The 72,089-nt window shown below is 42.4% G+C and overlaps 1 protein-coding gene across 1 annotated transcript; it reads right to left on the bottom strand.

The window, feature by feature from the left end:
- Positions 1 to 21,466: 21,466 nt before the first annotated feature.
- Positions 21,467 to 67,389, bottom strand: UGCG (UDP-glucose ceramide glucosyltransferase). The gene is made up of 9 exons (XM_075560318.1): positions 66,891 to 67,389; positions 38,814 to 38,955; positions 33,227 to 33,329; positions 32,458 to 32,559; positions 31,038 to 31,150; positions 26,646 to 26,824; positions 25,649 to 25,735; positions 24,982 to 25,171; positions 21,467 to 24,024 (listed from the first exon to the last, which is right to left on the bottom strand). The coding sequence occupies exons 1-9, from the start codon at positions 66,986 to 66,988 to the stop codon at positions 23,854 to 23,856; spliced, it is 1,185 nt and encodes a 394-aa protein (XP_075416433.1). The 5' UTR covers positions 66,989 to 67,389; the 3' UTR covers positions 21,467 to 23,853.
- Between the last annotated feature and the right edge of the window lie 4,700 nt (positions 67,390 to 72,089).

Below are 72,089 nucleotides of genomic sequence, written 5' to 3'. Positions count from 1 at the left end.
CTACTAAATTCCACTCTTCCTATTAAATGCATGAGTCGAATCCCCTTATCTCACTTCGCCACCTACCCCACTGGAACATAGGTGATGGCAATTCTGTGGTCTCTCCATCAGTCCCTGGACTGCCTGTATGGAGCTTGTGACAGACTGGAGGACGCTCTTGGGAGTTATCAAGTCGCTGACGGACTAGGAGGCATGATCTCTGACTCATCCACCATTACACAACTAATTGGCTCCACAGAGCTTGGGTGTTCACAGTGTGTCACCATACACCCTAACCACACCTCTCCCTGCTGGAATAGCTTGCCTGTCTGGCTCCTGAAGCAGCACCAGAGGATGTTTGTTGACAAGGGTAGAATCGGTGCCTCTTCTGTTACCCAATGAGCTGTATCAGGTCTGCTACTTTTTACTTGCCAGTAATGAAGTTCTCCCGTGTGAGAATTTGGTTGTGGATTGATGCCTTGTCTTAGGCAATGACTTTGAATTTTTCTGGGGCCACTCCTCTTGACCACGGCTTGTACTTGCACCTGGGATTAAAGTCTACCCATTATCAGAGGGCAAATACCTGTGGCCATAACAAAGTCAGATAAAAATAATAGCGACTCATACTGCATGCTCTTTCAAGCTCTCAAAGGCATAATTTACTTTTGGCACTGTAACTCATTGCCATTGGGTAAACTTTGACTTACAGTTACCCCATGGGACAGAGTAGAACTGCCGCATAGAGCTTCCAAAGTGGTAAGTCTTTAGAGAGGCAGACTGCCAAATCTTTGTCCCATGGAGTGGCTGGTGGGTTTGAACCATTGATCTTTTGGGGAGTAATTGAGCACTTGAACTGAGACCTCAACATTACTCTGTCTCCTCCTTATTTATTCTTGCCTTTTAAGTAAATGTACCACAGAACCATGAGGATTAGCACAGCAGGCAAGGTAATAGAGGCAGAAAGACCTGCCGTACCTCACACAGTAGGTCCGGTGTTTTTCACCCAAGGACCATTCCTCCCCTCCATGAAGATCGGTTATGAAAATGTGTGGCAAGTGCAATATGAAATGAATTTGTAAAATGGATTGCGTATCTTTCTCCGCTGTTGTCGTTGAGTTAAATTTCAACTTACGTGACGGACGGCAAGTAGAACAGCTGTTGAGTGGGTCAGAACCACCAACTTTTCAGTTATTAATTGAGTACTTCACTATTGAGCACGAGGGTTCTGTATTTCTCCATGTGACTCCAGTCTTCTGTTAGAATTTATCCAGGCCAGAACTTTACAGAAACGATGAAAAAGATAGGTTGGGGTGACCATGGTTCTCATCTCCAGCTCCTGCTTCTCTTCAGATGCTGCTGGCACTGACCCCAAAGCAGAGGCACAGAGTGGGGTCTAGTTCTCTGGAGGCTTCTCATGTCTCCACTTCTCATACTGCATGCCCTGTACTCAGATGTCTGCCTCTTTGTTCCAGATCCTATTACTAACATCACCTTTCTGTACAGCTCTAGGTGCAGCGTTTGGATGCTGAGCCTGGGAATAAATAGGTCCATGAGGCTGGCACTGTGAATTCATGACCAGAAGTCTCTGAGTCTGTACTCTGCTCAGAGACCCCTCTTCTCTAGTGGCCGTTTTCATTCCAGGTTGTGGTGACAAAAGGAGGTTTAATTCCCCTCTGGTTAGAGGAGTCTCTTTCTGCTTCAGGTCAGAACTAAAAATGACCTCCCCATTTGCCCAATGCACTGGCATTTCCTGTGCAACCTCATTAATTGCTTTTATAGCAGTACTGACTTTTGAATCACTTCTTGCCCAATATCTTATATTATATGGTCGCAATCCTCTGTCATTCCACAGTCCTCTGTCATTCGTCAGAAAGGAAGAATAGTTTCAGTTGGTGACTAGTTTGATTTCTTCCGCTGCAAACTGGAAAGGAGGTAGTTCTCTGGGTCAAATCAAAAGGTTTCATCAAACAGGATTCATCTCACATCAGGGACTGCCAAAAGCTCTGAAGAATGCTTCTTTTTCACGAGAAAGAAGCCTTCTTCAATGCATATTCTATTCCCTGAACGATACTAAAAATATAATATACCTGTAGAATCACTTCCCCAAAGTAGAACTGTCAGGTCAAAAGTCATGTCAAAAATACAAAAACATTTCTATCCTTCAAATAGTTATACCAATGTGTTCTTTCACAGGCAATTTGAGAGCAATGGTTTCCCCATATCTTTATAAGTACAATTAAGCATTGACCTTCTTCATTTTAGATAAAAAAAGAAGAAGTTTGCTCCTATCTGTGAAAATGCCCTTCCTTTAACACCAGATACTCTGAGAGAAGGACACTCGGATTCTGCAGATGCGTTCTTGTGGTTTCCTTTATGCCACTCCACGGTCCTAAAGGGGAAGAAAGAAGAGAAAAGGGGGGAATGAAGGAAAAAGTGGAAGGGAGCAAATGAGGGGTGCAAAGGTGGGGGGTGAGAGAGAAAAACAGTGGGTAAGGAAACATCCAAGCAGAGCTAAAGATGGCACCTCCTAGCTACTCAGGACCACACCTGTCCTCTTTCCACTTGATCTGCCTCCCGAAATCAAGGGCATACCTGTCTATCCAGCTGTGCCACCTCCTTTGCTGTGATGCCCTGCACACTTAGTCATCTGGACATCTCAAACAGCAGATGGGGATGAGCCTGCTGCCCTTGAAGTGCCAGTAAGGAAGGGGGTGGGATGGGATGAGGTGGTTCAGGGTCTACAGTGAGATTTCTAAAGCTGTATCGCTTATGAGCGAGGGGTGAGGAAATGGCCAACACGTTTGATGCTAGTGAAACAGTGAATTGGAACCGAATGAGAAAGACTTCCCATCTTACTGCCAGTGGGGAATAAAAGCTATAGGGTCATACATTTGTAACAATTATGTAGCTGACTTGTGCGGAATGCGGTGGCCAGTAAGAAGCTAGTCTATTAGCTTCTTCCGGTTGTAAAATACAAAGAGATTCGTCTATGTCCGTTTGCCTGATGGGAGTTTATGAAGCACGTACTCTAAGGAAGAGTTGTTATCTTGGCAACCCTACACACAATTCATAACTCACCTCACAGGGCCCAGATCGTCAGTTAATGAGTGGAAGCCTAGACACGCTTCCGACAGTGCATCGAGCAACTGGCTGAGCGCCATTGCCCCACAGCAGCAGCAAGAACTGACTGCTGAGCTACAGCCTCACTCCGCCTGTCCTTCCACTGGCCCCGGCGCTGCCCATGAAACGGGCTGTGGTCTCTACCGGGCCCACCCCACGCACAGCTTTGGCTCGTGCCTGTCCTCCACGTGTCCTCCAGTCTGCTCTTCCTGTTAATGGCTTCTCCTCAGCAATGTTTTTTTTATTTGTTTGTTTGTTTGTTGCATGTAACTGGTCTTTGCAGGAGTCCAATGTTTGAGGAGCTGGTGGCACTTTGGGTTAGGGTATAGGCTGCTAACCACAGGATCGATGGTTCAAATGCACCAGTTGCTCCGAGGGAGAAAGATGAGGTTTCTTTTCCCCTCTAGGGCAGTGGTTCTCAACCTTCCTCAGGCCTCGACCCTTTCACACAGTTCCTCATGTACTATACAATTATCCCCAAGCATACGATTATTTCTGTTGCTACTTCATCACTGTCATTCTGCTACTGTGATGAAAGGGTCATTCGACTCCCAAAGGGGTCGTGACCCACAGGTTGAGACCTGCTGCCTCTGAGGTTAAGTAAGTTGGAATCCGATGAGAAGGCAGTGGGCTTCCATGACAGATGAAGTCCAGGGAATGCTCAGGTCAAGTTGGAATCCATACTGACCAGATAGAACATGCGGACAGATTAGGGGTTGACAATTCTTTCCATCAGACTCCGGAAAAACACATCGGCATTCATGACCGGAAAGCCAGGTGCCCCCTGGCTACTTGCAGGATGGAAACTCCTCTTTCTACCTGCGACACAGGATGCGGCTCCAAACTCGCGATCCGTCCTCTGTTCCGCTCATGCAGCGGCTGGCCAACTTTTGAGACAGCAGAGACGAACCTGTCCTTCACAACAACTCAAAACTATCCGAGAGCCATAAATATAGTTTTTACAAACAAATGGAATCATCATTATCTGAATACTCTCCTTTACTTTTTCCCCCCAACTTCACTCCAGAGCCACATTAAATACCGAAAGAGTTGCACATGGCGTGCGAACCACCGTTTGCTGATCCCTGAACAAATGCAATGTCCTCTTCGCACACCTTCCCGTCTCACCTCCTCCTCCTTAAGAAGTCTGCCCTCCAGTATCCTCTCCCGAAGCACCAAACCAAACGAAAAGCACGGCTGTCAAGTCAGTTATGACTCGTAGCAACCCTGTAGGACAGAGTCCAGCTGCCCCGCAGGGGTCTCAAGGCTGTAAATCTTCATAGAAGCAAATGGCCACATGGGTCTCCTGCAGAGCAGCTGCTGGGTTCGAACCACCAACCTCTCAGTTCGAATGTGTAAACCCCTGCACCATCAGACATCCTTGCTTGAAGCACAGCCCCGATTGTTCAGAGACCCACAGGGTCCCACTGTCATTCTTCCTGTACTTGCTCTCAGTTCCTTCTCAGGCGGCCTTCGAATCTTTTAAATGAGACAGAAATTGTCTCTTAATGTTGAGTGGTTCCTAGCGAAGATCAGAGAATTAGATCTAACCCTACATTTCTAGGCGCCGGAAAACAGGCCGCAGGACTGACATGAGGAGATAAAACCCACAGATGGGGTGACACTGACTAGGCGCTGTGGCGCTCACTGATATTGTGCTACGCGGTGTTAACATTTATCGAAACTTTATCGAAACTGCTACTGTGACTAGTCTTTGTGCCATTTCTGAACCAAAGACTCCTTCCGGAAAAAAACAGAAAAAACATATACTCCGCCTCTCCCCAACACCCACGTACCCATGAAGACGCTTCTAAAAATTTGTGGAAGGATGAAGTTAAAAGAGAATGTAACTGGTCCACAAACTTTGTGAAGGCTCCTTGTCCATACCATAACAATTAAAATCATGCAAGACGATTTCCTTTTGTTACTGACTTCTAAATCAGCATCTCCAGTAAATGAGCCTGCTTTGTGGAGTCGGCCACGTGGCTGCGTCAAAAGTTCTAAGGAACTCCAAATGGCTAATTCTTTCATTTTTCACTGCCGTGTCATTAGCTTTGCGACCTCTGACGATACTCTCCTTGATTAGTTCCTATGAGCTTGAGATCAGTAGCGTCCACAATGGTGCAAATAAAAATACTCGCTTTTTCTCTCTTCTTTTTTTCCCTGTGTGAGCCATTAGACGCCTTCGTGAAAGATGCTGTGCAATTGTGAACACTCGGTTTCTATTTGGGCTCTCGAAGAAACCTCTGGCTCCAAACATATACTTCAATCCAACTCTCTAGTTTTGTCTCCCAGCCTTGGAGCCTCCAATAAGAAATTTCGCCCACATTGAACTTTGATTGTGTCTGGGTGACAAGGCTACGTGGTAAGGGCTGAATTTCACACATCAGTCCCTTTTCGTCTCACATCGTAAGATGAGGTTCTTGGTCAGAACCCTCGGAGTGCGTGCTGTGTGAAAAGGCATGGGAATCCAGGAAGCTGAGACAACCCAGAGAAACGATCTTTTCCAGGAGGAACTGCCCTTCCTCATGCGAAGGAGCCCAGTGTAATCAATCCACCACCGGGCAGCAGCCGGTCCTCCCGCTGTGTGGAACCATAGCAAGGCTTTAGGGTTGGTTTTGCTGTCTGCCAAGTGAACGTTCGGTGACATCCATGGCTACGTCAGCCACGGCAATGGGAAGTCCTCATTGCTGAGTTGGGCAATGCTTCGTTCTTGTCACCGTGGCCCTCTCTGCACTGAGGGCTTCTGGGGAGCGTTCATAGGAGACACACAGAGTTTTCAATTCTTAGCTTCTTTTGACGGATTCTTCTACATGTTTCTCCAAATTTTCTTGCCACTTAATGTTCCATTTTGTGTTCTTCCGAACATCTGTCCAAAGCAGCATTGATTTCAGGTTTGGTATCACATCGACACTGACTACAATCGTCTCTTTCAAAGCTGTGCCTCTCTGCTCCGCTAGTTCTCAGGCTCCCCTTGGAAGGACGTAAAATGACTAGCAGCCCACTTCTTTCTGATGCCAAAATGCCATGCAATTTCCCCCTCTTAGCCAACTAATTATAAGGACCTCTACATGAGATCATAGATATGAGTCGAAAGAGGGGGCAATGTATAAAACTAGATACATTGGAAATCTGAGACATCTGTTCAAGTAACCTGCTTGTACTGTCAGGGCCTTTTGACAGGATAAGAAAGAAAAATCACCCTTCAAGACGGACAGTCCATATTGCAAGGATATTTAGTGCCCATTGACAAGAACTCAATCTTTAGCGACCAATAGCAAGTCAAGACTGACTCTCAAAAGGAGAGTAGTTACATGTCAAAGACTACCTGGATTCGTGGAAAACCACAAGGGATTCGGCTGTAGTCCTCCTGTTGCAGCTTGCTCTAAGCCCATTCAGCAGTCCAGTATGTGTGTGTGTGTGTGTGTGTGAAGTTTTGTCTTGCTCTGGAGTCTACTTAATCCTCCAAGTCTTTTGGGTCGCTAAATAAAGTGTCAGAATAGCAGTTAAAGGTGTTATCTGTTGCTGCTTCTTTCTTAAGAGCAGATGTCGCAAAGTACAATTTCCTGCACATTCTCCGGCTGGTGCCTTAGGCTGCTTCTCCAGAGGATGCAGGAGCAAGAAGTGGCTAGTTGGGTCAGAGTATCCATACATATTGCATGCAAGTCACACTCTCAGGGAAACTTCCCTTTAAGCAAATTGTCGCTTATATTCGTTACAAAACGGAGGATGGTTACATAATATCTGGTAAACCACTGAAGATAATGACTGGCCACGTTGACACATCACAGGCAATGATATTCTAACCCTTAGATCTGATGAAAGACTTAAATTTTAGTGCGGTGGCAGTCCCTGTATTTTGATGGGATACATATCTCACTGAAGGCACCGAGGAGACTTACCCAAAGCATCTAAAGCATGTCTGTATCCTACTTTCCAAGTGAGGAACCCTGGTAGCATAGTGGGCTCCACATTGGACTACTTAACCCCAATATCAGCAGTTCAAAAGCACCAGAGCCGCTCTGTGAGGGAACAATGAGGTTTTCTACTCTGTAAAGATTCAGAGTCTCAGAAACCCAAGAGAGCAGGTCTGCCTAGTCCTACTATTATGAATTGGTGTTGACTTCTTGGCAATGAGGACAGTGTGGTTTGGTTCGCCAAGTCTTATTATCATCTTGATGCTACCAATAGCATGGATCAGTATTGGGTCCTCATGAGGAAGAGTCAATGGGGAACAAGAAGAGTTCCCAATATAAGAAACAAGCAGGTTTGTACATGGCCCCTGCCCAACTGGGTTCTACAAAAATGGGGGGAAAGTTTCCAGTGGTGGGGAAATTGAACACCATGGCTTCGAATGAGTTCTTTCTGGTTCAATTCCCTGCTGAGAATGTATGTATCTACCTAGATATACTGAATCAGAATCTATTTTTAACAAATCCCTGGTTAATAATTTCATTTCCACCCCAGATATACTGGATGCGATCTTTAAAATATCTATTTTGTTTCAGTCTATCTGGGGTGGAAAGGCAAATTCTCAGCAGGAGTGAGACATACATGAAGCAGTTCATGAGCAATCCCCTTGCACTATTGGTCTCTCTGCCTATAAGCTCATGCTTTATAATTCACCCTCCACACAGTCACAGTCAGATTTTTTTCCATAAAAAACTTAATAGCTTGTCTTCAAGATAAAGTCAAATTCCTTAACTATGTGGGGGGTTAGGTTCAGAAAAGGCTTTAATACTATGTGTATTAATACATTAAAGCCATTTCTAAAAAAACAATAAAAGCTATTTCCAAAACAAAAGTCTTCGGTTACATTGTGGGTTTCCTTGATGGAGGGACATATATTTCTTATAGCTAGAGTAAAACATCAGCAATATTCTTATGCAAACCTTGTAGTAATTCTTTTAGTTGATTCTGTCCTACGTAGTTTCCATGAGATGCTGGATCAACAACAGTCTGGAAACTTCCTAAGTGTGTACATAAGATTCAATATAGCAATATCCACGTTCAAAATAATATAGTCTTCTTGTAAATAAATCTAATAGAGAGATTATTAGCCAAGTGTTTCTACCAAGTCAGCAAAGTAGAAACTTATTGGTAGATGACAAAATTTAATTGGCCATAATTAACTTACAATAATAGTATTTCTGAAGAAAAGCCTGATATGAATTAATTGCAAAACTCTCACAGAGCCAAATGAAATTAATTTTTTAAATTAGACAAAACTCTCTCTAAACATAATGATAAAGAATTGCTGTGGACCTTTTAGAAACTGAAGCTTCCTACTTGTGCTAGGATGGATAAGCTTAAGGAGCCCAGATGGGGCAGGGGGTGTGCGTTGGGCTGTTAATCACCAGGTCAGCAATTGCAAACCTTTGGCTGTTCCTAGGGAGAAAGGTGAGGTGTTTCACTCCTAGAAACAAACATTTACCGTCTCACAAGCCCAAGGACAGCTCTACTTTCTCCAGTAGGGTTGCTATGAGGGGAACCAACTTGATGACAATGAGGATTTGCTTTTAAGACTGAGACTCAGCAGAACATAAAAACCTCTGCTAGAATGGATTTACTTTACTTTATTCCTGGAAATATTCAAATGATGAAATAAGCACTTATTTATCATCGGACCAATCAGAATAAAGGCATTTCTTTTTTAAAAAAACAATTTATTAGGGCCTCATACAACTCTTATCACAATCCATACATATACATACATCAATTGTATAAAGCACATCCATACATTCCCCGTCCCAATCATTCTCAAAGTATTTGCTCTCCACTTAAGCCCTTTGCATCAGGTCCTCCTTTTTTTTCCCCCTTCCTCCCCGCTCCCCACTCCCTCATGTGCCCTTGGTAATTTATACATCGTTATTTTGTCATATCTTGCACTATCCGGAGTCTCCCTTCTCCCCCTTCTCTGCCGTCCCTCTCCCAGGGAGGAGGTCACATGTGGATCCTTGTAATCAGTTCCCCAAAGGCATTTCTAAGGGATAATATAATTTAGTTTTTAATCATACCATGCAGAACTAGGAAAATCTTGTAACCTTGCCTTTTACATGCTAAATAGAATCACAATTTAGAGCAGTTTCTTTCCCTTTTAAAGTCTTGCTATAGCAATCAAAATAAACAATCTCTTTTTGCATGTGAGTTTCAGATAGATAGATCACTTATAGAAAAGCTTCCCAGAGTAGCTACTATAAGTCGAGATTGTAAGGCAGATATAAGAAGCAGTTCTTCTTCTTTAAAAGAAAATAATTTTATTGGTGGCTCTTACAGCTTTTATAACAATTCATGCATCCATTGTGTCAAGCACATTTGTACATATGTTGCCACCATCCTTTTCAAAACATTTTCTTTCTCTTGAGCCCTTGGTATCAACTCCTCAGTTTTCCCCCTTCTACCCCCACCTTTCCACCCTGATAAATTATTATTATTTTCATGTCTCACACCATCTGCTGTCTCCCTTCACCCATGTTTCTGTTGTTCATCGTCCTGGGTGGGTGGAGGGTGTTATACATCGATCATTTTGATTAGTTCCCCTACACACATGGGATCACTACTCCCATTATTGTTCCCGAGGGGGCAATCTGTCCTGGATTCCCTGTGTTGAGAGCTCATATCTGTATCGGTGTACATGCTCTGGTCTAGCCAGATTTGTAAGCTAGAACGGGGGTCATGATTGTGGAGGTGGGAGGAAGCATTAAAGAACTAGAGGAAAGCTGTATGTTTCATTGGTGCTATACCGCACCCTGACTGGCTAGTCCCTCCCTTGTGGTCCTTCTGTAAGGGGATGTCCAATTGTCTACAGATGGGCTTTGTCTACAGATGGGTTTCACTTTTCGCCCCCACCCCATTCACATCGACATGATTGTTTCTTTTGGGTCTTCTGATGCCTGATACCTGATCCTGCTGACCCATCATGATCACATAGGCTGGTGTTTATTCCAGATGGGCTTCGTTGCTTCCCACCTAGAGGGCCACTCCAAGCCTTTAAGATCCCAGATGCTATATCTTTTAATAACTGGGCTTCATAAGCTTTCTTTACCACATTTGATTATGCACCTCTTTCATCTTCAGGGATCATGTCGGGAAAGTCAGCATCACAGAATGCCAGGTTATTAGAACAAATATTCTTGCATTGAGGGAGTATTTGAGTAGAGGTCCAATCTCCATCTGCTACCTTGATACTTAACATAAAAATATATGTACATAGATCTTTGTCCCTACATTATATAGAAATATATTTACATATGTACATTCCCATATTTAGACCTCTGTAAATGCCCTTTGCCTCTAGGCTCATTCATCAAGGATGCTAAGAATAGGTTGAAACATTGGTTCCCCAGAATCAAATACAATTCCTAGGAGGAACTCTGCCTCATTTTTTCACACCTTTAAAGACTCTGGGATTCCTCTGTAACTGCTATATGAAACCTGTTTTCATACTTTGTGAAGGGCTGGTGAAGAAAGTTCTTTACAATGTTACGCAATCCCCATGATGTCCAAGGGCTGAAAGTTACACAGGAAGAGCCTCCAGAAGGAGGTTTTTCAGACAATTTTGTTCAGAAAGGAGCTCAGATAAACTGCTATTAGAATAATGACAAGCCCAAGAAGGATGCAAAGAAATAGTAGCTAAAAGTGGAACAGAGCAGGTAAGAGTTGAATGTTGACATTTCAATGTCTAATTTTGTTTAATTGATTTGGAGATAGTATCCTACATGGAAAACCATTTTGTTTTCTCAGTGCATTTTAAAGGATTTCAATTCCATATACCTAGCAAAATGGACATCTCGTTGTATTTGCTGGATTTAGGAGCCTTTATTTTCTAATTGTACAGAACAGACTAGTGTCTGAATGGATATTGATGTTCTAAACTGTACCCAGTAAAGCCATGCCAGCAGTCCAGACAGCTATAGAGGCTGAGGCATTTGTCCATATGGGTGGTTTGTGTGCCTGAAGGCCGGCATACCCAGTCCTTAGAAATGGCATTCCCAATTTTACTAAAACAGCGTACTGCACATGCTAGCAAACTTGAAAGTGCACCCCCCCCCAAATTGCTAAGTTCAAACGTAATTGACTGACACTTTGATCCTCCTACAGGCTATAGATTTGAGAGTCTTGTGGCAATAGGCACACCAAACTTAGCTTGGCAATAAGCACATTACAATGCTTAGAGCAAGCTGAGAATGGAAGCAGGAGGGAAAGCCAACAATCGTTCTCAAAGAACTCAAGGCAAGGAAGCAGAGCTTGATGTGAGAGGCCTTTGACCTGGGGCAGCTCCTGGGAATCTGTGGAGATGGCTAAGCTTCAAAGAACTCATGCTTCATAACAAGGCTGTACCTCCTCACTGTCCCAGGAGCCAACAGAGGAAATGCATCTTCGAAAACCATATCTCGGACAACCAGAAAATGCCCATAGATAAAAATATGCACTCTGTTAAAGATAATTGTTGAAGACTCCAAGCAGTTTGAACTGAGGACATATCTGATCTCACAGAGTGAAGCAACCTGCTCCAAAGCTGGGGCAGGGGTGGGTGGGTAACAAAAAAATTACAAGGTAAAACCAAGAACCAAAGGTGCACCATTCTGATTGGAATGGCAAGATTAGGGAAGCCCGAGGCATGGGTTTATAGTGATGGGTTGGAAAAACCAATATGGGTTGCTTGGGCTGGTTAAATTAAAGAGGTGGCTAAGTGGAATTTTAAAGAGTCCTCAGATAATTATCTTAAAGCATTTCCTGAGGCTTTCTGCAGGAAGAAGGGTCTTGTGCCAGGATGTCGTTTCATCACCGAGGAAGCAGGTTTCCTTAGTTATGTGTTTAAGTCTGAGTAAGGTTTTTGATAGTTGCAGGGAAATAACCAAAAGGTGAAGTGGAATTGGGAAGTAATTGGGACTTTCATCCAAGCTCTATCGCTCCTCACTGCTTTCTTCTATTCATTTCTTTCTGCGTTGAGATTTTTCTTTCTTTCTTCAGTACTTTAGATACCAATCTCTTCAGATAAAATACACGAGGGGTATATATAGAGAATTTTTCTAAGCCTTATATGTTTAAAAATGTCTTCCTTTTGCCCTCATAATAATTCTGCTGGATGGATGATCTTCAAACTAGTCTTTTTTTAAAAAAAAAATAGCCTGTACATATCATCTAACTCCCAGTCGTTTGTAGATTACTTGCTAAATTTATGTTTGGAGCTCAGAAATCTCATAGGATACATCTTTTCATGACATTGACCTGGGATTAGGCCTCTGCCCCACTGTTTGGGGCCTTTTATAAAATGCATCCCCCTTGTGCTGTCCCTCTATTGGGTTAGTCCTCAGAATGTGGCTGGAGAAATGCCTGCAGCGTCTGGACCTTCTGTGGCCACTGATGTTGTTACCTTTCCCATAGACTTGCGGCTGGCCCTGTGTGGCCAATAGAATCCAGGCGGCATGAGAGTGACTTCTAAGGCTAGGGCCATCATAGTCACTGCAGTACCCGCCAGCTCTCTTGCACTAGAGGAAGCAGACCGCTGTGTTTTGAGAAGACTCAAAGGCAACACAGCTCTCATTTGGGTGTGCTACCTATGTATCAAGTGACACGAAAAGCTGCTGGTTCTGAGTGGGACCCAGACAGGAGAAGGCTCTGTGACAGGGACCCAAGGCTCCACTGATCCAAAGGCGCTTGCAGTGTGACAGGTAGAGACTCAGAGTCCAGACTGGCTGCCTCCCCACGGACTGCCAAGACACCCGGCAGCCTGAGCTGCCCATCATGAGCTGGGTGCTGCCTAGCCCACAGAGTAATGAAGTTGACATGCACAGCCACACCCCATGATTGAATGCAAGTGGCATGTGTGACATTGGGCTGGAGCAGGAGCTGAGGGTACAAGCAAGCGACATGAAGAAATAACTCAAGTGATGATTGTTTCCACCCCTGTCACATCACTTTCCTTCTCCTTGTCTGCACCTATGGCTTCATGGGAGCTCCTTTTGATCAGTTGACTGAGGAAGAGAAAACTCATGATTGGTTTACAGTGGTTCTGCCCAATATTCGGGTGACATATGAAAGAGAATAGTGGTAGCACTGCAGGCCCTCTCTGATACCTCCCTAAAGGACAATGATGTAAGGAAATCCTCCCAAGGGACACGACGTGGCACAGTGCACCAGGTTGTCATTCTGCCTGGAAGGAGACCAGATGGGTAACTGTGTTCATGATCTGTGGCCAGTCATTTGGCTGGAGGGGCAGGAACTTGGAAGGAGCATGATTGGAAAATTGGCGAGCAGGAGGTATAGGGAAGGCATGTGGCTGTACTTCTGTGAATGCGCCAAAAAGGGGGAAGATATTTGTGTCTGATGTGAATGTTCATCGACAGGCAACCTCTATAGAGAATTTTTAACAATCAGGTGGACAGGATGACACATTCTGTGGAAACCAGTCTTCCTCTTCCCCAGCCCCTGGGGACAATGTGATGCTTGTTAGAATAGCACTATTTAAAGTAGCTCAAACAAATGAGATTGATTTCCCCCTTTAACACTAGCACATTTCCTCGGAACCACTGAAGCCTGAGGGTCAACTCTCCTAAAGTATGAGAAACAGAAACAAAAAGACTCACTGCCATCGAGTCGATTGACTCATAGTGATACTATGGGACAGAGAACTGTCCCTGTGGTTGTCCAAGATGGTAACTCTTTATAGAAGCAGAAAGCCTCGTATTTCTCCTGCAGAGTGGCTAATGGTTTTGAACTGCCAACCTGCCCAGTGAGCTACCCACTACACCACCAGGGCCTCTTAAAATATGACAGGGCTTTAAAACATTTTTTTGGGGAGAAAAAAGCCATGAAATAATTACGGAGTTTTTTCCCCAGGAATTTTTCTAAGCCCCTCCATTCCCCACCTCAAACCACCCCCCGACCCACCAGGATCATGTGACCCTCTCCATCAAGTGGTGAAAAATTATTTTCCTCAAGCTGTTTATGAAGAGCTAAATTGTCAACGCAGCAACCAAATTTTCATTCCGTGATCAGAGTTCAGCACGAGAACCAAATCATAGCGTGACTTGATTTTAGAGACTATGGATTTTCATACGCGCTATCTCCTTTGAGTGTCTCATTGCCTCTCAGGTAAAAACACTACTTATCCAAGGCGGCAGAGACCATGCCGAAGTAGCAAATAAAGATGTGAGAAAAGTAAACCCAGGCCGCCTGGCTCCACAGCCTACACTGTGAACCACTATTTGACTAGCTACATACCTAAGATTCGTGATACAGGCCCGTTTATCTTAATTCATTCAACCAAATAGACCCTTCAGGACCTACCGTAGGTGCATTAAGATACAAAGTCACCTAAGTCACTGACCCTTCGGCTGCACGTTCAGCTCGCGATCTGATGTTGGACACGGACAAGCAAATGAGCAACTAGAACAAACGCTTGTTAAGCGCAAGGCAGAAACGAGTGGTGAGGCTGTAGAAACAAACCCACCGGTATAAACCAAGCCCCATGGTCATCGTGTCAAATTCAGACCCACTGCAGTGCTGTGGAGGGATTCCAAGGCTCTAAGTCTTTCTGGAGGCAGACAGCCTCACCTGTCTCCCATGGGCAGCCGGCTGGTGGATTTGAAACACCAACCTTGAGGTTAGCAGTCCAACGCTTACCCGGCAGCGCCACCAGGGCTCCAAGGGAACATCCAGGGACATCGAAGAGTTCGTGCAAACACTTCATGATCTTCTCATTCTATTTTTCCACAAAGGTCTCCAGTCTCCTCGTTCATCTAGGAATGCTTTTATTATATTTTTTTAAAAATAATTTTATCGGGGGCTCCTACAACTCTCATCATAATCCATACATACATCCATTGTGTCAAGCACATCTGTACTTCTGTTGCCATCACCATTCTCAAAACATTTGCTTTCTGTTGAGCCCTTGGTATCAGCTCCTCATTTTCCCCCTCCCGCTCCCCCACTTCCTCATGAACCTTTGATATTTTACAAAGGATTATTTTGTCATTTCTTACACTGTCTGACGTCTCCCGCATTGCTTCGGATTTTGTGTAACAAATATGTCGTACTTTTATAAGCCGAAAGCAACTACCTCCTCAAATACCTAGCCTTTCACCTCAAAAGACTTGGGGTCTCCATGGTTAACAGCTTGGCTACTACAGGGAGAAGCCAGTGGCTTGAACCACCAGTGACTCCACAGGAGCAAGCTGTCGCCAACTGCTCCTGTCAAGATTGACAGTCTTGGAGCCCCGCCCCCAAGAGCCCAAGCCCTTGCCCATAGGGCCCAGCTTGTCTTCCTTCTCACCCGCCCCACCCAACTGTGACCACCACGAGGGCCTGGGAAGCACTGGGGAGAAAACTGCAGTGGTGAGAGACCTGGGAGAGCTTCTGCCAAGTGTGGATTTGCTGGAGAAACTAGTTCAAGATGCACAATTCCTAGTACAACAAAAAGAGCTGGCCTGCCTAAGCTCTATGCTGCCAGATTTCTCCATCGATGGCTTGCTGAAATAAGATATCTAGTCAAATACACACACACCACCACCCACACCACCACCACCACCACCGTGGTACCAAGGCATTTCGAATTCATATCTACCAGCAAAGGCTAACTGTGCAGCCTGGTTGGGAGGAGCGATTGTGGAAATACTGTAAGACAAGCTTGGAAACCTTTCGGTCTCAGGAGTATTATAATCAGACAGGCCGTATACCAGATTGGTGCACTCTCAATAACCCACCTTTGGAAATGATATTTGAGGTTGGGAAAGCCCAACCACTTCTGATGAAGAGAACATTTTCCACCGAGATATGAAAGTTTAATTAAAATTCCATTTTGGTAGATTTCAAATTTTTAGTTCTAAGCAAATTGTATATGTGTAAGATTTTTTATAAGCAGCTTTTGTAGAGATGAAGGCGTGTCTATTCACTTCTGCATTGATATTGAATTCTTTGATTTTCTCTTATGTAGTACTACAAGATTTGATGCCTGTGAGATTTTACTGTATTCATATCAATAAAATATATTAAGATAACTTCATGTGGGAAACTTGTTTCATAGTCCACTTTTCAAAAAGGGTAACACTGGTCCGCCCTCCCAGGTATTATGGTATTTAGGAATTATTTAAAGAATAAACGTTGCCAATTAAAAAAAAAAGAATGCCGTTCTCCTCTGTACTACAGGGGTGCTATGAGCTGGAACGGCTCTTGGCTTGCTCAAAGAGGGGAGAAGACAATTCCCGAAGAGGGAAACCAAAATTTAGTATTTTATGGGCAAGGAAATCCTTTTGTTAAATAGGGGCAGTGGATGATAAAACAGTGAATGCATTGTTAGCAGAAGGAAAATGTGGGAGGTATTACATGACATTTGAACCTAAACATCAAAAGTTCGCTCCTGACAATCAGCAATAAACATGTCCTACGTGACAGTTGTGGGAAAGCACTGGGAGAAGAGGAGGGAAAGAAAGACGGACACACCAAGGACCACGAAAGGACGGAGTAGCCACGCCCTGGATGAGTTGGAGATAATTTGCAGACACCAAGTAACATTTGCTCAGAGGGATTCTTGAAGCCCTTGCTGATAGAGATCACGGACTGCAGCCTTCAGCATGGATTACAACTCATGTAAAGAAGACCCACGTCCTCACCACTGAACCAATAGGTTCATGATCAATGGGGAAAAATTGAAGTTGTCCAGGATTTTGTCTTTTCTTGGATCCACAATCAATGAATGCCCTGGAAACGGAAGACAAGGCATCAAAGGACACACTGCATTGGGTAAATCTACTGCACAAAGTCTCTTTAAAGTGTTGACAACGCAAGACGGCTACTTTGAGGACTTAGGTGCGCCGGACCCAAGCTATGGGATTTTCTTTTTTAAACAAATGGCATTTGAACAAGAGTTGCACACACATACTGCTTAGTAGCTTCAAGACAAGGCGTCTTTTTACATTTTTCAAGGCCATTTCAGTGCATAAATCTCCTAACTATAATCTTCCTTTGTTAAAACATTTCAACATTTTAGAGTGCTTTTGGAATCACATTATTCCTAGGATACACATTGATATAAAGCAAATTACTTTCTTCATTTGAAGCAAAACAACTCAATATCTGATTCTTTAAATGCCATTTTAAGGGTGACACAAATTTCAAAATGGCCAGAGGCCTAAGATATCTGAAAGACCTGATAAAAATCACCTTAAAAAATAGAATGCAAAAAAAAAAAAAGAATGCATAATTTCTAATGCCAGGTACTAGTAGCTTTGATAACCCGGCAAGGATCTGAAAATATATCTAATTTGCATAGGAAACAACACCTTAGCCCTTATTCATGTTTCACAATTATAAGTAGTGAAGAGTAAATTTTTACTACTTTAATGCTATTAAATTCGAAGGTCATTAATAATGTAACCCTAGACCACTTTTGACAACTTTTAAATTAAGACACTAAGAATTTTTAGAATTATTAAAATATATTTATATAGAAGGTGAAAATGAAGTAATTTGGGATGTTCCAAGCTGAAATATCTTCAGGAATTTCCAGTAGTTTTAGAAGGAAAAGACCTTATGGTGTCATGCAGACCGAGAAGTTTCCGTCTGAATTAAACCAAATGGGTTGGGAGCAGAACAGCAGCTGAAATTTAAATGTTAGATTCAGGAGGAAAGAAATGCTTCAAGATGATCATTCAACTGTTCCAAGCATCTTGGTCAGTTTCAGCATCTTAGGAGAATTAAGCGTAATATATTTAATGTTTCAGTAAATTTTATTCAAACTCAAATCTGATGACAAAAAGGGGGAGAATTTTTAAAATGAGCAAACTTAGTTAACACAATGAAAAACACAATTAGACAACTGCGAGCCATGGTCTTTTCAATCGTCTCATTTGTGGTTGTTCGGTGCTGCCCAGTTGGTTCTGACCCATGTGGCCCTTTGTACAACAGAGTGAAACACACCCAGTCCCGCACCCCCCTCGCAACTGTTCTTGTGTTGTGAGCCCACCGTCACAGCCATGGTCTCAATCCATCTAGTTGAAAGCCTTCCTCTTATTCATTGCCTCGCTGCTTTCCCAGGCACGATCATGCCCGTTTCCAGGGGCTGGTCTCTCCCAACACCACGTCCAAAGGATCTAAGACAAAGTCTCACCATCTGTGCCTCCATGGAGCTTTCTGGCTGTACTTTGTTCAAGACGGATCTTTGTTCTTTCGGCAGTTTGTGTACTTACAATATTCTCCACCAGCACAATTCAAACACTTAGCTTCTTCTTTGGTCTTCCTTGTCAGTGCCCAATTTTCATATACATGAGATGACTGAAAATACCATGGCTTGGGTCAGGCACACCTTAGTCCTCGTGTGTATCTGACAGCATCAGGTGCTTTAATATCTCCCACTGCACATAATACACTCAGGCTAAGAGAGGAGCCTGCCCAAAGCCCCATAGCTTCCAAAGGGAAGTCCGACTGCAGGGACAGTAGCCTTTCTTAGAAGCTTCTCTCTATGGGTATCTCTATACAGACCCCATGATTCTGTCGTCAGCTCTCATTAGTTGACACACTCTTTTGTTATTCTCTTTAACTATGGCCGCTATGGAATTAACTCCCAGGTTCCCACTTACAGCCCCACTCCCCTGCTCTGTACTCCAGACCTTGTGTTCATAGTCTGTTTAACAACTTGTTCCTCTGGCTGGCCTGGTGGTGGTGAAGAGGAAGGAGGGCCGAGGTTCCAGGGCTGGTGATACAGGCAAGGGAACAAAAGCCCATCAAGGTGGCACAATAAGAGGGCCAGGGAGCAGGGGAGGGTGGTTAAGCTACTTTGCTTTCAGTGCCGCTCAAAGAAATGGCATCCCCAAATTGTTTACAAAATTACAACTCCATGCTATTAGCTTGGATGTCTTGGTGACTAGTAGTCCAAACAGCATAACCACATGAAATCAACCCAGAGTGTCACAAAAAACAACCCCAAACTCACTGCCATCAAATTGGTTCCAATTCACAGCAACCCTGGAAGGCAGGGTAGAACTGCCTCTGTGGGTTCCTGAGACTGTAACTCTTTGTAGGAGTAAAACCTCGTTCTCTGGAGGAACAGCTGGTGGTTTGGAACTGCCGACCTCGAGGGCGGCAGCACGTGCAACCACTACGCCAGCAGGACTCCAGAAAAGACTCTCACTGCCCCTGCCAGTCTCTCACAGGAGGGGCCATGCAAAGGGCTGGGCATATTTTGGTCTAAGGCAATTGGCTAATTGAGAACTGTAACATAAAGTATGTTTGTTTTCACAGAAGATTAATAGTATAATTTTAAAATACCTGGCAGCCAGTTATCTTTTAAGGCAAATTATTCAGCTCAATGCATATGCTTTCAGATCCGAGGACCATTGCTCATCATTTAGCAATGTTGATTTTCTCTCCAACAAAATCAAGTTGATATGGTCATCAAAATAACTAGAATTGAATGAGTGATAGTTCAAGCACTATCCCCTAATAAATTCCAGAAGGCAATGGTCCGGGCTGATTTCACTGTCATGAACATAGTCTTATGGTATGTGCTGAAATCTTATCTATCAATAGTGTGTATAAAGCAAGTCACCTTAAGCAAACTTTATAATTTACATTCTTGTTCAGCAGGTTTCAATATGGCTTTCTAGAACAACTTTTTTAAAATATAAATTTTAAGTTAGAATACAGATGGATATAAGCTATAGGTTAATTTTAAGGTTTTTCATAACCACCTTAATTCTGTAAACAGAACTTTAATTTTTGTAATCCAGTCGAGAAACACACTTCACCTGACATACCCATCTATGCCCACCTATATGTCCTTAGGACCACAACACTCATACAGTGGGAGTCTCTACTTCAACATTCCAAAATCACGTTTCAAGGTTGGTCTAGCTATAAAACTCTAAGATTTAAATTCATTCATGAGATAGTTAAGGTTTATTGTGCCAACCTGGCTGATAAACACATGTGGGATTACTTGAAGGGTGGAGAGATAAATGGCTCAGGGAGCCTTGCCTTTCGAGTTCTCGGGTCTCTTGCTTTCTGATGGTCGGACAGGGTGCAGCTGTCTTAACCAGTTCCCTGCTTCAGCTGTTAAGGCTCACTTCCTGCAAGACATCCCTGAGGAGAAGCCACATGGACTTACTCCGATGCAGCCCTGGGTGCTGAAGCAGCCACATGGAGACCACTACCAGTGCTGAGATTCTTACACGTTCACTGGTTCAGCTTTCCTCCTGCGGTTGGCGTCATTGCTTGTGTTTTGTGAGATGAAGGAGGACTTTGTGGACTGGTGTCAGACATATGGGTTAATGTTGGACTTGTGGGCTTGGGCAGCACTGGGTTGGGATGTTTTCTTGATGTGCACTTACACTTTATATAAAACTCTCTCTTATACATATGAGTTTCTGTGGATTTGTTTCTCTAACGTACTCAGACTAACACAATTCATTTCATGGCAACTTGTTAAATGTTAAGATTAGATAGAAGTGTGCTGTACAAACTTAGAGCAATGATCTTGTTTACGAGGTCAAAGGACTAGGAACAAAGGTCTGGTAGCCTGTGGTCAGATCCCTTTAAGATTCTTCCTCCCAGACGAATTTTGAGAATGAGGAGGGCAATGAATGTATAAGAGCGCTTTACTCAATTGATGTATGTATGGATTGTGATAAGAGTTCTATGAGCCCCAATAAAATTATTTATTAAAAAAAAAAAAGAAAAACAAAGAAAGATTCTTTCTCCCCTGGGATTTGCTTGCCAGAATTATTCTTTCATGAGTTAGTAGCTAAACAGGCCCAGGAATGCCCACAACTTGGGAGGAGGCTGGTCTTGGACAGTATGTGGGTGAAGCTTAGTCCGGCTCCCACTTTGGTATCAGCCAGCAATGTCATTCTAATTCCTTTCTTTGGAGTTGTCTTTCACAGCCATTGGGGAAGGGAGAGCTCTAAGGCTGAGTTCAGAAGGTTCAAAGGGATCGGTGCATCTTTACTAAATGTTAGTACTGACCAGTGGGCCCCAGCTGGACAGCAGAATCGCCCTGCCGCGCTCAGGCCCCACCCCGGACTAATTATCTCAGAACCAGAGCTCAGGCCCCACCCCGGACTAATTAAATCAGAACCCGTGGGTAGGGCCCAGGTACCTGTATTTCCTTTGAAGTTTCCCAGGGGATTCCTAAGTCTATAAACAGACAACAACAACAGAAGCTAATTCACACTTAGCAGATCCGAGTTGGATACTTGATGTATATCCTGGTGTACAAGCTGAGTCAGCATATTTAAAACACAGTTTTGTGGTAAAATTAGGTGCCGTGGCTGATATTCAGGTTGGGTATACTTGAGTATATTGGGTAGATATAAAAGACAGTAAACAAAAGTAAATACAATGTTTTCATTGTATTCAAATGTTTATTTTTTGAACAAAACTCTTAAGACCATGATTTTAAATAATACAACATGATATATCCTGGACACTTGTTGGTTGGTTGTTTTTTTTGTTTGTTTTTTGTTTTTGGTTGATTGGTTGGTTTTTAAAATATAGACAGCGATTACATCTGGACTCCTAGATCAACAATTGTATCATTTATGACCATGTTTTAAACAATCAAAATTTTCTATACAAAGAATCACTCTGTCTGCTTATGTGAAACTTCAGTTTTAGGAACTACTCCGTTATTACCACATACAGCACACACAGAACAGTCATTTACTTCATGTTTACAAAGCACAAGAAGTCTGTTCAGCCATTTGGTTTTTCACTACATTGCCCACACTGATATCAACAGAAAGCAAGGTTTCATTTCAGCGGTGCAAAGCATGGCATCAACCAAACTTCATGAAACAAACAACAAATTACACAGTCCGCAAAATTCAACTGGTATCAATAATGATTCTAAAAAACGAACGTTTAGTGGGTCACAACTAGACTGGTTTTCACTGTGCAACTTTCCTCAGGACACACGACTCCCCAATTCACCTGAACGACTCCAAGAAAGGAGCAGGAATTCAAGCCTTTGTTCACGAACAAAATGCCCTTCGAACAAGTTCATCATAAGGCAAAAAAAAAAAGAGAAGGAAAAAGAAAAACGGATGAAGCACGTTGGCCCAGAGAAAAGCTTAACTATAATGTGTATACATTCTTCATACACATTTATAGACATATTGCAATTTAAACGTGTGTAATCATTAGACAAATGAACTGGCTCAGTGAAGTCAAAGGTGTCCATTCTCTATCAATATGTAGTTATTGCTAATATGCTCCACATTATGCTTTGACATGGAAAGCATTGAACTTAGACTTTGCAGCTGCCACATTGCCAGTGTGAGCCTTGCACAACAGGATCATACAGACGACACGCCACCCGATTCAGAAGCAGCAGCAAAAATACCATTACCAAAAGAAGGGGGGAAAAAAGGCTTCTGCACTGTCCCTTACATGTTTGCTTATTTCTCAAACAAAAACAAGTCCAGTTCACCACAAGTTGACAAGCACAACCTGCACAACCTGACAAGCAAGTTTAGCGGCATGGTGGGAAGAGAAAAGTGAAATATAGCATGCATTTACAACCTGTACTGGTCTAGTCTACTTTGTCATACAAACTGGAATACAAAAATCCAATCTAAATACAAACTAGACTAACGATAATGGTTTAAAAACAAAAACAAAACCACGCACATACACACAGTAGACTGAAGTCTGACACTGATTAATTTTAACAGTAAAATTCACTCCTATCCCCTCAATACTCTACTGTAATTTATTTACTGATGGCTAGGATATTTACTTTAAAAAGATATTAAATATCTGTCATGAAATTACATTCTTATTAATAATAAGACACACTGTGTAAGAAAATAGCTCATGTGTGAAATGTGTCTGAAATGCTTTTTCCCTCACAACTATCAAAACACTCATTCACACTAAAACAAACAACAACAAAATCACCCCCAGCCCCCTGAAAAAAAAGTCAAGGAAAGATGGGTTCAGCTGGGCGAGGAGCAGGGATGGGAAGGCGTAACTAGACTAAGTACAGCACAGTGATTAACAATGGTTCAAGACAGAACCAACAAATGTTGGTCAAAAGATGCCTTCAATAATGGGCTACAATTTAAAACCAAACTCAGCCGCTTTTGGTTCATTGCAATGAGACTGAAAAACATCTCTCACAGATTCATATAAATACTAGACTGCAGCTATAAACTTTTACTACGTTTTCCTCATTGTTTTTGCAAGGCCCATCTACCTTATGGTGATGTAAATTTGCTCTGCAACAGCTGTACGAGGTAGGCATAGAGCATGAAAAAGTTCCTCAGCTAGTACCTCACTGTGGGCTCTTCACCGCACAACACCGTTCCCTTTGGACATGAAGATGAGTGACCGTCCGGTCTTTCCAGAGTCCCAGACCGTGGCCGCTGTCGTCCCATGCAGTTCTAAAAGCGTGTACGCACATCCAGGAAACTTTTTCTACTGAAGGATACTGTCATAGTGTTCATTGCAGAGCGATCATATGTACATGTATTTTAAAAAGTAAACAGACAACAACAACAGCAAAACAAACCCAGGTTCTTGGAACCAAGTCTCTTGATTCTATACTTCCACAAAATAAAGTGTACCATTTGGCCAAGACTAGACACGTGGTTTTCTGCTTTGTTTTCTCACAGATGCAAGTGCCATGCAAAATAAATTAAAGAATAGTTACCAAAACATACAGGTGATAAAACTACTGAAGGTAGATCCTTTAAAAGCATTTATATAAACATAATTTATAATACTTCTTTTTTATATACAGTCACGGAGCTGTGGTTATACATCGAGGATCTCCTCGGCTGTGCCTCCACAGCGCAGTCTGTAGCGACCAGTCCTCCAGCTTATGGTGGGGTCCCATAATGCCGACAAGAAGATGTATATCGTCATAGACTCACGGATGAACCACGCTACCGCATAATCAAGTTTTGAAAAGCACAGTGCGCCACCCTAGGAATTAAAAAAAAAAAAAGAATGAGTCTACTGACCATCAGATTAAAGATAACCGAAAACATAAAATCTCGGATTTCACTTTTTCAATTCTACTACATAAAATCAAGTCTGTACAGAGCTCTCGATCATTAAATGACACCTGATATACCAGTGTTTCTAAAAGTAGGTGATACTGCCCCTGGGGTGTCGGGTGCTGGGAATACCAGGAAAACTATAAGCAGATGCTTACACTTTATCCTGGATTATGGCATGTAACACAAGGGCCTTTAAACTGCCAGGGCAGCAAATTTTCTCTGAAGAGGGGGCAGCAGGCCAAATAAGTTTGGGAACCCATGCCATATCCCATTTAAGAAAATGTAAATTGTGAACAGAAGTAGCTTTAACCTCCCTGGTGGTAATCGCGAGTGTGGCTCGGGGTAAATGTTAACCGTCAGAAGTGGTAACCCTGAGCCACACTCGGGATTACACTGCAAAGAAGTTCCTTAAGGAATCTCAAATTACAGCGACACAGTCCACGGGTTAGGTGTCCCATAGGCAGTGTAGCTTGCAAATCGAGGCACAGAACAAGCAAGGCAGCCCCACACTGGTCCGATGATCAAAGAGCGAGAGACAAGAAAGGCGAGCCATTTATCTCTCCGCCCTTCAAATAACAAAATTACTGACATAATTTGACCGCCAGGGAGGTTAACAGCTATCCCAAATATTCTTAGTTTGCATACTCTTTGACTTGCCCGACATTTTTAGAAGCCTTCATAAAGGCTTTTAATAACCAACCGAATGTTTCAAATGGTGTTGAGTTTTGCACCAACATTCCACCAGAGAAAATAATGCTTGACCCTGAGAACAACCCTGAAGTGAGGATTGGCTTACATAAATGTTCTCCAACCTTTTCTAAATTAATACAGTTTTAGTTCCACTAAATAACTACCCACCTTTTCAAGCTTAGCCACATACCTGGACACCCCTGAGTTGAATGTAGTCAAATATAAACCATGCCAGGCAATGACACATGAAAAACACCATAATATCCCATCTGAATACATGGTGGGCTGCCCATCCAATAATTAAACTGGCAACAAAGCATTCTGAAATTGGCTCACAAATTATTGTGGCAGGAAGCATGTTAATTCGCAATTTGGTCCACCTAAAAATAATAAAATTAATTTCCTTTAGTGAACAGGTTGGCTTCAAGAGTTACCGGGCATTTTTGAAAAAAATGATTCTATCCTGTGTGTTTTTGTGACAAGTCCCTCCTCTTGAAAACATTTTCTATGACTTCCTTTTCTATTGTCATTTAATACATAAAACAGATTCATTTTCATGGTCTATGCGCTGATCAAAAAAAGGAATTTTAAAAACATTAAAGTATAGAAAGCATAAGTTAGCATATTAAAAACATTCAATGTTCCAACATCTTTTGGAAATGCTTTCAGGGCTAGACGTCAATGAAAATGTATTCAGACCAAATACCTTAATACAGAAGATAAACTCTCTCTTCTGGCATTAAGTCAAACAAATAGTTGAACTTTACTTTTTATTACCAAGTTCGACGATGTAATAATCATGTCCCGCCCTCCTTTCTTTTAGCAACGAACCAAAAGAAGATAGAGAGCTGATTTACCTGATCATTCTGGATTGAAACTGAGAAATTGAATATGAGCCAGAGTTTTGCATTGCAACTTGAGTGGACATTGCAAACCGCCAGCCTCTGAAAATTAAGGTAACAAAAAATGAGCCAAGATGATGTGCAAGCTCTGTGAACTTATTAGCAGGCCCTACTATGTGTCTCTTCATCACTGTAAAGAGCTGGCCTTCAGAGGGAACCCAGTCTTTAGGCTTCTTACATGACTTATGGCCCACTGTATCTATGGGCGTCTTAGCAACTATGTTGGTCCAAGAGCTGGAAGGAACTACAATCTCCCTGCTTTATGGTTTAAGCAACTTAAAATGCAGTCATTCTCAAAGTAGCAAAACTGAAAATGTTCTGTATGTAACAGTTTAATTTCTGATGGTTCCTAACTCCAACCCCTGAAACGAGGGAGCCTGTGACCATTCAACAAGAATGCATGCACAAACGGGCACGAGAAATACTGTGAAACCACGAATCCACAGAAACTACTTTGAGAAATTTAAAAAACATATCTGAAGTATATTTTCAGTAAATGACCATACAAGGCAGTGATAAAAATAAGTATTTTGTGATAGACTGGTACGTCAACCATATGACTCATTAGGTGGCTTTTTAGTGACGTATCAAAAAAAACTAGTGAAAAATTTAAAATTATATTTTAAAAAATATTGACCAAAATGGCTTATATCTACACTGCTATTTTTATTCATCTTAAAATACATAGAAATTTATAACTTTAATGAAGAAAATTAAGAGCAGTTAAGTGCCCTTTCAATTACTTCAAAGCATATTAATTTGAAGGATGTAGAGGAATCAGAAGATAAATTTGCTTCATTCGTATATACCTGAGTTAACATAAAATACTCTCTGTATTAACCTACTCTGTAGTCACTAGCAAAATACAAAACAGTTCTTACTCCACTGGTTTAACAAGTAGAATAAGGCGACAGAAGTTAGGCATGGAGCATCTTGACTGAGTTAGTCTTACCGGTCAGCGATTGCTTTGGCCATAAAGTAATCTTCAGCAATGTATTGGGCAAATGCTATCAGCCCTCCTGCTTGGTCTAAGACATCCTTTCTCATTAAACAAGACATTCCCGTCACACACTTGAAACCAGTTACATTGGCAGAGATATAGGATCTTGGATGTGAAGTTCCAAAATATACCTGCCAAAAGAATGCATATGTGTAGAATTAGAATTTCACATGTTACATGGATGTTGTCTATAAAAAGTTTTTCCTAATGAATTGTCTTTATAAGGGATTAAGTGAATAGTTCATTATTCTTTATTATAAACTACCTGAATAAAAAGTAGTATACAATAGCATTTACATATAGCAGGCAATCAGTAATTTCTTGTCTGGTTGACCATTCTTCAAATTATTACCATCACAAAGCATATTTACATCTAAGAGGGAAACATACATCCTATTTGCAAATAAATACAATTTTACCTAAAAAGGGAAGATTCAATCTGGATCTGAAATAAGAAAAATATCACTCACTATTGACATACATTAAAAATAGTGAAATGTAAATTAAAAAATAGCGAAATGTGTCTTGTTTTAAGCCCCACTGCACTGGTGGTGCAACACACACACACACACACACACACACACACACACACACACACACACACACACACACACTCGAGTTCAAGCCGACCCGAATATCAGCTGAGGCACCTAATTTTACTACAAAACTGGATAAAAATGTGCTGGAAAAACTTGGCTGATCCACAAATGTATATGGTACTGTCTATTTGAGCCCTTGTTACCAGTTTCTTTTTCCACCCCTCCCCTCCCCTCCCTCCCACCCTCGTGACCCCTTGATAAATTGTTATTATTGTTTTCATGTCTTACACCGACCACTGTTCTCCCTTCACTCATGTTTCTGTTCTTCATCTCCGTGTGTGTGTGTGTGAGGGGTACTGTCATTGTGATTGGTCCCCCTTCTTCCCCTCCTCCCCCCACTTTCCTCCTACCCTCCTGGTATTCCTACTCCCATTTCTGTTCCTGAGGGGTCTATCTGGACCTGGATTCCATGTGTGGTGAGCTCTTATGTGGACCAGTACTCATACTCCAGTCTAGCCAGAACTGAAAGGCAACAATGGGGTCATGATAGTGCGGGGTGAGCCTCAAAGAACCAGAGGATGATTGTGTGTCTCATCAGAGCTATACTGCACCCTGGTTGACTCATCCCTTCCTTGTGACTCTTCTGTGAGGGAATGTCCTATTGTCTACAGATGGGTTTTGAGTCTCTGTTCCAACACTCCTCATTCTCAACAATATGCTTTTTGTTTGGTTTTGTGTCTTCTGGTGCCTGTTACCTGGGCACCTCATGATCGCACAGGCTGGTGTGCTTCTTCCATATGGTCTTGTTGCTTCTCAGCTACATGGCCACTTGTTTATTACCTTCATTCAAGACTTTAAGACCTTAGACACTATATTATTTTTTTAAAATCATCTTAGTGGGGGCTTGTACAGCTCTTATCACAATCCATACATACAACCATTGTGTAAAGCACATTTTTACATTTGTTGCCATCATCATTTTCTTTTTAAAATAATTTTATTAGGGGCTCATACAATTCTTATCACAATCCACTCAGACGCTATATCTTTTGATAACCAGTCTTTAAGTTTTTATTTACTTATTTTCAATGTGTTATTTATTGATTTAAAAATCATTTTATTGGGGGCTCATACAACTCTTATCACTATCTATACATCCATCCATTGTGTGAAGCACATTTGTACATTTGTTGCCATCATCATTCTCAAAACATTTGCTTTCTGATTTAATGTGGTTTTAAAGCAAGGTGTTTACATTCTACCAGTATTTTCCTTCTTATTGCCCTTTTCCTAAGCATACTAGGTAGTCATGAGATACGCAAGGTGCTAAATCAATCACAGAAAAAGATAGTCACAAGTTCTACTATTAGCTGCGAAAAGCCATCACCAAACCCCGGTTGTGAGTTGATTCTGACTCACAGCAAATCTATAGGGCAAAGTAGAACTGCTCTGAGGCGCTCCCAGGCTGTAAATCACCATGGATGCAGCTGCCACCTCTCTTCCAGGAGGCTGGGAGGTTCAAACAGGGACCGTGAGAGGTTGACAGTCAAGTGCTTTAACCATGGCACCACCAGGCCTAGCTATTAGCCCTATGCCCTTACTATTTGAATTTTAAATATGCCGTCTTTTCTAATTAGGCTGAATTAGAGAACAATCATCTTTTTCAGGGTATGAGTTACAACACATATTACAGCCTGAAGCAATGCTTTTAAGGAGTGGGGTGATTCTTGCCACCTACCCTATGCAAACTCCAGGGAACCTCTGAAGCTTGGGGACCTGAATCAAACCAAACTTCTCAGAAGCACACATGCTAGTTCTTTAGGCCGTCATGAAGTTAGGTTTTAGGAATAAGGTCGGGCGGAGGACTGGATTTCAAGCTCCCAGGACGTCTTCGTGTATGTGCTGCCGAAGCGAGCACCCAGGATGTCTTTACGGACTATATAGCTGGTCGAGTCTATCTCCAACCACTGTTAAATATGGCAAATTGACTTCTAAAAATTAAAGTCAAGCTAAACAGCATTCCAGGAGATGCTTACGACTGACAGATATTTCTCAAAGAAATGTACAATGTAATAAGGAAAACTACATCTAATGTTAACGCAGCTGAGGCAGGATTACTTTTTACTTTTGCTACACAAAACTAAGACTAATATCTGTTTGTTTTTACAGGGAAATAAACAATGTAAGAGCTCATGGTCCAAATTACCCAGAGCCAATGTACCTTTACTCTGCTACTCCCCTCCAATCATGAGATTGCAATTCAAAAGAATATAATTGAAAATTACATAAAAACAAGTTTACAGATATCAAGGTTAAGTCATAAAGGTTTGCTACACGAGCTTAGAAACCTTACTAAAACTAAATAAAGAAATCAAAATGTGAAACTATTTTTGGGCATATCTTTCATTCAGGGTGATACTCTTTGAAGGCAATGTTTCCATTTCTTTAACCCCTCCCTGAAACATGATTTGCTCAATCACAACACGTCAAAACAGCAGCTTTGGCATCCTTGGGGAAGTCTAATCATGTTCCTTTTCAAAGTTCTTTGTGTTTGAGGAACAAGAAGAAGTCCAAAGGAACAAGGTCAGGGCCAAAGTGGAACACTACAGTTTACCACTGAAGTGCATTCTTGTAGAACAACCCTTCCTGCTCTGGAAAAACACACAAGCACAGAGCCAAGACAGCACGTCTTGAACCTTTGAACGGGTACCTGAGATCATCTGTGCCCTTCATAAAAAGCTGAAGTTTACCCCATTCCAGATCCTCACACAGTCTCTGCATCCTTTGAGCTAGCCTCTTTGCCTGGGATTTACCTGGCCTGGCGGAGCCCCTGAAAAACCACTGTTCAGATTGGACTTTAAAAAAAATCCATTCCCCGACCTCCCCCCGCCCGTGCAATTATGGAATCCTCTTTGCATGACTTAGAGAAGGTGGATACAGACCCAGAGATGGATGAGCTGGAACCCTGACAGCAATCACTTTGTACTTACCCTTGTATATAAAGATGAAAACAATGTATCCTTCCCTTAAACAGAACGACCAGTTTCTCCCCCTACCTGTCCAACAATCATGTTTATGTCAACTAAGGGACACAGGATGGTAGACTATCAAACTGCCACAGGAAAATGACCTTTTATCAAAAAAGTATTAATGATATTGCGGAAAGTTTACAAAGTAAGTGATAAAGTAATATTTAAAATTGTTTTTAGAACATTGTCCATCTCAACTATGCATTTAACACAAAAACTTCCTCTAAATGATAAGGTTCTGGCTTTGTTTGCTTGTTTGCTTCTGATATTTTCCTATCAGCTACATCTCCCTACATACAGGTTCTTATTTCTCTTATATGCTGACAGGAAACACTAGTCTCAGCTGAATTATTAGAAAATTTGAGAAAATCAAATGAGTCCTTTTCAGATTGGATCTTTAAAAGAACAATATGTAACTAATCTAGAACTAAACTCCTAATAGCGTCAGTCAGGACCATTAAAAAAAAAAATCTGTGTTCGTCTGGCAATAAGATCACAGGGCATTTCCTTAGCACATTCACTCACTGCCAGTGTGCTGTCTGATCAGCAGTGAGTGATTTCTATGGGTTTAAGAATTTCTTCCCTAATGAAAACACCTATGTTCAAGTGAAAGAGTCTAGCCAATAAATAGTACATTCCCAAGGAAACTTTGTGTATTTCCACAAAAATGCAGTTAGTTGCAGGTAGCTAATTCCAACTCTTATATACTTAAAATATTCTCAAACTTTTGGTGATTAAGGCTCTTTTGACATATGACTTAGGAACACCGTACTTACCTGTTCTAACGTGGCAGCAAATCCCTGTCTGTCTGCTACATAAGGAAGCCCATGAACCAAGCCTACTTTCTCTGTCATTTGATTAACCATGTCAGTAAGTGTGTCAGGAATTACTACAAAAAAATTAAAAAGAGAGAGAGAAAATGCGGGGGGTGAGAAGGCAGGAGAAACAAATTTTAGTTAAAAATGCCCACTAGTGTGATATATTTTGTGAGTTGCTTTTATATTCTTTTTAACATTTGAATTAAACAAACAGAAAATCTTAATCACATTTCTGAGAACAGCTGATCAGAATGGAATGAGATTTCAATTGACAAAAATTTGAACAGAGAAAACAAATATAACAGTAAATAGTTATATTCTACAAATGTGAAGAATGAGCATAAGCTAACCGTGAGTTGAAAGATTTCTAATGATCCTGATTAATTAATAGGAGGGCTACACTTTCATTAATTTTTAAATTCTACTTTAAACGAATACAAAAACATCAGTGTCCCATCTTCAAATAGTCAACAGTTCACTATCATTTTACATGACTCTTCCATTGTCTTTTAATTCCATTTCCCCACAAACTTCTTGAAGCCCCCAATATAAAATCAGGTGTACATGGATCTCAAATACTTAAATACTCAAATGTTAGTGTGGTGGGTCTCACCTGCGATAATTTTACATCCCTTAAGGATATTTTACGTCTGGAGACATTTTTGGTTATCACGTGGATAGAGAGAAGGATGAGGGGAGTTACTAGCACAGACGAGTAGCAGACAAGAATTTTGCAAGAATATCCCACAGTGCATAGGGCAAGCCCTACAACAAAGTATTGTTCAAGTCAAAATAACAAGGGGGCTAGGGTTGAGAAATCTAATTCTAAGGTTAAGATTGAGGCAATCGCACTAGAAGAGAGGTTTACAGAACATTTAAATTAACACTAGCACATATTCATATGCATTCATAGAGATATAAAAAACCCTAATGCAAATAATGACAATATTTCTTGAAGTAAAAAGCCAAGTTTATATATATTCAAGCCAAGTATATTTTAATAAAGGTATGTATTCTAGTAAAATATGCACCTCTTGGTTTTCATCTACTTGTGTAAGAGCCACAAATACATTACAATAACAGGTAAGAATCACACAGGTAAGTGAAAAGCTACACATAAGAGGTCTCTGCGACTGAAACAGAACACGACTTTTAAAAAGTGATTGGAATTTTCTTTGCAAAATGAAAACATTTTTTAAACTAGGTTAGGATTAAAAATTGAAATATTATTATAACTCAGCACATTACCATGAAATAATGCTGAGAAAAGTTGCTCTATTAAGCAAACAGAAAGAATTGATAAACATTTTCAGATTGTTTTTGGAATTTTATCAAGAACAGTTTTATTAATTTATAAAACAAATAAGAAAAACCTCACCTCTTATTCCACTATCACAAATCCATATAAGGTCATACTTTGCAACTTCATATCCTGGCATTAAATTATTAATTTTAGGATTAATGCCAACTTTTTTGCCACCTGGAAATGTAGAGGTATAGAAATGAAAGAAGCACACCGCATTAGAGAATTATTCTATTACACAGACACATGCCAGGAAAAAGCGAAACACACAGCTACATAGTTTAATACAAATACCATACTTTCCATTATTTGTTATATTTTCTATTATCAATGTTTTTTCACAAGGAACACTCTTTTATTTACCTTTGAATGCGTAGAGAGTAAATATGAATCAATATTTAATGCCAAACACACTTCTTCAAGTATTCAGGAAAAGTGTCGGTACTTGGGGAAAAAGTTTCTTGTAATAAAAGAAAAGTGAATTCCATCACTACCTCTTAGTTATGGTCAGTAAGACCATAGAAAATGCCACCCAATGAATATTAGAGAAACAAAGTACCAGACTGAAGTCTCACTGATGCTACAACATGATTGTAGGTTTTTCTGTGTGTGGTTTTTTTTGGTCATGTTTTCATTTTATTAAGCTCAGACACTGGAGTGGGGTTGGAACATCACTTGTCTAACGAGTTTTCTCAAAAAGATGTAAATAGCTTTCACTATACCAGCCATACTAAAACGAACAGGCTAGCAACAGCAGGAGGCGGCTGGCACCTTACTGTGGTGACGATTACTAATACTGAATACTACCACAGCTAAATGAATTGTTGAATGACTGGTTACTTACCTATAAATAATCTAGCGTCCACATTAGGATACTTTCCAAGAAGCTTTTTACATACATCAATGGCTGGATCATCGTGATCTTGCACACAAAGGAGGATTTCATACTAGTCAAAGAACATATTTCTATTAGTCTCTTTATTTAAGAAAGTATTTATCAATGACCATTTACTGATTAAAAAGCAACAGGAAAGTCAGCAATTGTGCTCACAAGGTTTCAAAGTTAAGAGTAGATTCACAGTGGGTGCAAACACTCATGATAACAACGACTGGTTTAATTGAGAGCAGTTTTCCGGAACAAGGCCCTGGTGTGCAAACAGAAAGAATACAGGAAGAAATTGGCAGAACCCACAGTTGAAATCCTGCCAGTCCTACACAGGCATGGCCTAGAAATTCAACTGGATCTCCAGCTTCTCCATTGATGAAGATCTACTAAACGCTCACAGGGGGCCTCCCAATGTAAGTAACACAGAGAGCAAACAAATAAGCACAGCCTCCGCTGTCTAGAAGTGTTGTATTTGAACTTAATAGTATTCAATACAGGTGCTATAAATGATACTATCAGAAGCCTTGAGGTTCATTGAAAGGGCTTTCCTAAGCTCTTTACGTGAAAAGGACAATGAGGCCAGATTTTTGTTGTTGCATAATACTTTTAAAAAGTAAAGTAGTATTTAATTTGATTCAAAAGGGGCCATTCTGAAAAGCATGCTTAACTGTGTAACAACAAAAACACGCAGGATTTTACTGAGCCCGGGCAGTGCCCTTGCTCTTTGATAGTAAAGTAAGGAAGTCACTGCTTAGCATTTGATGTGTTAAAATCATCACAGGGCATTTATAACAAATAGAGACTAATGCGTTTCACTCTTTGTTTTGTTTTCAAAGTAATTTTCTTTCACATGCAAAGATACTGGTACACTACTTTGTAGCCTGTATATTCCAAGTATTAACTTTTTTCCAGAAATGTGGTAAGTTCATGCTGACTCAAAGCAACTTTCCTACCAAACCCATCTTCTACAACCAGTTAAGCATTCTGTAAGCACAGGCGGGAGATTAACTCCTAATATAAATGAAGGCAAGTGAAAAAGCATTGCTATAACATCACAGAAATCTTTATTAAACAAACGATTCAAAAAATGAAACTATTCCTTCTTCCCACATCCTCCATCTCAGTCTATACGCTTCTTTCAACCTTCCCCAACGACTTGTTGGATTCACGGTTTACACTGCGTCTGAGGAGTAACTTGTATGTTCTCAAATGTTTTTGTTTTAAAATGGTCATTGAGTTTGGGGAACGAAAATCCCAACCGGGGCACGACCAGGGTGGCAGGAGAGACTCAATTCTCGGAGGGTCAGCCCCTGCTACTCTCAAAGATAGTGGTGCCTCAGTGCGACTCAGTGGCTGTTACATCAGTGGTCTTCTTCCACCAGCTTCTGAACTTCAGATAGTGTCTGCATTCCGTGAGCCTGATGGCTTATCACTGAGATCTCCCAACCTTCCGAAAACACTTCATCTGCCCAAACACTGTTGTTTTCTATGAGACAGCATTCCCGTAAGTTTGCTGCAAAACTGCAACGGTTTGAGAAAGTGCCTACTGAGTTGTGTTGAAAGTTTAAAATTCGCCTGACCTCAAAATCTCCCGTGCCATGACACAAAGCCAGCTTTCATTTAAGGTGCCCCAGCGAGATTAAGACACGTGCACGACTACTAGAAGGCGTCTCAGCCATCCATTGATGTCAGAGACATTTAAGAACACATTTTGCTTGGAATAAAATATGCACGTATGAACAAGAAGCCTAGTAGCAATATTTTTAAGTTATTTTCATATTATCTCAGCAAAATTTGGCAATAGAGAAAGAAATTAATGGTTGAGCACAATAGACACAGGGCAAAGTAAGCTCAAAGAAGAAGGTTTAGGAAATAAGATTTTTTTCAAAGTGAAAATAGGTTTTCTCAATAATTAAGTCCATGGGAAAAACAAAACATAGTCTGCTTACACTTTCTAGTTACTGATATGATTGTGCATGATAGCCAACAACTGCCACTCACTCAGGAAACCGAACTCACTGCCCTCAAGTCGATTCCGACTCAAAGAGACGCTGCAGGACAAAAGAACGGCCCTGTGTGTTTCTGAGATGGAAAAACGTTACCGGAGCAGCAAATATTACATCCAAGCTGACAGTCATCACATCTTTAGTGCCAATGGACAGGGCGCCTACCACACCCCGGAATTTCCTAAAGACGGGGCTCTAAGGCAGATAAAGCATAACTCTTTCTTTTTCCAGTGCTCGTCGCCATCTTGGCTCTCAAATGTTTGGTGGAATCACTGAAAGGCCGCGACCTTAAAGTGAAGACTGAAAAAGTGAAGTATTTGACTTTCAAAGAGTAAAAGTAACAATGAGCTCTCTTCCAGTGTTAAAATCTGCTCAGCCAGGCTTGTTCTAGAGCAGTGGTTCTCAACCTGTGGGTTGTGACCCCTTTGGGGAAAGAGGGATGTCGAATAACCTTTCACAGGGGTCGCCTGATTCATAACAGTAGCAAAATGAGTTATGAAGTAGCAACGAAAATAATGTTATGGTTGTGGGGGGAAGGGGGGTCACCACAACATGAGGAACTGTATGGAAGGGTCGTGCCTGAGGGAGGTGGAGAACCGCTGCTCTTAGTGTCTTGTCCACATAGCACAGTTCCCTGCATGCTTTGATAATTTATGCTGTTTGACGGAATATAGTAAAAGGCAATATTTATAAGCAATTTAACTCCCTTAAATATAATAGAAGAGCTAATACTACCCTTTTTATCTCCAGTATGAGAAAATTTTATATAGTACTAGAAATATATTCAGTGTGAAGAAAAAGGCTTTGCTGGGTCATATGGAAAATTTCTGAGGAAGATGTGGCGTTAAGAAAGAAAGGCAAAGTTTACCTTTATGCAAATGTAAAGTTTTCCTTTGTATGATAAAACCTTTCAAACTTAATTTCAAATTAAAAACTAATACCTTCTGATTGGAATGTTAATGAAAACTCTCAATATCTAAAATATGGCCAGAGCTCTTAAACACAGAGCTTCTGCTTAAATTAGAGGTAGCACCTGGCTCTCGCATGCTTCACTGACTGTATCAGACTTTAACCAGGATTTTATTTTGACTATGACTCCATTGTTACCTTCATAGTTGGATCAACTATTTTCTAGGAATTCCAGCACCAGAATGAGTGAATTACTTAATGCGGCCCGTTTAGATAAGGCCTTTGGACTGGATAGGATTACGTAAATGTGGGAGTGGGCCCTGGCAAACAGGCAAACGGAAGCCTAACAGGGGCACAGTCAGTTTTGCTATGTAGTTGGGCTTAAATGGAGCCATTTGAGAGGCAGAAAGGGTTGGAGGTGGGGGTAATCTCATGACCACTGAGGTACTTAGTTGATTGTGTAAACCTGGCCAATAAACACATGTGGGGTTAATTGAAGGGCGGAGGGATAAATGGCTCAGTGAGCCTTGCCTTTCTAATTCTCAAGTCTCTTGCTGATGATGGTTGGACCAGGGTGTAGCTGCCTTAGCCAGTTTCCTGCTTCAGCTGGCAAGGTTCACTTCCTGCAAGACATCCCTGAGGAGAAGCCACATTGACCTACCCCGATGCAGCCCTGGGTGCTGGAGCAGCCGTGAGGAGACGCCTGCCAACACTGAGATGCTTACATGTTCACTGACTCAGCCTTCCTCCTGCAGTTGGCGTCATAGTGTGTGTTTTGTGAGATGGAGGAGGCCTTTGTGGATTGGTGTCGGACATATGGGTTAATGTTGGACTTGTGGGCTTGGGCAGCACTGGGTTGGGATGTTTTCTTGATGTGCCCTTAACCTTTATATAAAACTCTCTCTTATACATGAGTTTCTGTGGATTTGTTTCTCTAAAGGACCCAGACTAACACAACCACCAAGAAAGCCGAGCCAGTAGTACAGCAGCATCCTTTGGAGCTGAGATCCCTGTAGTGAACTTCCTCAATCCAGGAGACAGAGCGCCAGGACACCAAGGTAGCAAGGTAGGGTGAGAAGCAGAGACAGCAGAACGAAGACCACGAGCCAGCGATGGACTGCCCAGCCCACAGTGAGAAGCTGACTGTTAGGATGCTTGCTCGTAGAGCAGGTTGGTTCTTAGAACTTAATCTAGTGGGGCAGCTCGATTTGCTGTCCCCCAGATCTAGAATTGAGCACCTTCAGGCCAAGACTTATGGGTGGGATGAGTGTCTTTGATCATCTATCAGCAGAGCCAACAGAGCTTTGTAACACTTGCCCAACAGGGCAGGGGTCCAGAGGGAAGACAGTCTGGTTTGTACTAGGGGGCACTGCTTAAAAGAGGCTACCCTAAAGTGAAAATAAAGTTTAAAAAAAAGACTCCAGACGAGATATTAAAAATATTTTTAAATAACAGATGATACTCATGTCCACAGTTAGGAGCTGCAATAAGGGGACCATACCTGTGTCGCCTCTGCTTTTTCAATGGCGCTACCAAAACACAAGGGCAAAAAGAAAGGAAGACCATGAGAGGCAGCTACCATTAGAGGCATGGTATGTACGTTGTCCTTCCTACTATTGGGGTGTATTTTTGTCCTAACACAGTGGGGCCCTGGTGGGGTAGTGGGTCACGTATTAGGCTGCTAAACAGTCAGTAGTTCAAAACCACCAGCTACTCTCTGGGAGAAAGATGAGGCTTCCTATTCCTGTAAAGAGTTAAAGAGTTTTGGAAGCCCAATTTTACTCAGTTCAATGGGATTACTACAAATGGAAATGGACTCCGTGGCCATGAGTTAAGAGTTTTTTTGCAGCCTAATAAAATACCAGGTGAAGAGCCCCCAAGAAGGAAAAATAGCTGAGACGATGAGGCAATGCAGGAAACGAATAAAGCATGTAAGCAGAGACTCAAAAAGAACATTAACAGCACTGAAAAACAAGCGTGTAGAAATTTAAGGACATATTTTTTTTCTTCTCACAAGAAATGTACTAGCACTCTTTTAAAACGCCTTTAAAAGCAGTGTCTCAAATAGGCAATTGATACTCTAGTTTCAAGGAAACTAGAATTTCTTCACTGGAGAGAATAAAATGAACTTATAGCTATATAGATTAAATAAACATTATGAGCAATGCAATTAGGTTTTAAAAGAGAAGTCAAGAAGTTCAAACTCAAGTCTGCAAGTGCTGTCTTGCCTCTTCCGTAGCCTACCCTTGACTCAAAAACCAGATCGCCAGGAAATTCACATTCGTGCCAGCTCTCTACTCTCCATTCCAAACCACGAACCCTCCTCCTCCTCCTCACCGCCTCCTGAGCCTTCTTCCCAGCTTACTCTCACCAAACAGGGTCTGGACCAAAGTGTCCGACTTCCAGGTTTGCTCGGAGATTTCTACTTTAGACACAGAAGTGGTTAGTAAAGAAATTTACACGCCTTCCTCGCTGCCATTTCCAACTACTAAAATCTAAGTATCAGAATGAATTTTTAAAACTTTCACCTTATATATCAAAAACTCTTCTTTAAGGGTTTACAGGGGGTGGGGTGGGGTAGAAACCAGTATGGCCCAACCCATTCCTAATAAGTACAATACTATACTTACTTTGGGATAATCCAACTCAAAGAATGTTTCCAAGTTGTTGATTAGGTTAGGATCTACCCCTTTCAGTGGTTTCAGAAGAGACACACCTGGGAGCTTGCTATAGGGCTGTTTGTCTGTTGCCTTCTTGTTGAGGTGTAATCGCCTAAAACGCAAACATACAATTAATGTTAGAGCACAGTTACTATATTAGTGTCAACTCTAAATAAAGCATTTACTAGGCTGTTAATAAATGACTATACTCTAAATATTCTTAAGAATTGCCACCTTTGTAAAGGGAGCTCTAAAGATGAAGAGAAGTAGAACTAGGTTAACTTCCTAGCTTAGGAAAACCAAGACTAAGCGAAATGAACACACTCATAATGGTCAGAATTTAAGGTTGTTGTTTATTGCTCTGCTCCCCAAACATAAAACTGTGCTGGGCCCAGAATAAGCATTTAATAACTATGAAGCCCACACATTGCCCTTCTCAAACTACCATTTAAATGGCAAAGGACAATATAATGGGGAAATTCCCTTATCTGCACCAGGAAAGTACAGAAAGGTAAGCATACTTTTTTGAGGAATTTCTTTTTTTAACAGTCTAGATGTGCATGTTTGCACGGTGGGGGCGGGGAAGGAGAACTCCCAACAATCACAATCCCAGAATGTTGGGGGTAGAATTGAGGAAGTTGAAGGTAAGAGAAATGAAAACTCAAGGGAAAGAAAAATGTCTATTATTGACTCCTGGAACTACACCATTTTGCAGCTAATCTGACCAAGGGTCCCACTTCGAGGTCCATCCCAAGGGAAGCTGTGCTAGCTTGGGAAGAGAGAATGTGCTCGGAAATGTCAGGCTATCACAAGGAGAGAAGACAGGCCGTTTAGCAGACGGTGATGTTGCTAAAGGGGCTCTCCAAAGGCTCCCTTCCTACTTCTCACAAGCAAATCTGCAGGCACTCAATAGTACAAGGCCATTTATAAGATATTCCAAGACATAGTCTCTCAAGTTTTAATATCTCAAGAGCAATGGTAGTTTATACTGGTGAGAGCCAGAAGACAGCCCTACTGTGAAAACCAACCAACAAGACCTTCTGGAAAATCAAGAAAATACCAGCATGAATGCAGCTTTGACTCGATGAGCGAGTATTACTCTATGAAAGACTTTTGGAAATGAACCGATCCCGTCGGCCATCGGAGCTGGTCACAGACTGACTCCCAGTGAGAGGGTGCTGCAGAAAGCCCTAACGTTTCCTAGGTAAGGCCACACAAATATCTTGACAGACAGAAAAGGTGATTGTCTACATTGGCACACAAATATTTCCTTTTAATGAAAAGAAATTTCACGAACAGCCTGGTTCCTGATTGGTAACAGCAAATGCCAGGAAAGAAAGGAGACCATTGCAGAGCATCACTACACAGAGCGGGGCCTGGCTCACGAGCTGGTTCACTAGCCACCAGGGCAAACCAGTATCGCCATGTCATCTAAGCAGGTGACCAGTAAGTTATTTTTATTGCAGTTTACCATAGCATCAGTCCACATCAGAGTGGAAAAATTTAAAGAATCCTTACAACACTTAAGTTGAAAACGTTCATCTACTGGGTTTGCTTAGAAGACTACAAAGAAGCAAAACCAAGATCCAGAAACCGTAAACCACAAAAAAATTACTACTTCATTTCTCACAAATTGGTAAACTTAACTCTCTATAGCAGTGGTTCTCAACCTATGCATTGCGATCCTATTAGGGGTTGAATGACCCTTTCACAGGGGTCGCCCAATTCATCACAGTAGCAAAATGACACTTATGAAGTAACAACAAAAATAATTTTATGACTGGGGGGTCACCACAACATGAGGAACTGTATGAAAGGGCCACGGCATGAGGAGGGTTGAGAAGCACTGGTCTAGAGAAGCCCACCCAGTGTAGAACATCCTGACTGCAATAGAGGAGAGGGAACATCGTGGCATTTTAAATTACAGATCTAATATACTGCGCTTCTAATACACGGTTTGATCAAATCACAAAATATACAAAGGTTGCCTCCTCCTGTTCCCCATCTGCTTAATCCTAATCACTGCCTCCCCTGTATTACTGGTGTTTCTTATTCTTCCGGCGATGGCTTTTAAATGCATATATACACATACACAACTGGCCCTTGGTGTCTGGGATTCCTCCTCCATTGATTCAACCAACTGCAGTTTGAAGACATTGGGGAGGGGCGTGGGGGAGCAACTACGGGACCAGAGCAATTCTTCAAAGGCTAAAAGGGAATGTCAAGTACAACTTACACAATACTTGTATTATTATCGGTCATCTAGAAATGATTCAAAGTACATGGTTATATGTGAATACTAATGCCATTTCTACCATTTGATATAAGGAACGTGTTCATATGTGGATTTTGTAGACCGAAAGCCATCGCCCGTGGATACTGAGGGACAACTGTAATGTGTGTGTGTACACACACACACACAGTCTCCCCACCTTTTTCAAGGTGCACTAAACCATGTTCTTAAATACATGCCTGAGATGATAGGAAAAGTAGAGAAACCTCTCCAAAGTCCGAAATAAAGAGAAACTTCTAAGCATGTGAACACTGAACTAGCTATTGACCTGAGGGCTATCCATGGGGCCCCTGGTAACTTAGAAATGGGACTAAGTCTGACATCCAAGACTGGAAAGAAACCTGCCTATGGGCACCTCGTGTAAACCTAGAACCCCTGTAGGGGTAAGGGTGGGGTAGACAAATGCCAAGTCCACAGGAGGATGGGGCATGGATTCAGAGATTCTGCCCTAGGTGAAGACAAGTCTTTCTGACAACCTCTAAACATGCCCGAGGTCCCGAATGCACACTCTCTGCACTGCCTGAACAACGCCCAAGAGAAGGAACAGGAGAAGCCATCATGTATGACCAAGACATATGGAAAAAACCAACCAATATGGAGAGATGAAAACTGTGATCACTGGTATTTTTAAAAATCAACAGAGAAAACACTAGACTGCATGTAAATGCAAACGAATACAGAACTCAAGGATGGCATGCTAGGTCCGAAAAAATTACCCAGAATGCAGCAGACAGAGAATGAGAAGCAAAGACAGAAACAATGAAAGTTTAAGAGAATGAACAACAGAAAGAGTGGATGAGGGGGACTTCAAAAAGCTCATGGACATTTTCATTATCTTTGAATTCTACCTTTCCAGGAAACTTCTCAAAGCCTCTACATCCGAAATTTGCCTGCCACACACAAATAAGGCTGCTGGGCACTGGTCATGGCCAGTGTGGTGGTCACCAGCCTTCAGCTATGCTTTTCAAAATGTGATCAAGAACCTATTTCCCTTGTGCCCCCGGAGTGTGCGGAATGGCAAAGTCCTCGAAGTGGGCAGGTTTTACGGGGGGCTCTGATGCGATCCTATGAGGGTTATGGATTTTCAGCTACTCATGTAGTAGGTTATACGTTGGGCTGCTAACAGCTAGGTCAGCAGGTCAAATCCACCAGCGGCTCAGTGGGTGAAGACGAGGTTTTCTACTCCTGTAAAAATACACAGACTCCAAAAACCCTAGGAAGCAACTCTGCCCCACCAGGTCACTGTGAATCACAACTGACTCCATGAAAGTAGGTTGTGTCTTGTTTTTTCAGTATCGGAGTCAGCGTTTCTGTCTTACACACACTGTATGAATTTGAGCCTCTCACTCAAACACGTGACACATTACTCCTCCCAGGTGTGAATTTCTACCTTCAGATGGGAGAGGACTGGCTTGCTGCTAGAATTCTGGGTACAGCACTTTCTGAGTCTCACATTCCATACTAGACATTCAGTTCTACCTTCTTGTCTTGCAGTTGGTTTATAGCCTTGATCTTTCTTATTTGGGGGAGGAGGGTGTGGAATTTTTTATTGGTACATAGCATATCAACAATCACACATAAATGTGCAACTCAAAACTTATTCCAAGTTACACATCCATGCAACCAGTACCAAGATAATAGGTTTCCACATGGATTTGAATCACTTGTGGGGAAGAGTTAGGAGTCCAATGCGCTAGCCATTTCGCCACAGAGCCCAGCTGGTTTCCATCCTTATTTGACCTGCCTCCCATTTTCAGAAGGAAAAAAATTACTCAGCACTCCCTGATAATTAAGAATTTTTGTACTACAGCCCACATTCCAGGATAAAGCATAGGCATCTGCTTCTAAAGTCCCACTGCATTGCTCCACTGCCTCCCAGGGAGTGTATCAGCCAGTCTGGGGAGCACTCACCTAGATCTGGAGACAGACTATGACCAGAAGCCCAGACCCAGAGCACACTCCCTTCTACTAGCCACCTTCCCCGCAGAGGCGTCCACTATCCCCCAACACCACGGACTAGATGTACCTGTCTTAAAATGTTACATAAATGGAATCCCATAAAACATGTCCTTTTGTAACGGTCTTCTTTTGCTTAACATTATATTTGTAAGATCTACCTATCTTCTTGCATTTAGTTAAAGAATATTTTTTCTCATTCCTGGGGGTTAAACACAATTTATTTATCAACTTTGAGTTTGTTTTTTCCTTAGCTTTGAGACAGTACAAATAGCATGTGGCCTTGACTCTGTCCTTAAGGAGATTAAGAAAAAAAAATCCCAGCCAATCTTCCTTCTCCCCTTCCCAGTCTTGGACTTCTACTTTTGGACAAGATGGACAAACAGGGATTGAATTTACCGTAAACAGCTACAACAACAAAAGATCAGCCAAAATATTAGGGGCAATGGTTTCCAAGACATTAGATATTAAGTAAAGGGAAACTGGCTATGCCTGAGACCTGGGAGTGGAGAGGGCACGAGAGGGAAGGCGGACAATGATCCCGGCTGACTGAGGGAGGTTCCCATCCATGGACCAGGACAGGAAACCCAGGAGGACCCGAGAGACGCATCTGCATTGAAGAGAAGACTCTAGGAATGTAAAAATGTCTAGCACGTAATAAAATCAAATTCTGAATTTCTAGCGCTCACTCACAATTTACTAGACATGTAGAATGCGAGGAAAATAGGGCCAGCAATGATGATAAAAACCAGTGAACAGAAACAACCCAGAACTGTGAGTGGCGTTAGACTCTGCAGACAAGCTCAACAGCCTGCTTTGCCCGAGCTCTTCTCTCCTAGAACCGGAGCGCCCCTGCTCTGATTTCCGAGCTCTCTGCGTGCAATCGACATTTCCATGCGGAACCCTGGTGCTGTAGTGGCTGACACATGGGGCTGCTCACCAAAGATCAGCAGTTCAAATTCACTAGCTGCTCTGTGGGAGAAAGATGAGGCAGGCTTTCTACACCCATAAACGATTCCAGTCTTGAAAGTCCCCCAGGGCAGTTCTACTGTGTCTTCCAGGGTCGCTAGGTGTTGGGCTCAATGGGGCGGCAGAGTTTGGTGAGATTTGGGGGAGAAAATGTTTTTTTGGAAGCCCCCTCAAATGTTCGACATCCATTGAGAGCAGGGAGAAGGAAGAGTGTGACTCTAGGACACAGTCCGTTGGGACTTGGCTGCACAGAGCGCTGTCCGGTGCGCAGCATCGCTGCTTCAAGTGGGGAGGCAGAAGCACGGGATAGCAGACCCCACCCCTGCCCCACGGAAGCAGGAGGGTATGCAATTCAGCCAGATCCTCTGGGATTCACAGGCATATTCCAATTTGAGACACACTACTGTCAGGTTCGTCTTTGCTATACATTCTGTCTTAATTCTGCAGGCGAGGCTGAAATAATGCACAGCTCATCCTATGGCCAGTGGATGACCATTAAAGATGATAACAAAACAATAATCACGCTTTTGTACTTAAAGACGTGATGAGAGGCTTGTCCAAGATGGTGGCACCTCTCTTGTGCCTAGTCAATTGTGCCAGGCCTCATAATGTCTCTTTTACAACACAGATCTCACAAAACATATGAATCATAAATAGATCAAAACTCTGGAACTCTGAGCATCAAAGACAAGGATGAAGGATGACGACAAAACCAATGAACACAGAGAACTACCAATCACAAAACCAGCAGTATTCTCAGCCAAAGCCCTGGTATCGACAAGCAAGAGTGATTCTGCACCCTCATCCAAAGCCAGACAGGAGTGTCCTGATAGTTAACCACATTCAGTTCACAAGTCTACCCAAAACAAAAGCCTGTGGACCTGGGGTGCAGAGCAACCCCCTCATCCATCCCTTTCCATGAGATTGCCATCTGGTGATACTGACCAATGCCTCACACCCACAGACAAGTGTCCACATAGACTGGCAGTGCCAACTTCTCCACCTGAGTGCTGCTAGGGCCCCACATCTGCCCTGGGAGCCCATGGGTTGATGGTTCCTCCCTCCCACTCCCACCAAGAGCCCAAGGATCGATGGCACCAGGTCAGAAACTTATGGATTTGAGGTGTCTGCTCTCTACCTGGCTGCTGGCATTGGGGGCTAAGGAGTCAATGACACACCTCTCTTGAGCCCAGTCAATTGTGCCAGAGGCCTAAAGACTAGTGGGCCCACTCCCACACCCACCTGCTCATACCAGAGGCTCATGCACCGGCTGTGCCTGCTGCTCCTCCCAGCAATTAGCACCAGGAGCACATCCAGCAGCTGCCTTGGGAACACAGGGACTAGTGTCACACTCCCCCAATCGTGTTCCAGCGAACAAGAGCAACCGCCCGTGTAGCCTGTTAACCTGGAACCATTGCTGAGTTTCCATACCACCGATCTAGTGACTGCCAAACTGGGCACATCGTTGCTCAAAACATGTGGCAACTGTCAGGGAGCACACATGACACTCAGCCAGGCAATAGTAAGAATGCTGCTTACACCCACCTCCAGTGACTAGCTGGGTGGAGACATCAGCTCACTAGTAATGCCAGCTACCTCTTCAGCAGCTCCACAGGACCTTCATACAGAGACCTGTCCTCACACAGAGTGCTGCCCCACCCACTCAGAGACAAATGGTGAGATTCAGGAGGGCAGCTGGACTAACAGATTAGCATGCCCACCTTGCTGACTCAAAAAAAACCCCAAAACCAGGATGTACCAAAAAGCATACCATAAATAAATATAGCAACACCTTAATGACTTGAACAGGTAATATCCAATTACAACAAAAATCAGGACACGATGGTTTCAGCAAGTGACAATAATACAAACCATAAAACCTAATGAAAGAAGAAACAGTAAGGGAATAGCCTAAGAAGGAACTCTAAATAGATCAAACTGAACACATACAAACTAAGTAAGACGGAGTTAAAGCTATAGAAGAACTCAGGAAAATGATACACAAACAACAACAAAAAGATCATCAGAAACCATTTGAAATGGCAACTAGAAACCTAAAAGATTAACAATACAATTTCAGAAATAAATAATGTAATAGACATTGGAGCAGTATTAAATTAATGGATGATCAAGTCAGTGAATTAAAGGGCAACTCCCTTGATATCAATCAAGAGGGGAATAAAAGAAGAAAGAAGGACTAAGAATTGTGGGGGATACCGTAACAAGAGGAAAAACACTACACATGGTTGGAATTACAGAACAGGAGTGGAGGGGAAAAATCCACAGAGAGAACTGTTGAACAATGGGTAGCAGAAAATGTACACGAAATTATGAAAGATGAGAAGCTATCCATTCAAGAAGCTCAACACACCAGATAGTACAAGAACCAAAATAAAGTCACTAGGGCATACATTAATCAAACGGCCCAAAACCGAAGTCGAAGAAAGAATTCTAAAAGAAGCTTAAGAAAAATAAGAGCCTCAATTGACAATTGACAATCGCACGCTTAGTTAGGCAGAAGAATGATCATAGTACTGAAAGCAATTAAAAAACCAGCCCTCCCTCCCCGCCAAATCAAGCCCACTGTCCCCCAGTCAAATGTGACACAGCAGCTCTATGGGCAGAGTGGAACTGCTCCTCCCGGTTTCTGCAACTTTAAATGTTTACAGGAGGAGCGAGCCTCCTCTTTTTCCTGCAGCGGGATCAGCGGGTTCACACTGCTAACCTAATGGTTAGCAGCCCACTGGACAGTCCACTAAGCCACCAGGATGCCGATGACATGTGGTGCTCTCTACAATGACACAGTGGCTCCAACAGTGGGCTCAAACATAACCATTGTGGGGACGGTGCAGGGCCAGGCACTTGGACACAGGGCTGCTGTGAGGGTAACTGCCTTAATGACACCTAACAATCACAACAGATCGAATGCAATCCTGATCTGAGTTTCGACAAGCAAAGCATTACTGAAGACAGCCAAAGCAGGAGGCCTCATACTACCCGATCTCAGAACCTACTACACAACCACAACAGTCAAAACGGACTGGGACTAGTCCAGGGACACACACAGAGGCCAATGGGGCAGGGCTGAGAACTCACACATAAGTCCTCCCACCTATGGACAGCTGATTTCAACAAAAAGCTAAAATCCACTTAATCGGCAAGACATAGCCTCTGTAACAAATGGTGCTGTCATTTGCCAAAAAGTGGAACAGGACTCATACCTCACACTATATACACAAACTAAAGCAAGGTGGAGTGAAGATCTTCAGGTAAAATCTACAACCATGAAAATCACAGAAGAAAAAGTAGGGGTGAACTTAGGGGTTCTAATTATGGCGTAAATAAACTATCAGAGGTATAATATCTTAGGATAGGGGACAAACAAAAAAGTATTGTTAAAAGTGCTAGGAACTTTTATTAAACAAAAACACCAAAAAGTGAAGTTCCTATTTCTTAACATGTCCTCCATACTGTCTGGAAGCAATGTGTTTGTCTCTCTAATCCTTCCCCAGGGGATTCGGCACACTGGGATTTACATACACAACGTCAACATGGCAGCTTAGGCATCCTCAAGGGACACGAGTCGTGTTCCTCCCATGGCTTTCTTTGGAGTTTTGAGAACAAGAAAGTCTGAAGGGGCAGTATCGGGGTGTCAGGTGGATGAAGTAAGTGCTTCCAAGGAAACTCTCCAAGGACCACCTTTGCTCCCACTGAGGGATGAGCAGGTGCACTGTCATGACGGGGGAACAATTTCTCAAGTGTCACTTTCCAGGCCTTTATTTCACCAATGACATTTTCAAATTTCTTCAAACGTCTCCCTAAGAAGCCCCTGCAATTGACCTGTCCTTTGAGAAACATCTATCAAGACTATTCCTTTGGATTTCCTCTGAGCTGACCTCTGTCTTGAACGTAACTGGCCCAGCAGATCCCGTTTTCATTAGCTTTGAACTTGCTTTAAAGAGGCTGACAGACAGACAGGTCGCTGTGAGCGAGCTGAGCCGCATGCAGTGTTTCTGGCACCCATCCAGCCAAGATGCTCGCTTACACTGAGAATGCCCCAGAACATTCGATTTCCCAACAAGTTCAGACGCTATCACATCAGTGGTACGTCTAGTCTTCTACCACCAACTCTTCAACTTCAGCCACAACTTCTCCATTTGCTGAGGTTGATGATCCTCCCTCTTTGGGGGCTCATTTGTTTGTTTCTGACTTGTTTTTGAGGTCTTCCCACCCTTTTATTTATAGTTAGACTAACAAGACTAAGACGCATGTATTCCTAAGATGATTTGTCCGCAGCCAAGCACTAATCAGAGAGACCGGTTTTAAAATGCCTTGTTTGGAATTAGCCCGTGCATGGTAGGAACTACAGCTGCAGTAGCGACGCTCTCAGACTCCCGACAAAAACAACAAAAGCCTTCACACTCACGACCATCAACTTAATTCTGACTTCTCACAACCCTATAGGACAGTATAGACCTGCCCCTCTGTGAGTTTCCAAAATTTTACAGGAGTAGAAAGCCTCATCTTTCTCCCGTGTAGTGACAGATGGTTTTAAACTGCTAGCCCTGTAGGTAGCAGCCCAATACATAACCCACTCAGGTCTAATTCTTCTTCTTTTTGTAATGTGACATAACAGGGGCAGGCTGACGCAGACACATGGAGATCTCCTATATACACTTGGACCACAGAAGCTGAAAGGAGGTAAAGACCCATTGGAGAGAAGAAACACCCCCCAAAAAATGTCCCCTAGAGATAACATTCTAAATTAGAACTTCTAACTTAGAGAGAATACAGTTGTTTGTTAAAGCTATTAATCAGTGGTATTTTTGTTATAATGGCAATTGATAACTGAAAAGGACCATAAAAACGTATGTGCAACCATCTAACCACGCCTCAACCCGTCTAGAGCCAAAAAGATACAAGGAAATAATTAGTTTAAAGGAGAATGCACCATGTGAACCACAGCTTACATCCAGAACTAGATTGTGCTTGGCCACCACTACTGGCCACAAGAGAAAAGGGTAGGGATGTCAAACAAAATCCAAACCAGCTCCCCTCCCCCGACACACACACACACACACACACACACACACACACACACACACACACACACAGTCTAAGAGAGACTCGTGAAACAAGCTCTTAGACGATGGTCCTTCAATACCCTTAAGGCTGGAACTGAACCAATCCCAGATATCTAATTCCAGCCAAACAACAGTCAGGCCTATATGCTGAGTAACAAACATCCCCAGGGAGGGGTGTATTCTTTGTACAATCGGCCATACCAGACCCAAAGGGCAGCACTGGCCTAACAGCAATGCTCAGAAGGCAGGAATGGGTAGGAGTGATGGCAGGTAACGGACGGGGAACCCACGGAGGGAATGGAAGAGCACCGCTGCATGGAGGAGCTGTCACCAACGGGATGAGACAAGATGTGCACACACTGCTGAAGGGAAAACTAATTTTCTTTGCAAACATTCGCTCAAATGGCAATTAAACCTTCAAAGAAATTAAAAGGCTATATTCAAAATAAGTCAGTGAAGAGAATCAAACAGAACCAGGAGAGATTTTAGGGGCGTTAGTTTCAAAGTCTCAAAGGAAAAGCTAGGTATACAGAAGAAGCAGCAAAGGGACAAACTTCCAACCAAAGCCACAGCCATGATTCAGAAAGGAAAAAAAAAATCAAGAAAAAAAAAGAGAATTGACGAATGGCTAATGAGAGGATTGGGGGTGGCGTCAAACAGAGGGAGAAAGAGAGGTGCATGTGAATGCCTACCAGATTTGAGTGTAGACAGTTGGGGGTGCCAGTCATAGACTCTGGCCTCAATGAGAGATGGGAGGGGTAGTAATTTTAAACACACAACTTTAAAGTTATTCTTAAATCATGTTCCACTGTCTTCCATCTAGAAGAATAATTGTTTTCAACATTTAATAGATGTAAAATGTCAATAGCTCAAACTCACTGCTACTGAGTCGATGCCGACTCATAGCAACCCTATAGGACAGGGTAGACCTGCCCTGTGGACTTCCGAGGCTGTAACGCTTTAGGCGAAAGCCTCATCTTTCTCCCAAGGAGTAGCTGGTAGTTTTGAATTGTTGACCTCATAGTTTACAGCCCGGCCATTTAATCGTTAGAAATCTCAATTTGATTAACCAACTGCAAGTCCCTGGAACCTGCATCTTCATAAGCACTTCAGATTCAAGCCACATTGGAAGAAACACGTTAGACCACAAGGGCACACAAAAGCAGTGTTCTCAGTGTTAAAAAAAAAAAATCAGCAGCATAAATAAAGAGTAAAATAAGAACTGGAGCACAGAGGCAAGATTAGCCACCCACATATCATAAGGGCAAGTGTAGAGTATGTTATTAATAGATACTCAAAAATGAATATCATTAAACGTATAGAACTAGTCATCCAAAAGGAGACAAGGGTGAGGAGCCAGAGAAATAGGAAGAAGCCAAGAGGAGAGTTAATGGCAAGGAAGGCTTTATTTGGCTAAGTTGTTTTCTTTTCCAATGCTCTAGGTAGAACTGGAAGAATCCACTACATTTGGTATATAGTTGGCAACCTGAGAGCGCTGTGCACCAGGGGCGATACAGGATAATTGAACAGATGTGTGAGATGTAAAACTAGATTAAAAAGTAAATGAGTAGGAGGGTGGCAATGTAATAATAGTGAATAAATACCACTTTCCCCCCAAATCTGACAATATAGAAAAAAAGGTGACAGGATCTATATTAAACGTGAGTTAAAATGATCTGTCAAGTATGAGGGTTGAGGTTTTGGTAGGATGGGGAAGACTTAGAAGGCCTGCCAGAACTGGGGAACTGAGCTAAATGTAGGTAGAGAGAATGCCAGAGAACGATGTGGCTGAGCCCTGAAACCGTGAATGTGTACTAGTGTTAATCCACATGGCTGTGTGATTGTCTCTACACGGTTTTGAAAATTCGAACCATGAAAATTATGGGATAGATTCTAGGTATGAGAGAAGAGAAGGAACAAGATAATGAAGGGTTGAATGGTAGGTTCTGGGACAGATGAAAAATTAAATAAGCGCAACAGACAGCAGGTGGAAGATGCAACTGTGGATAAATAAACCAGGGCAGCATCCTGGTCAACCCAGGTTGACTTTGGCTGCACATTGTAATCACACGGGGATATCTATGAAATCCCAATGCCCACACCAGAATCTGTGGGTGATACTCAAGCATCAGTATGTTCTTAAGGCAGCCAAGTCATTCCAAAGGAGCCCTGGTGACCCTGTGGTTAAGCATCAAAAGGTGGCAGATTAAACCCACCAGCCAATCCAAGGGAGAAAGATAGAGCAATCTAGTTTCATAATGATTTACAGACTTCAAAACCCTATGGGTTAAGTTCTACTCCATCATCTTGCTGCCATCTAGTCAATGCTTACTAGTAGCGACTCTGTGTGGGTTTCTAAGACTGTAACCGTTTACAGAAGTAGGAATCCTGGTCTTTCGCTTGCTACTCTGTTCCCCCCTTCTCCCCCCCACACACCCCATGTTAATCAGTCAGAATCAACTCCACAGGAAGAGGTTTAGGGTAAGTTAACTTTAAAGAGGAAATTGGTGGTCAGTGGTAGAATTCTTGCCTTCAAGGAAGAATGGGAGCAGATTAACCAACAAGCACATGTGCCCAGCTTGCACAGAGCAAGGTACCCCAAACTCCAAACTCACTGCCATCGAGTTGATTCTGACTCCTAGTCAGAATCCTGTGTGACAGAGCAGACCTGCCCCCGTGCCCTTCCAAGACTAACTCCACAGGAGTAGAAAGCCTCACCTTCCCCAGAGCAGCTCACCAGCAGTTCTGAACTGCTGATCCTGTAGTTAGCAGCTCTATGCGTCAGCATCCGCTATGGCAGCAGGGCACACACAGAATTGATGGTTGTTTCCTTGTTAATGTGCAGTGAGCCATTATCACTTGTGGTTTTTACTGCAGCTTTGATGTGATGGGGACAAGTGAAAGTGTGCACGGAGGAGTGACAGGAATGCACAAGCGGACTCATGTGTGCCTTCTGTATTGGATAACTGGCCCTGATATGGAAGACCCAGTTCTAGTTACCAGTCCCTGCACCGCCACCTAATTGCCAGTGGACGAGTGTGTGTTGCTATGATGCTTATTGGTTGTTAGCCCAGCTTTCAGCCCAAGATGGCAATCTTACGCCCCCAAATCAGCCACTAAAACCCAGCTGAGCTGCAACCCACCACAGGAAGGCCCAGGCCCCGGCAGTAGTGTCTCAATCCTTTGTGCTCGGGGTCCACATGAGGCAGACACTGACTTGAGGGCAGGTTAACACAAAATGACTGAAACTGCAGTCAAAGCACATGTAAAGCAAAATTTAACGTATAGCCACTACGTAAGCTAAATTGATATGCAACATTAATATCATATCTAATCTTTAAGCAAATTTAAAACCCTATTAACATCATCTGAAAGTCTAAAACATATCAGTATGAGGATGAGGCGCATTAAACCTAACACTTACTATCCATTAACGATTGCCTGTCACTGTCTGAATTTTTCAGCCTAGAACCAACCACAGGCAGAGGAAGAGGTTACAAAAAAAACAGAAGAGGCTCAAGGTGGGGAATCTAGAATCGCAGGAAGTGGTGGGATGGCCTGATGACGCAATGAAGCCTATGACGAAGCAGTGCAGGTGACATGAGGAAGAACTGATCCAACATCATGCCAGTTATCAGAAACCATGATTCACAGGAAATGGAGAAATGCCCTTTCTAGATAACCTATCCTCACACTTCCGGAAGATTCTGTAGTCCAGTACAACAGTTAGAGTCTGGCCAAGGGAAAGGCTGCTAGTTTCTACCCGAGCTTTGTAGTTTACCCACAAGTTGAGAAACAGACAAGATTAAAAGTAAATTAGCTACTATTATAATAAAAAAAATGGTAATTTTAAGAACATTTTCAACCGAATGTAACCTCTCTGAATCTATCATTATTTAAAGCTAACAGTGAAGAAATTTACACCCCAAAATGGAAGGACTAGAACTCATATATATGTATTTTTATGTTCTTTCATATCTATATTTAAGTCTGACAGTTTTTTTAAAACAAAGTCAAGTATTTTATAATAAGAACTTTTCAAATTGGAAAGGAAAATACTCAAAGGCCCAGGTCATAGAATAAACAGAATAGTTCAAACTGCACAAAATGCATTTAATGCAAAGTTTAAAGTATATCCAATATTTGATCTAAAATCATAAACTTTAAATGTATGCCCAATCTTTATAAATAAATTTAAAGATGTATAAACATCATCTAAAAGTGTATAAATATGAGGATAAAGAACATTAAACACCAACCATTACTATCTATTAAAAATGGCCTGTTACTATCATTGTTTTTTTCAGCCAAAATGTCCTTTATAAACTTTAGGTGGGTTCTCAGTGCTAACGGTATATAGTCTTGGCCTCTCTTTCTTCCTCTGTTATGAAAGTCTGACTTTGGTCTCTGCAGCTCCAACAATTTCCTCCACTAGATTCTGGTAGGGGAAGGGAAATCACCCCCATCCCTCACCCCACCCCACCCTCCCACACATCTGCATCTTCCTTCGAGTTAAGAGGTCTAGGAGATCATTTCAACACTGCAGGATACAATGTACAAAGTAGTCCTTGCTACTATGAAACTCCAAGCAATACCAACTCCCAGTAGGAAGGATTCTAATGTTGCTACTAGGGGGTTCTAGTTCACATATAGGTGGGATTATTTAAAACAAAATGTATTTAAACATGTCTCTGTGATCCCATGGCTGCAGACAAGTTCTATCTGACAAACTTGTGTCTTAGTGTCACCAGGGTGCTTAAAAAAATAGCCCAGAAAAGTGGGTGAAGAGAGACGTCAGACAGTGTAAGATATGAAAAAATAATAATAATTTATAAATTATCAAGGGTTCATGAGGGAGAAGGGAGGGGGGAATGAGGAGCTGATACCAAGGGCTCAAGTGGAAAGCAAATGTTTTGAGAATGATGATGGCAACAAGTGTACAAATGTGCTTGACACAATGGATGTATGTATGGATTGTGATAAGAGTTGTATGAGCCCCAATAAAATGATTAAATTAAAAAAAACAAAACAGCCCAATGAAAACTGTGGCTTCTACAGGGTATTTCTGGAGCTGTTAAATTCAAGACAGAGATGTCTGCTGAGAAGACTTTGGGGACTTTTTGGGGGAAGGGAGGATCTCAAAGGATAACTCTGATATAATGTCTCAAAGAACACAAGATGATCCAAGAGGCTTATTATGAAAAAACTTTAAGAAAAGTAAGAATTGTACTGTTGAGAAGAAGGGCAGGAAAGTGCACCAAGGAAGTTTTTCCGCACCCTACAACCTTCATTGTGCCCCTCCCGACTGCCTTTTCTCTTCCAAACACAAAGGACATAGGAAAGGTACAGAATTTGAGTTCCCTGAGATGCAACACTCCGACACAACCGTTTTAAGTGGTATAAATGAAAAAGGCAGGATTCTTCAGGGAAGGGTCAGATGATGGAAAGGCTGCCTCAGGCGGATACAAACAGATACAAACGTAGAGGGTATGCTGAGCAACAACGGCTTCACATTTGGCTATTTCTGTTAAATAAAGGCTTCTATGATTTTGTAGCAACTTTTTGACTTACTCTTTTATAGCTTTTAAAAAAATCATTTTATTGGGGGTCCTCCATACAACTCTTATCACAATATATACATACATCAATTGTACAAAGCTCATTTGCACATTGGCTATGCTCATCATTCTCAAAACATTTGCTCTCCACTTAAACCCCTGGCATCAGCTCGTTTTCCCCCTCCCCCTTCCCTCATGAACCCTTGATAATTTATAAATTATTATTATGTCATATCTTGCCCTGTCCGATGTCTCCCTTCACCCACTTTTCTGTTGTCCATCCCCCAGGGGGAGGTTATATGTAGATCCCTGTAATGGGTTCTCCCTTTCTACCCACCCTCCCTCCACCCTCCCAGTATCACCACTCTCACCACGGGTCCTGAAGGGATCACCCATCCTGGATTCCCTGTGTTTCCAGTTCCTTTCTGTACCAGTGTACATCCTCTGGTCTAGATTTGTAAGGTAGAATTGGGATCATGATAGTGGGGGAGGAGGAAGCATTTAGGAACTAGAGGAAAGTTATATGTTTCATCATTGCTACATTGCACCCTGACTGGCTCCTCTCTTTTCCATGACCGTTCTGTAAGGGGATGTCCAGTTGTTTACAGATGGGCTTTGGGTCTGCACGCCCCATTCTCCCTCATTCACAATGATATGATTTTTTTGTTTTTTGATGCCTGATACCTCATCCCTTCGACACCTCATGATCACATAGGCTGGTGTGCTTCTTCCATGTGGGCTTTGTTGCTTCTGAGCTAGATGGCCGCTTGTTTACCTTCAAGCTTTTAAGACCCCAGATGCTATATCTTTTGATAGCCAGACTCCATCAGCTTTCTTCACCACATTTGCTTATGCACCCGCTGTCTTTAGCAATTGTGTTGGGAAGGTGAGCATCATAGAATGCCAGTTTAATAGAACAAAGTATTTTGCATTGAGGGAGTACTTGAGTGGAGGTCCAATGTCCATCTGCTACCTTAAAACTAAAACTATAAATATATGCACATAAATCGATTTCCCATCCTTATATAGAAATATCTTTACATATGTGCATGCCTTTATTTAGACCTCTATACATGCCCTTTGCCTCCTAGCTCTTTCCTCTATTTCCTTTGACTTTCCTCTTGTCCACTGTCATGCTCAGCCTTCATTGGAGTTTTAGTAATTCCTCTTGGTTACATTGTCCTTGATCATGCCCTACCAAGCCTCCTTGTGTAGCTCTTTTACCTCATAAAAGTGAGCCACATTTTTAGGGGAGCTGGTGGATTCCTTGAAGTCCAAGTTTACTAAACACTATAGCCCTTGATTGCTGTTTTTATAGCTCTGTTGTAAATCGGTTGAACCAGCTTTTCTGGCTCTAAGAATGCCTCTCCTCCATTTCATTCTGAAAAACTATGCTCCCCAAGCTTATTGATATTGAATGTAAAATTAGGTTGATGATACGTCAGCAGGTTCCCTACTTAACATAATCCATACCAACAATTGCCAATGATTAAAGCCTTTGGTCGTTATCACTTATGACTGTAATCTGGAAGGCTGTTCCTGTGTATTGATCATCACTATGTGTCACAACTAATGGTATTTCCAAATAGCACGTGCTATTTCAAAAATGGTCCTACATCAAAATGGGCTTCCTCAGTCACACCAGGTATAGACAATGGTGTTCCACAAGCCTGAGCCCCTGCCCAGGTCTTCCTAGGGCGATCTGTTTCACAGCATTCACCAGTGCTAGCCGGGCACCACCTAGTTCCGGTCACAGGTTCATGAAGGTTGAAGGTCACAGAGTCCCTCTGTCCTTTGGACTGACTGGTTCCTTGCATCTAGGATTTCCTACTCTTCTTTGGCGTCTTCAAAAGCATGGATAAGTTCCTTAATTAAAAAAATTTTTTTTCATGAATTTTATGAAGCCCCTTCACAGAACTTCATTGCTCACTGAAAACAATTTGTATTTTTCTATAAAGCTAACTCATGGTGGGTTATTGTGCTCTTTGGGAAAACGGTGGAACTAAAAATTAGAAATCATTAGGGAAAAAAAGTCAAGCAGGCTTACTGGTCTGATAAGAGACGTATGGAGCCCTGACTACCATGGCCCTGAAACACCATTCAGTCCTGGAAATGGACTCACCCCAAGGAGCTTTCAGCCCCAGACAGTGCATCTGCCTAAAAGGTGAACCATAACCCTAGGGAGGTGGCAATCCTCAGAACAATCAGCCACTTGATATCAAAAGGGCAGTACCTGCATAGGGATAAAGCTCAGAAGGTGGACAACAGAAGTGAGGGACAAATGGAAACGGTAAACAGAGGGAGGGATTGGGAGAACACAGGTGATACTGTGGGGGCCTCAGTAAAAGGTATGTCTTCTGTAAGTGTTCAGTCACAAAAAGGGAAAGGCACACATGGAAAAACGTGGACCCACCAGATACTGCTAAAAAAATTTTTTTTAAAAGAGGACCCCAGAATTTATCACAAGGAACAATCTAGAACTCCCTCCCAGGGGAACCAATAACAGAAAAGTGGGTGAGAGGCGATGGAGGACGATGTAAGGTATGGAAATAATAATCTATAACTTATGAAGGGTGCTGACATAGGGGCTTAAGTAGGAAGAGAGTGCTTTGAAAATGTGCTTGACACACTGGATGAATGTACAGATTGTGATCAGAGACCTAGGAGTCCCAATAAAAGTATTTTTTAAATTATAGTTTAAATTATAGTGATACCTCGGTTGTCGAGCTCAATTCATTCCAGATTTGTGTTTGAACACCAAAAAGTTCAAAAACTTTTTTTCATACAAGAAAATGGGTTGTACATGATGATGGCAAGAATCGTACACTACGCCTGATGTAATGGAACTATGGATTGTAACAATATCTCTAAGAGCTCCCAATAAATGTTAAAAAAGAGGACCCACAAGCATGCTACAAACTCATAATCTATTCCTTTTACAAGAGGAACCAACAGGCCTCTCTATCCTCTTCCAAATGCCCCTAATGCTACCATTGTAACTCTTTACATGCTGTGCAACTTATTTTGAGTGAAATAAAATGTTGTACATGGAGGGAAAGTGAGAGTACTTACCATATATGTGTGTGTGTATAAGCCGAGGTTTTCAGCACAAAAAATGTGCTGAAAAACTGGGGTTCGGCTTATACACGGGTCAGTGTCACACCTCTCTGGGGCCCCAAGGTAATGGGAGGAGCGCCCGTCGTCTCATGGGTGATTGCTGTTTCTCCGCTGTTCATTTAAAGGCCCGCTGACACTGTAGGGCTTTGAATGTTTGTTTACTCACATCTAACCAATCAGAGCCGTCCTATGCTGTGTATCTTAGAATAAGCCTTTTAAAGACCGTGTGCGAAGGATGTGGCATGAATGGATGTCATCTAGTCAAGCCCGACTAACAAAAGGAGGAGGAAATTTCATGAAGCCTGACATCGAGTTAATAGCAAAGTGGGTTGGAGATGCATGGGAAGACATTCCAGAAGACGTGGTGCGACGTGCCTTACAGAAATGTAGTATTAGTAATGCTATGGATGGCAGTGAAGACTGCGCTTTATATGAAAATGACAGCAGTGATGATGATGACGGCGATCTGAGTGAGGACAGCGTCTATGACGACCTCACACCAGCTGAAGCTCTGCATTGGACATGGATGATGATGAGGAATCTAGTTTTGAAGGATTTTAACTCTTTGCATTTTAGCTTGGTTGCTGATTAAGCTCAGGGAATAGTACTAGAATAGTAATATTAAGGTATCATTGTTGATATCTTATTGGTTTTGCTGACCCTATTTTCCACTTACTGTGCTGGTTTACTAATGTTAAATAACTCGTTGTCCTTTTATTTATGTTTTTATTTAAATATATTATCCCACTGATGTCTCAATCTTTAGTAATTTTATTTCATTTGTTTTGATTATTGAAACTCACCAATAGCTTCTGCATTTTCCACTCAAGGCTTATCCTCGAGTCAATCAGTTTCTCAGGTAATAATTAGGTACCTCGGCTTATACTCGGGTCGGCTTATATTCGAGTATATATGGTACTTTGATTTGCATTTGTCAACTAGCTCGACATAGTCCTTCCTCTGTACCCCTTGAAGGCCAGCCCCAAGTGTCAAGATAATACTGCTGGCAGCCCTCCCTGTACAGCCTGAGGGGGGAGCTCAGATCAACACAGTGTTTAATGAGTAAACATATTGGTAGAGTCATTTTATACTTCAATTTGCAATTGATCAGAAATATAACGATTTCAATTGAGTCCATGCAAGTCTATGGCCACTGAATCTTCCACAGTCTGATGACCGACCTCAAATTGCAATGGTCAAAGGGGACAAGATGAGCACAAAGCCATTACTTCTGGAACAGAACTCAAAGAGCAAGTAACAAATAATAATAGTATACCTAATAGGTAATGTAGACGCAGTAAATAAAAAACAAGACACCACCCCTAAGTGCAAAGGTTATCATCTAATTAGGTAAAAGACAATATATGCATGGGTTTTTAAAAAGTTTGTGGGAAAGTAGAATTAAAAGATAATGGAAATTTTCCATGAACTTTTTGAGGCTCCCTCATACACCTAGAACTTAGATGCTAAACCCAAAGTAGTATCGAAAGACACAAGAGGGAACACTGAACCCATTAAAGACAAAAATCCATGATAACCTAGTATTCACTGCCATCGTGTCAATGCCACGTCAGTGACCCTCAGAATGGTGTGCAACTGCCCCTGAGCAGCTCTCAGACCAGCAGTGCTCAATCTGTGGGTCGCAACCCCTTGGGGGTCGAACGACCCTTTCACGGGGTCACCCAATTCATAACACTAGCAAAATGACAGTTATGAAGTAGCAGTGAAAATAATTTTATGGTTGGGGGTCACCATCACATGAAGAATTGTATTAAAGGGTCGTGGCATGAGGAAGGTTGAGAACTACTGTCTTAGATCATAACTCTTTCTCTTTAAAAAAAATCATTTTATTGGAGGCTCTTACAGCTCCTATCACAATCCATACATCCATCAATTGTCTGGAGCACATTTGTACATATGTTGCCATTAACATTCTCAAAACATGTTCTTTCTACTTGACACCTTGGTATCAGGTCATTTCCCCCCTCTCCTTCACTGCCTCATGAACCCTTGAAAATTTATAAATTATTCTTTTTCATGTCTTACACTGACCGATGTCTCCCTTCACCCACTTTTCTGTTGGCCATTCCCCAGGGAGGGGGCTATATGTAGATCATGGTGATCAGTTACTCCTTTCTCCCCCACCTTCCCCTTCTCCTGGTATCGCTACTCTCATTATTGGTCCTGAGGGGTTTATCTGTCCTGGATTTCCTGTGTTTCCAGCTCTTATCTGTAGCAGTGTACATGCTCTGGTCTAGCCGGATTTGTAAGGCAGAATTGGGGGGGGGGGATCATGGAGGAGAGGAAGCATTAAAGAACTAGAGGAAAGGTGTATGTTTCATTGGTGCTATTCTGCAACCCGACTGGCTCGTCTCTTCCTTGACCCTTCTTTAAGGGGAAGCACACCAGCCTGTGTGATCATGAGGTGTCAATGGGATCATGTATCAGGCATCAAAGACCCAGAACAAAAAATCATATCATTGTGAATGAAGGTAAGTTTGGTGTGGAGACCCAAAACCCACCTGTAGACAATTGAACTGTAACTTTATGGGAGTAGAAAGCCCTAACTATCTCCTCCCAGGGTGGCTGGTGGTTTTAAACTGTCCAACTGCACCACCAGGGCTCCTGACCCGAATAACACTAGTTTTAAAAATAAACAAAGTAGTAGCCGGAGGAAAGGCAGGAAGGAAAGAAGAAAACAAAGGATGGAAGGAAAGCATATGGCACATTTGGGAGAAGGCCACCAATCCCACGTGGCTGAATAAATACTACAAGGGTATGTCAAGGCAGTAGCATGGTTAAGATTTTAAGCACACGATGCAAGAGTCATGCTCTGCAAGCAGAGGGTTAGAGTAAGAGAAAGTAAGTACAAGAGGCTCAAATATAAGAGGAAGAGATATCAGAGTGGAGGGTGAGGGGATAGATTGGCGATGGGGAAGGGTTGGTGAGTGATTTTAACAGTTGAACGCAGTGTTTATGGTCTACGACACACACACACACACACACACACACACACACACACACAGAGAGAAAAGAAAGAGGACCAAGGCTGTCGGTAGAAATACCTGTCCATAAGGACAGTTTCAGTAATGTAGGGACATAAAAGGAGTGTACTGAACTAATGATGCAAGAGAACTAATCTTGTAGAAAAAGAAGAGGAAAACTGTTTCAGAAAGAAGTGTGTGTGTGTGTGTCAGTGGAACCAATGAATATTCAAAACCAAACCACTATGTTCAGTTCACTTTCCAAAGCTATCACACTATCAAACCAAACCTTCACTGCCATCAAATCCCTCCGACTCATGGAAACCCCATAGGACAGGGCAGAGCTGCTCCCTGGGAGTTTCCAAGACTAACTTTGTCAGGGAGCAGGAAGCCCCAACTTTCTCCCACAGAGTAGCCGGTGGTTTCAAACTACTCACCTTGCAGTTAGCAGGCCAAAGCATAACCACTACACCACCAGGGCTCCCCGACCCCTGTCCCCTACCTCTACTCCCCCAACCAGTTCAATTTATAAAGTCCCAGGCTCAAGGTTGAAGTGACTCAATTAATGGATTGCCTCATTCATCTATCAAAAGGTGGGCCTGCAGCAATGACCTTAGATTGATGACGATGTGGCCAAGGATCAAGTGCATTCTCTTCTCTGGTCCAAAAGAGATAAGCAGCTTTCAATTTACACAAAAATGCTAAGCTAGTGACTGAAAAGCACTAAAGCTCAGAGTACCAATGTCTTCCTGAATTTAGGGCCAATATCAAGCTAGAAAAAAATTCAAAATGCTAAAACTTACATTAAAAACAACTAGCTTCTGATAATTATTGTATCCCCGTTATCTTAATCCTGTGGGCATTTAAAATTCCATTTAAAAGTTATACATCAGCTATAAAATTATATATTCAGATATGTATTTTTTAAAGGTTAAAAAGCACCTAACTTTTCTGATTTCACACATGTACTATCTTAGGAAAGCTAAATCAACTTGAAAACTTTCCAGTAAAAGTACCTCTGCTTCACTACGAAAAGCCCACTGCTGAGTCAATTCCAACTCATAGACTGTACAGAACTGCTCCGTAAGGTGGGAATCTTTACAGAAGCTGACTGCCTCAGCTTTCTCCTTCAGGGCAGCTCATGGGTTTGAACCACTGACCTTAAAATCAGCAGCCTAATGCTTAATCAGCTGAACAGGTACAATTTGACCGAAAGGCAACCAATATTTACAGATACTAGAACTATGCCCACACTAGTGGGCAACTCTAATCTATTACCAGAAAAAAGATCAGGCCTAATACTTTGGACATGTTGTCAGGAGAGATCAGTCCCTGGAAATGAACCTCAGGCTTGGTAAAGTGGCGGGGCAGCAAAAAGGAGGAAGATCCTGGACATGCTGGATTGACAATGGTTTCAGCAAAGGCTCAAACATGAGAATAATTGTGAGGCTGGCACAGGATGGGGCAGTGTTTCTTCTGTTGAGCCCGGGGTGGCTCTGCATTGCAGTTGACTAACAGCGCCTACCAACCACCCACTGCCCATGAAGTCATTATGGACAAGAAGTAAGCAAAGAAAACTCGAAGGGGCACAGAGAGGGAAGGAGGAAGGAATGGAGGAGAAAGAGGCAAGAAAAGGGTGTATCCTTAGAGATTCATCTCAATCAGCACTATGACTTCTAAAGGCCAAAAAGTAAGAAAACAACTAGATTCAAACTTTTGCAAGATTTCACCTCAGCCCCAAATGATGGGAACACTGTAGCTCTCACATGGGAAATAACTATAAACTAGAAGCTGAGGCTACAACCATTAGTTATTTTTAGGAAGATCTAAATCTTGGGGATAGACTTTGCACTGTAAGTACTCTATGTTAGACATGACAGACAAACATGCCAAACAGGCTATCAAATTATTGAGCATATTCTTTTTTTAAGCATATTCAATAATAAACATGGACAGGAGAAAGCATCTGGTACATAACTGAAAAACACTGGTTTCCTTCATTCTAAGTTATTACCATTTTGTAAAAATTGTAGGATTATAGAAATTATGAGAAGTGTGTGAAATCGAAACTAATGGTTTTATTGAACAAGCATGATTCATGGAATCATCGATTATGGCATCACAGTCAGACCATGTTAACACTTAGCTTATTTTACTTTACCTCATTCTAAGAAGATACAACTGAGTAGCAAATCTAAATTAACTAGATATCCTTACATACTGTACACATGCATTTCATTTTTTAAAGAAACCAATTGGTTTTAAATGTTTGTTAAAGGTTGAAGTGACACACATATTGTATGTGTATGAATTACAATATGTGCAAGACTTTTTTAATGACATTTTCAGAAAGTAGTAGCCTTAATCTGACAATCAGATATGGCGTCACACATTTATATATTTTATTTTTTATTAGGTTCCATTGCCACCAGTTGCAAGCTTTCATTTTTGAGGAGGCTAATGATATTTGTTTAATATATTTATATTCTGTCTTATTTCATAAAGGATTGGAAGGGGGATAAAACATGTGTTCAAAATATTTTTTTCAGTAAGGCACAGAAAAGTTAGCATAGTATTTTTGATCAAATATAGTTGCCAAACGCCCTAGCTTTGCCTATCAAAAGGTTATGATGTCAAATTGGCAGCTTTTCGACACGCAATAGAAAATGGGGAGGATTTTTGTACTCACTGGAAAACAGCTCTTAGGTTACACTGGGGTGTATTATTAATTCAGTGAAAGAGAAATCAAATCAAACATAGTTTTTAAAGGTGGGACCAGAAGGTAGTTAACAAAGGTAAACTTTAACTGGCCCATAAATTAAGCTGTTGAATATTTATGTTCAGTTTTCTATTAAAAAATGTATTCACAGGATTCCTTTAGTTGCTAAGACAAGTCATTCCACTTTGTCAAAACCAATTTTATTTAACTTATAATACATTAATGATATTTTAGGACCCTATCACTGCTGATTTAAGAAAGATAAATCTGCAGGTCACAAGTAATAAAAAAATCCCCAGCATCTCAACTAAGTTAAATGTGTACGCTATTCTAAAACGAACACAGGTTTTTTTTAACTTTGTTATTATTAAGCACAAAATAACTGAAAACAATTTTGGAGTTGTCATAAGTACAAACCACTTCAAGATGGTTATTTGGAATATTAGGGTAAACCAAGAGTATGACTTTATATAGTGTCTATATATAAAATGGGGGAAACATTTCATTATCCTATATTGAAAGAAGCCAAACTAATCAGTAAATTTACCATAATTCCACCAACAGTAGTTAAAACAAAACACCTCAAGTTTCGTAAGGTTTGGAAGAAAAGTTCTAAACTTCACTTTTAAGTGAAAATGTGGAAAAAATCCCAAAAAGTTTGCAAAAATATAAAGTGCTTGACTTCACCAGTAATAAGGTAATAAAATAGCATTGATTAAAAAAATAAGTAGTACTGGGTCAAGTACCGACAGATATTTGTGAAACACTTGGTGCCTTGAAATAGTCATTAATTAAAAAAAATTTCAAAATTGGAGTAGCCAAACCACTACTATTCAATAAATGAGATTTTGGGAAAAGTGCTAAAATACTTAGGCAAAATTAACTCTAATAAGAACTCTAGATCTCAAAGTACAGTAAAAAATGAACTGTTCAAAAGGAAAAAGAAAATATAGGCAAAGATGTATCAGGGCAAAGGAGATGATAAAAAAATTATACTGGTATCAGAAAATTCATTAAAAAATTTTTTTGACCCATTCACACATATTTCTCCATGTTAGGTATATATGCAAAGTTGAAAGAACACCCATGGGGGGGGGGGGCAGGGAAGGGGATGGACAATGCAGTATATGAGAGCTAAGAGATGAACCTGAAAATCAAAATGGTGAATGGATGATAGATCACAACAAAGGATGTTCAATATGCAAATTTTACTGTTTGCATGTTTTATTTTCTAGTCTTTAATCACTAGGCCCGTCGATCACTTTACTATGTTTTGAGTGAGAATTTACTATTAAATATAGCTACCAAATGGACTTACAAAAATTGATCAATGGAGCTAGTAATTAAAGGCATGAAAATAAAATATGCAAAGCAGCAAAAACCCTGACATTTGGTGCAAAGGGAATTGAAACCATCATACAATGTTACCAGACCTATGACTAGCCTGTCTATAGAGCAATGTGTATTGAAGTTTGAAAATGTGGAGCACTTCTGTCTGCCTCCCAGGAGCCCTAATCAGCACAGTGGTTAAGTTCTTGGCTACCAACCTGGGGGTGGGTCCGAGACCACTAGGCTTTTGTAGGGGTAACAGCCCTTGAAATGGTCTTGGGACAGTTCTCTGTCCTACAGGGTCACTATGATGCCAGATCCACACCAGCAATGGGTTTGACTTTTTGTTTCTTTGCCTTCTTGTGTGGCTCAACAATTCCTCTTTTAGAGATGTAAGCTAAGCATTTCTTTCCAAAGATACATGCATAGGGATTTGGCACATGCTGTTTATAACCTTGATAACCTAAATGCCCATCAATAATAAAAATGAATAAATTCTAGAGTCTCACCAGAATACCAATACAAATATTAAAAGCTATGCAAGATCACATCTATAGAGATTGTAAAAGTTGCAACATTGCATACTGACATTCCATATCAGCTAGTATTGACAGGGAAAAATGGTTGCGACATTTTCTAGGGAAGTGTCTCATCAGCAGAGATCCTGTGTAGCTTGTTCTTTACACTTCTTTCCAGCACCTAGAACAGTGCCTTGTACAAAAGACAACTCAGGACACATTTGTGAAATTGATGAATTTTAAAGGCAGGTTACAAAGCAATAATCCTTGTAGGTTCCATTTTTACATATGGAGAAATAAAACAGGAAAGGGAATCCCAAAAGTTTAACAATAATAGCAATAGTGGAATTTGGGGTGGATATACGTGTTTAACTTTCTTTATTCCTTTATGAATTATTTACGTTTCTTTTATAGTAATCATTTTTATTTTGATGATTAAAAGAGTAACAAATTGGTATGTTTTTTAAGAACTCCAGAAATCAGTTCTGTGACTACATAAGGTTACATTTTTAACCCCATGAAATACTACCCTATACTAATAAAATGCAGTATTCGCAAGAAGGAAAGACTATTTTCTCTGTAATACAACAGGAAAAAATTCCTTAAAAGTAAATAAGTCCCTAGTTGCCTGCCCCCACGCCCTCACTAACATAAGCTGTGTATTACTTTGTGGTAGAATTAACATACACAGTGGTTCTTTTTTCAGACTAAAAGCCACATGAATCTATATTTGTAATGTTGTTCATATGTGTAATATGTTGTATGCATTTTTCTCATTTCTTCAGGAAGACAGGTTTCATTTCAAAGGTATTTTCACTGACATATCCATGTTAGCCATCTCTTCCTTCTAGAAAAGGAAGCTTCATGAGGGCAAGAATTCTCCCCAACACAAGAATAGTGACTGGTCTCTAGTAGGCCTAGAAAGTATTTATTCAGTAACTAGAGATGGAGTGGAGGGTAAAGAAGGCAATTGATAAGAAACTGGAAAAAAAATAAAGAAAAGGAAGGAAATGCACCCTGAAATGGCCAAGCTGACTTGACTCAGAGCTCGGCCACAGCTTGCGGGATCCGGTGAACATTTTTCAAGGTGGACAGGTGCGTGCTCACCCCTAGCTAAGCCCCCAGAACAAAAAATACCCCACAGGGAGGTGTGCAGGTAGCTTTGCACAGTGTCCACAGGAAAGGCAACGACCATAAACCTACAGAAACATGGCCCGGCCGGAAAAACAACACAATCCGCCGCAGACATTGGCCCCGATGACAAGCGTCGCGAATCCCCAACAGAAACCAAGCAAGCAACCTGCCGCCAACGCGTAGCAAGAGCACCGACCCCTTCGCCCCCGCCGGGCAGTCGCCCGCGGCCAGCAGCAACCTTCCTCACTCGCCCAACTCTTCCTCCCCGAACCGGTCCAAGCAGAGGCGGCACAGGGGACGGTGAGCAAATGAGCTTTCCCCAGCCCAGACCCCTTCGAAGCGCAAACCCCCCAGGCTCCCGCCCGTGAGCGAGGCCCCCGACTCACGTGTAGATGATAGCCATGAAGTGCATCAGCCACAGCACCAGAAAGAGGATGAGCCCGAAGACGGCCATGCCCTCCAGCGCCAGGTCCAGCAGCGCCATCCCCCGGCCCGCCGGCCCGATCCGGCCGCCGCGGACAGCGCGCGCACAGTAGGCCGTCGGGGTGGGCGGCCGGCGCGGGGGCGCTGCGAGGGAGACGAAGGTGGGAAAGGAAGGGGACGAGGGGGTGCCGACGGAAGAGGCGGGCAGGCTGCGCGCGCCCCCGAGCGCGCGCCCTCGCTCGGCGCGCTCGCGGCCGCCGCTGCGGCGGTGGCCGGGCTCGGTGGGCTCGGCGGCCGTGGTCCCCTCGCTCCGGCGTGGCCCTCCGCTCCAGACCCTCGCCGGGCCCTGCCCGCTGACGCCGCCGCCGCCGCCTCCCCGCTGACCTCCGGGGCCCGCGCGCCTCCCCAGCCTCCTCCAGCTGCCGCAGCGACACGCACTAATCGAAACCGGAGTCCCGCCCGCTCCTGGACCCCATGGCCAGCCCGGCCGCGCCCCGCCCCGCCCCGCCCTCCGCCGCCGCCGGGCCCGCCTCTCGGGGGGCGGTGCGCGCTGCGCCTCCCGCCCGGGCGCCAGTGGCGTCACTGCCGGGAGCGCGCCCGGGGCGGCTTCTGCTGGCCGCCCGCGGGGCTTCCCGGGCTCCTCTTGGTCCCCGCGCTCGCGTCGGCCTCGGTGCGCGAGGCCCAGTGTGGGGCTCGGAGGCTGCGCCCCTAGTGCCCGACTCCCGAGCGCCCGGTGGAGCGACGGGGCTGCCGGCCGGGTCCCGCCGCTCTCAACTCGGGTCGGGTTTCCGACGCTGTCCGCAGCCTCCCCCGCGGCGTTGCTCGGAGCGGCCGGGGGCCGCCGCCTCCGGGCCACGTTCCAGGGCGCAGGGCTTCCCTGTCGCCATCCCCACCTCCCTGCTTTTAACGCCGTGGAGCTCCGACGGAGCTGAGAATGCTCCCATATTCGTGTGTCTCACGGATCTGTAAGCGCTTTTGTCATCGTGTGCAATATGAAGGCAATGATTAATCTCAAAATGCAAAGAAAACCGTTAATATTGAAATCCTTTAAGAAGGGCCAGTTCAGTACGGTAGCCACTAGCTACATCTGGGGCTTCTGAAACATGGCTACTCCAAATCGATACACCTTATTTCAAAGGTAACAATATACATTCCTAGTTTTAAACCAGTACAGAGGATCTTTTTCATCTAGTGCGCAACCTTTTTGTTTGTTTAGCCATAGATGAGTTTACATTGTTTCTCAATTGTTTGGTGTTTGAACAATGTTTATATTTCCAATGATTTCCCTTTAAATAATCCATGACCTCCCTTGAGAGGTCTCAACATTGAATTTAATAGTGGGAGACAAAGAGCTTGTTTGTTTTATTATAATTAATATTGGCTGAATGAGCTTCCACAATCTGGCATCAAATGGTAAACTGCCATCAGTTAATGTTCTTATTAAGAACCAAACCTGAATTTTGGTACTCCTTTATTTGCCCATGTAAAGGTCGTGAAAAAGAACCAAACACCCATTGTTGAGAATTTCTGAATGATAATCTAAAGTTAAAGCAAAAATGGAATACTTACTTCAAAATCCCATTACAGAAGGAATTTTTAAAACACTATCGTAGCTTAGCATTTTAAAAATAAAAACATTCTCTTAGGGGCTCTTAACAGCTGTTATCACAACCCATACAAGTACTTTTGTACATTTGCTGCTATTATCATTTTAAAAACATTTCCTTGCTACTTGAACCCTTGGTATCAGCTCCTCATTTTCCCTCGCCCACCCACCCTCCCTCATGAACCCTTGATAATTTATCAATTTTTTTTTCATGTCGTACACTGACCAATGTCTCCCTTCACCCAGTTCTCTGTTATTTGTCCCCCTGGGAGGGGGTTATACATATATCATTGTGTTTGTTTCCCCCTATCTCCCCCCACAAGTCCCCTTACCCTCCAGGTAAGGCTACTCTTAATATTGGTCCTGTGGGATTTATCTGTCCTGGATTCCCTGTGTTTCCAGCTGTTATCTGTAGCCGTGTACATGCTCTGGTCTAGCCGGATTTGTAAGGTAGATTTGGGATCGTGATAGTGGGGGCGGGGACTGGGGGGCGGGGTGGGGGGAAGCATTAGTTGTATGTTTCGTTTGGTGCTATACTGCAGCCTTACTGGCTGCCTCCTCCCCAAGACCCTTCTGTAAGGGGGTGTCCGTAGCTTAGCATTTCAAAGGCACACTTGCAAAATCTTATCAGCGATCTTCAGCTTCATTTCTATCACCAAGGCTGTATTTTCCACCACTGTTCCCTCCATGGCGCCCAGGGGGGCGGAGCAGTGGTTAGAGTTGGGCTGCATAATGCCCCGTTTGAAACCAGCAACAGCTCCATGGGAGAAAGTCTGGGCTTTCTACTCCTGTGAACAGTTGCTGTCTCCCAAACCCACACCCACACCCCTACGAGTCAGCATTGACTGATGGCAGGGAGTTGTTTGGGGGGTAAGGGGTGTCTTTCAATGCATCTTGATCGCATATTTAACCAATTGCAGACTGGTGAAGTTGGTGGAATTTGTCCACTTCTTCATTGCTGGCTGTAGTGGTTGGTATGTAAATTTGAATAATAGTTGTATTAACTGAACTTCGTTGTATGTGTACAGATATTATGCTATCACAGGCAGCATTGAACTTCGAGACAGATTTTCAAATGTTCGCTTTGGTGATTAATGAGATGCCATTCATTTTGAATTTGTCGTTCTCAGCCAGCATAGTAAACCACATCATTGTCTGATTCAAAATGGCCAATATCAGTCCATTTCAGCTCACTATTAACCTGGGATGGAGTTCTGGAGACAGTGGGTTATTTGCTGAGCTGCTAACCACAAGGTCAGCAGCTTGAAACCACAGGCCTTCCACTGCTTTCCACTCTCCTAAAGATTGACGGTCTCAGAAACTCACAGGGCCATCCTTCCTTGTCCCATAGACTCATTATGAGTCAGAATCACCTTGATGGCAGTGAGAGGGCTGGTTTTGTCTCTCTTTTCAGTGCCTAAGATATCAATCTTTATGCATTCCTTTCCTTTTTGGACAACTTCCAATTTTCCTAGATTCATATATCATACATTTACATCCTGATTACTAATAGATGTTTGCTACTGTTTCTTCTCATTTTGAGTAGTGCACTGTCAACAAATGAACCTTCTGAAAGCTTTACTCCATGTAAGTTATTAGGATCGACTCTTCTTTGAGAAAGCAGTGCTTCCTCGGTCTCATTTTGAGTGCTTTCTGACCTGAAAAAGGAGCCCTAGGAGCAGAGTGGTTACGTGTTGGGTTACAATCCACAAAGTCAAAACCCCAAGCTGCTGTGGAGAGAAAGATTGTATCTTTGACTAGGAAAACAAATTCATAGACACTTATATGTTCAAGAAAGACTTTTATATAAAAGACCAATTGTACATTAAGAAAACAGCCCAGCCCAGTCCAGATCAAGTCCATCAGTCCAATATTACCCCTTATGTCGATACTAGCCCATACATTTCCTCTTTAGACTCACAGAGCTATGCAATGATCCTGAACACAGGAAGATCACAGGTCAGTAGGTGGAAAGTCTTGTGGATCCAGTGGTGGTGGAAGTATCTCAGCACTGGCGTGGGTTTCCACATGGCTTCTCCGGCTTCAGGGCTCTGGCTTCCATCAGTGTAGCTCCATGTGACTTGTCAATAGGAATGTGTCGCAGAGAGAGTGTGTCTCCCGCATCCCAGGAGGAAGAAAGGAGTTCCCATATGTTGGAGCCAGCTGATGAGTCGAACAGTCCTGAAAGGAGGAGTGGGAATTAAGGGGAAAAGAGAGACAGAAAGTACTGGGAGGGCAACAGTGAATACTGAAGCCACAAGTTTATTCTATACACTCCTTATATCCATACAGAAACAACATGGGGTTAATTATCTCATTGTTAAGCAAGCACATTTGATACACAGAGCAACTCTATCTTTGGCCAAGCCAGTCATCCTTGAGAAAATTAAACAACCTTTTTCTCCCAGAACTTGTATATGTTCTTGTTCTGAACAGTCTGTTCAAAACATTAAGTCACAGAAGAAATCAGCAAACACTGACACATAGGTCAATGAGACTTTTCAGCCGTTTCAAGGCTGAGTCTTAATGGCCTTCAACATCTCCCCCTTTTCTATTTACTGAAGATGCTTTTATTCAAAACATTGACAGATGACTGTGCCTGTCTTAAGTTGACGAGTCCTGAAATCGCCCTTACCCATCATCAGTCACAGTCCTCCAGGCGACTGTGACCTGTCTTAGTTTTGGAAACTCAGACTCGATCTTACCTGTCTCTGACTAACCACCCCCCACCTTAAACCCCTGTTTGGGAAAGGGGCAAAGTGCACAGGAGCACTTTATGAAGCTTTGTTCTTAAGGCCAATAATTCAACCATAACCTTGCACAGTTTCATAGGGAGTATGCATAAGACCAACAATACACACTCTCCCGCTGTGACCATGGACGTCAGCATGTGAGGCGGGCCTCCGAGACTTCCTAACGAAGGGAAAGCATCGAGAAAATGCTGGAGCCCATCCTCAGCCACCTTAGTGGCAACAAAATCAAGAGACTTAGTATCTTTTATGGATAATATTTCTTGATGGAGTTGTAATCAATCTAAAGAATCATTAGCATTATGCCAAATACCTTGAAGATACTTTTTCACTTTAATCCAGCGATGCTGACTGCTGTTGTACTGTTTAGGAGTAACACAGATCCATGTAAATACAGCATGGCACTGTAGACTAGACCTGGCCTTAAGCCCCTGCACCTCGTCTCTTAAATTGATGACCATGTCCTAAGAGCATTTACTTTTTGTTCTAACTTCCTGTCTATATCTTCGTGAGTACCCAACACATTAGTCACATTTTTGGATAATTCATTTACAAAGTGGGCAGTTTGTATGTTTTGTGAAAGTACAATTGCTGCAGTAGTAGCAGTAGCAACTAAACATAATATAGCTAAAATTCTTGCGATAACCAAACCTACAAAGTGCTTAGGTCTGGTTAATGCTTTCTCAATCTCTTCTAATACCTGTAACCCTCTTTCTGAATACCAAGACCCAGTAATATTCACTGGCAGCATAAATTATTGGGAGGGCAACAGTGAATACTGAAGCCACAAGTTTATTCTACATACT

The sequence above is a fragment of the Tenrec ecaudatus genome, chromosome 10 (assembly GCF_050624435.1).
Source record: "Tenrec ecaudatus isolate mTenEca1 chromosome 10, mTenEca1.hap1, whole genome shotgun sequence".
NCBI classification, from domain to species: domain Eukaryota; kingdom Metazoa; phylum Chordata; class Mammalia; order Afrosoricida; family Tenrecidae; genus Tenrec; species Tenrec ecaudatus.
This window is presented reverse-complemented; position numbering and strand designations above follow the sequence as displayed.

Bases quoted from the DNA above. Each gene is read 5' to 3' on its own strand.
- UGCG (XM_075560318.1), bottom strand. From the start codon at position 66,988: ATGGCGCTGCTGGACCTGGCGCTGGAGGGCATGGCCGTCTTCGGGCTC. The intron at 26,825-31,037 runs GTAAGTACGGTG...TTCTTTTGGCAG, and splicing joins TTGCTGCCACGTTAGAACAG to GTATATTTTGGAACTTCACA. The intron at 25,736-26,645 runs GTAAGACTAACT...CTTAATTTTCAG, and splicing joins GCCAAAGCAATCGCTGACCG to AGGCTGGCGGTTTGCAATGT.